The 72,089-nt window shown below is 41.0% G+C and overlaps 1 non-coding gene and 1 pseudogene across 1 annotated transcript; both read right to left on the bottom strand.

Annotated features, from left to right (window-relative positions):
* Positions 1-31,578: 31,578 nt before the first annotated feature.
* Positions 31,579-31,650, bottom strand: Trnap-agg. Its single transcript has one exon. It is a non-coding gene; the product is annotated as a tRNA-Pro (tRNA).
* A 22,690-nt stretch (positions 31,651-54,340) lies between these two features.
* Positions 54,341-54,456, bottom strand: LOC124797007 (annotated as a pseudogene).
* Between the last annotated feature and the right edge of the window lie 17,633 nt (positions 54,457-72,089).

Genomic DNA, 72,089 nt, shown 5'->3' with positions numbered 1-72,089 from the left:
GTTGGTCATATTATTTATGGATCATATGTTGAAAGCAATAGACTGGTTGGGTGAGATTAAGATAAGTGTACACAAAAAAAGCAGTCCTCCATATGCGGATGACTTAGTTGTTATGGCAGATTTGATTGAAAGTTTGCAAAGTAATATTTCAGGGCTAGATCAGAAATGTAAGGACTATGGTATGGAGATTAGCATCTCCAAAACGAAAGTAATGTCAGTGGGAAAGAAATATAAATGGATTGAGTGCCAAATAGGAGGAACAAAGTTAGAACAGGTGGACGGTTTCAAGTACTTAGGATGCATATTCTCACAGGATGGCAACATAGTGAAAGAACTGGAAGCGAGGTGTAGCGAAGCTAATGCAGTGAGCGCTCAGCTACAATCTACTTTCTTCTGCAAGAAGGAAGTCAGTACCAAGACTAAGTTATCTGTGCACCGTTCAATCTTTCAACCAACTTTGTTGTATGGGAGCGAAAGCTGGGTGGATTCAGGTTACCTTATCAACAAGGTTGAGGTTACAGATATGAAAGTAGCTAGGATGATTGCAGGTACTAGTAGATGGGAACAATGGCAGGAGGGTGTCCACAGTGAGGAAATCAAAGAAAAACTGGGAATGAACTCTATAGATGTAGCAGTCAGGGCGAACAGGCTTAGATGGTGGGGTCATGTTACACGCATGGGAGAAGCGAGGTTACCCAAGAGACTCATGGGTTCAGCAGTAGAGGGTAGGAGGAGTCGGGGCAGACCAAGGAGAAGGTACCTGGATTCGGTTAAGAATGATTTTGAAGTAATAGGTTTAACATCAGAAGAGGCACCAATGTTAGCACTGAATAGGGGATCATGGAGGAATTTTATAAGGGGGCTATGCTCCAGACTGAACGCTGAAAGGCATAATCAGTCTTAAATGATGATGATGATGATGATACCTAGCTACATCATCACAAAAAGAACTTGGAAATTCCCAAACCTACAACGAACCAAAAGAATGTGCAAAACCCCAAACTTAATTCAGACAGATCCCAGTTACGCTTAAGAAACTGTTTTCAGTATCTAGGTACCCTTAGACAGAAAGCAACTAAGAAAGTAAGATAAATCATTTCGGTCTATAGTGGCAGCAAAGAAACGCACAATGCATTCATTACGTCGAAATACAGCTTCAGATACCAACTGTCACGAAATGAAGGTAAATAAGCAGTGCAACAATGTAAACAAAGGGTTATCAAAAAGTGTTAGTACAGTGTTGCTTCCTGACAGCCACAGCAAAGGAATAGCAGAAATTCTTCATTATCAACAAGATCTCAATGCGAAAGTGTGGTGAAACCTGGAGCAGGATTACAGGAAATACTGAAGGACCATAAAAAAAGTAATTGTGAGTTGCAAAACCAGTGTATCGTGATAGTAGTTGGTGAAAATTATGTATATAGAAAAGAACTGAAAGTAGCAACATGAATCTTAAGAGAGACACTTTTTACATTTGAGGATCAGAAAGTAATTTTGCTTCGCATACCATTAAGGCATGACCTTTTTGAATCATCATGTGTAAACAAAGAAATATACAAAGCAAACAGGGCTTACAAAAAGATATATCAGTCCACTTTAAATGCTGTTTTTCTCACCCTAGATGACCTGGAAAGAAAGCACTTTACAAGACACAGAATACACTTAAATAAGTGAGGCAAATCATTAATTTGCCAGAGGATCAAAATGTTCGTGACAAGTGTTTTTTCTAGAAGTGATAAATATGACACAATTGCACTACCATCAGCAAAGAGATCTGCAAAGTATCTTGCACAAGCAAGGCTGTCAATGATGTGGTTAGATCTGCCTGCCAAACGAATCCATCTGTAGCAGTGATAGAACATAGAGAAGGATCAGATGTAGAAGGAAGTGTCAGCAGGAAAGCATTTGTAACATTACCAGCAACAGCAGCAAGAAAAGACCTAGAATCAACGTCTACAGAGGCAAAGGGTTGCAACATGTATATCTATACAAACAACAACAACAGCAATAGATGACTCAGGAGCAACTCTGCCAGAAGAAAAGGAAACAACAGCAAGTGAAATGCACAGTGTAGCAAGCAGGCAGAAAACAATGTTTCCACACCATCTGAAAGATTTTTTAAAATCAAGCCTGAAGAGGAGTAGGAGGCCATCATGATAAGTACAATTAATTGTTTAACAGAATTTCACCAGAATATACAATCCATAAATAACTAAGTTCAGCAACTAGAAGTAAATTTACAAACATTAGACAGTTGAGTTGTGTGTCTTATGGAAAACTGGCACAAAGAGAATGAAATCTTTAGCCTTAGCCTCATATGAACTTGCTTGTTTCTACAGCAGACTCTCCATGAAAGGTGGGGGTTCACGTATTTTGTGAAGAGAGGTATTTCATTTAAAGACAGAAATGACCTTACTGCATGAAGTGTTGATAAACATTGTGAACTCTCAGCTATTGAAGTAACAGAATGTGTCAAGAAAATTAATGATAGTTTGTGTGAACCGATCACAGAGTAGTTTTATGGATATTTTTTTTCTCAAAACTAAATCAGACACTAACTAAGGTATTGTGATCAAAAACAAACATAATCATCTGTGGGGATCTCAATATCAATACAATGAAGTCAGATGATGTCAGCCATGCCTATTTAAATGTTCTGTACAGTTATGGCATGACTTCACTTTTAAGCTGCCCCACTAGAGTAACCAAACAATCTTCTACATTGATAAGCCATGTAGCAACAGAGATAGATAGGAAACAGTGCTATATACATGTTCAAGATCTAGGCTTATCAGATCATTTATGTCAGATATTAAAGATAAATTTTTGTGTTGAAAAGCCTCCTAAATTAAAACTACACAAAAGGCTCTTCTCAAAGTCAAACCTGCAAGAATTTTCATCCCAGTTACCACATGAAAGGTGGGAGGAAGTCTATGTGGAAACGAATAAGAACACAATGTTTAATAGTTTCATGTCCATTTTTAAAGTAAAATTTGAGGAAGCATTTCCCAAAACTTTGCATACCTTTGTAACTTCAGAAAAAAATATGTGGATAACCAGAGGAATCAAAAAATCCTCTTCAGCTCTTAGGTATCTTGCTTCAATCAAAAATAGGCCACTGATCCAGCATTTTTGCAATTTTATAAAAACTACAAGAGAATCTACAGAAAGGTACAACTAGCTGCTAAAAAACTCACAAACTATAAAAAAATATTGCCAGCAGAAAACAAAAGCAAAGCAGGCTGGAATATTATCAAACTGGAAACAGCAAACACAGGGCAAAAACTTTTTGAATTCATTAATAAAGAGCAAAAATAGACAAATGAACCACCCAAAAGTAATAGGTAACCCTGTAAATGTGTACTTCAACAGCATTGATAAGAAATTACAACAGAACTTTCCAGACACGTATGTCTTAGCCACCCAGAACTAAACACCAACTGAGAAAGAAGTAGCACAAGTTATACATCAATTAAAAAATTAAATATCAATTGGTCTAGATACAATCCCAACTTGTGTCCTTAAATAATGTGCAAATTCCATAAAAGCTCCATTAACAAAAATAATCAATGAATCATTCAAATCTGGCTGTTTTACTGAGCACCTAAAACCATCGAAAGTAATACCCATACTTAAAAATGGTGATCTGGAAAATGTAGAAAACTACAGAGCATTCTCCCTACTGTATACCATTTCCAAAATTATTGCAAAAGTAATGAAAAATAGGTTACTGCAGTATCTAAATAAGTTTAACCTTCTTCGCAAAGAACAGCATGGTTTTGGGCCAAAAGAGGTACAGAATTGGCTGTTGCACAGTCTACAAAGGTCATTCTTGAGACTCTTGGTCTTATCAAAGGCATTTGATACAGTTGACCACATAATTTTATTAAATAAATTAGAGTTACTAGGAATAAGAGGTGTGGTTTAAGTCTTTCCTAGAATACCGAATGCTGTGTGTTGAGGTCTCACATACTCCAGATGGATTTAGTAAAACACTTATCAGATTCAAAAATATTAATATAGGCGTCCTGCAAGGTAGTATATTAGGTCCAATCCTTTTTCTTATATTCGTTAATGATTTTCCGCACAGTATCATATGTGGGGAAAAAATACTATTTGCTGATGACAGCAACATAGTGATCACAGCCAAAACTCCAACACAGTTGACAGAAAAGGTTAATGCAGCTCTCAGAGATGTTCACAAATGGTCACTGAAAAATGTTGTTGTTGTTGTGGTCTTCAGTCCTGAGACTGGTTTGATGCAGCTCTCCACCCTACTCTATCCTGTGCAAGCTTCCTCATCTCCCAGTACCTACTGCAACCTACATCCTTCTGAATGTGCTTGGTGTATTCATCTCTTGGTCTCCCTCTATGATTTTTACCCTCTACGCTGCCCTCCAATACTAAATTGGTGATCCCTTGATGCCTCAGAACATGTCCTACCAACCGATCCCTTCTTCTGGTCAAGTTGTGCCACAAACTTCTCTTCTCCCCAATTCTATTTAATACCTCCACATTAGTTATGTGATCTACCCATCTAATCTTCAGCATTCTTCTGTAGCACATTTCGAAAGCTTCTATTCTCTTCTTGTCCAAACTATTTATCATCCATGTTTCACTTCCATACATGGCTACACTCCATACAAATACTTTCAGAAACGACTTCCTGACACTTAAATCTATACTTGATGTTAACAAATTTCTCTTCTTCAGAAATGCTTTCCTTGCCATTGCCAGTCTACATTTTATATCCTCTCTACTTCGACCATCATCAGTTATTTTGCTCCCCAAATAGCAAATCTCCTTTACTACTTTAAGTGTCTCATTTTCTAATCTAATTCCCTCAGCATCACCCGATTTAATTCGACTACATTTCATTATCCTCGTTTTGATTTTGTTGATGTTCATCTTATATCCTCCTTTCAAGACACTATCCATTCCATTCAACTGCTCTTCCAAGTCCTTTGCAGTGTCTGACAGAATTACAATGTCATCGGCGAACCTCAAAGTTTTTATTTCTTCTCCATGGATTTTAATACCTACTGCAAATTTTTCTTTTATTTCCTTCACTGCTTGCTCAATATACAGATTGAATAACATTGGGGAGAGGCTACAACCCTGTCTTACTCCCTTCCCAACCACTGCTTCCCTTTCATGCCCCTCAACTCTTATAACTGCCATCAGGTTTCTATACAAATTGTAAATAGCCTTTCGCTCCCTGTATTTTACCCCAGCCACCTTTAGAATTTGAAAGAGAGTATTCCAGTCAACATTGTCAAAAGCTTTCTCTAAGTCTACAAATGCTAGAAACGTAGGTTTGCCTTTCCTTAATCTAGCTTCTAAGATAAGTCGTAGGGTCAGTATTGCCTCACGTGTTCCAATATTTCTACGGAATCCAGATTGATCTTTCCCTAGGTCGGCTTCTACTAGTTTTTCCATTCTTCTGTAAAGAGTTCGTGTTAGTGTTTTGCAGCCGTGACTTATTAAACTGATAGTTTGGTAATTTTCACATCTGTCAACACCTGTTTTCTTTGGGATTGGAATTATTATATTCTTCTTGAAGTCTGAGGGTATTTCACCTGTCTCATACATCTTGCTCACCAGATGGTAGAGTTTTTTCAGGACTAGCTCTCCCAAGGCCGTCAGTAGTTCTAATGGAATGTTGTCTACTCCCGGGGCCTTGTTTCGACTCAGGTCTTTCAGTACTCTGTCAAACTGTTCACGCAGTATCGTATCTCCCATTTCATCTTCATCGACATCCTCTTCCATTTCCATAATATTGTCCTCAAGTACATCGCCCTTGTATAAACCCTCTATATACTCCTCCCACCTTTCTGCTTTCCCTTCTTTGCTTAGAACTGGGTTTCCATCTGAGCTCTTGATATTCATACAAGTGGCTCTCTTTTCTCCAAAGGTCTCTTTAATTTTACTGTAGGCAGTATCTATCTTACCCCTAGTGAGATCAGCCTCCACATCCTTACATTTATCCTCTAGCCATCCCTGCTTAGCCATTTTGCACTTCCTGTCAATCTCATTTTTGAGACGTTTGTATTCCTTTTTGCCTGCTTCATTTACTGCATTTTTATATTTTCTCCTTTTATCAATTAAATTCAAAATTTCTTCTGTTACCCAAGGATTTCTACTAGCCCTCGTCTTTTTACCTACTTGATCCTCTGCTGCCTTCACTACTTCATCCCTCAAAGCTACCCATTCTTCTTCTATTGTATTTCTTTCCCCCATTCCTGCCTTTTGTTCCCTTACGCCCTCCCTGAAACTCTGTACAACCTGTGGTTTAGTCAGTTTATCCAGGTCCCATCTACTTAAATTTCCAACTTTTTGCAGTTTCTTCAGTTTTAATCTACAGTTCATAACCAATAGATTGTGGTCAGAGTCCACATCTGCCCCTGGAAATGTCTTACAATTTAAAACCTGGTTCCTAAATCTCTGTCTTACCATTATATGATCTATCTGAAATCTGTCAGTATCTCCAGGATTCTTCCATGTATACAACATTCTTTTATGATTCTTGTACCAAGTGTTAGCTATGATTAAGTTATGCTCTGCGCAAAATTCTACCAGGCGGCTTCCTCTTTCATTTCTTAGCCCCAATTCATATACACCTACTATGTTTCCTTCTCTCCATTTTCCTACTTCTGAATTCCAGTCACCCATGACTATTAAATTTTCGGCTCCCTTCACTATCTGAATAATTTCTTTTATTTCGTCATACATTTCTTCAATTTCTTCGTCATCTGCAGAGCTAGTTGGCATATAAACTTGTACTGCTGTAGTAGGCATGGGCTTTGTGTCTATCTTGGCCACAATAATGCATTCACTATGCTGTTGGTAGTAGCTTACCCGCATTCCTATTTTTTTATTCATTATTAAACCTACTCCTGAATTACCCCTATTTGACTTTGTATTTATAACCCTGTATTCGCCTGACCAAAAGTCTTGTTCCTCCTTCCACCAAACTTCACTAACTTGCACTATATCTAACTTTAACCCATCCATATCCCTTTTTAAATTTTCTAACCTGCCTGCCTGATTAAGGGATCTGACATTCCACGCTCCGATCCGTAGAACGCCAATTTTCTTTCTCCTGATAACGACGTCCTCTTGAGTAGTCCCCACCTGGAGATCTGAATGGGGGACTATTTTACCTCCGGAATATTTTACCCAAGAGGACGCCATCATCATTAACCATACAGTAAAGCTGCATGCCCTCGGGAAAAATAACGGCTGTAGTTTTCCCTTGCTTTCAACCGTTCGCAGTACCAGCACAGCGAGGCTGTTTTGGTTAGTGTTACAAGGCCAGATCAGTCAATCATCTAGACTGTTGCCCCTGCAACTACTGAAAAGGCTGCTGCCCCTCTTCAGGAACCACACGTTTGTCTGGCCTCTCAACAGATATCCCTCCATTGTGGTTGCACCTACGGTACGGCTATCTGTATCGCTGAGGCACGCAAGCCTCCCCACCAACGGCAAGGCCCATGGTTCAATAAATAAAGTAACTTTAAACATAAAGAAAACTAATTGTATGTACTTCTGGTTGAATAAAAGACACAATGATAATAAATTACCAATTACTGATGATGTAACAGAATCTGTAATGGACACCAGATTTTTGGTGTTGAAGGTAGGCTGTCAGTTAAAATGGAAAGAATATGTAAAAGATTTAACACAGAGACTATCCACAGCATGTTATACTTTACGAATACTTGCACCAGTGTGCAATATTTCATGCCTCAAAATGACATAGTTTGGATATATACATTCAATCCTCAGTTATGGAATCATGTTTTTGGGAACAAGTGGTGGGAATATTCAATCTGTCTTCAAGGTTCAGAAAAGAGGTATATGGATAATAACAAATAGCAGCAATAGGGGCCCATTGTGCTGATTTATTAAAAAAAACTAGAAATTCTGACTGGTCCATGTGAATACATTTTCCAGAGTGTAATGTATGTCAGGAAAAGTATTCATCTGTATGCTACAGAAAATGAAATGAGTGTATGGCATTAATGGCTGGGAGGCCCCATCTGGAGTAGTTTGCCTGCCAAGTGCAAGTCTTATTTCAGTTGACGCCACATTGGGTGACTTGCTTGCTGGAAACAGCTCAGTACATGACCATGAAACTAGACCCTGCCACTGCTTATAACCAAACAGGAAAAACAAGTCCAAAACACAGAACAGTATGCTCTATAATGGCCTAAAGGTGTTCAACAGACTGCCACAGGAAATAAAAGGTGTAAATGAACTACAGATCTTTAGCCAAAAGCTAAAAACATATTTATTAAGCAAACATTGTTATGAGGTAAATGAGTATTTAGAATAATTGTAGAAAGCTATTTAGTAGACACAAATACCACATGGGCCTATATAAAGTGACACCATTTGGCATAATTATAAATACAGGGTTATTACAAATGATTGAAGCGATTTCACAGCTCTACAATAACTTTATTATTTGAGATATTTTCACAATGCTTTGCACACACATACAAAAACTCAAAAAGTTTTTTTAGGCATTCACAAATGTTTGATATGTGCCCCTTTAGTGATTCGGCAGACATCAAGCTCATAATCAAGTTCCTCCCACACTCGGCGCAGCATGTCCCCATCAATGAGTTCGAAAGCATCATTGATGCGAGCTCGCAGTTCTGGCACATTTCTTGGTAGAGGAGGTTTAAACACTGAATCTTTCACATAACCCCACAGAAAGAAATCACATGGGGTTAAGTCAGGAGAGCGTGGAGGCCATGAATTGCTGATCATGATCTCCACCACGACCGATCCATTGGTTTTCCAATCTCCTGTTTAAGAAATGCCGAACATCATGATGGAAGTGCGGTGGAGCACCATCCTGTTGAAAGATGAAGTTGGCGCTGTCGGTCTCCAGTTGTGGCATGAGCCAATTTTCCAGCATGTCCAGATACATGTGTCCTGTAACGTTTTTTTTCGCAGAAGAAAAAGGGGCCGTAAACTTTAAACCGTGAGATTGCACAAAACACGTTAACTTTTGGTGAACTGCGAATTTGCTGCACGAATGCATGAGGATTCTCTACCGCCCAGATTCGCACATTGTGTCTGTTCACTTCACCATTAAGAAAAAATGTTGCTTCATCATTGAAAACAAGTTTCGCACTGAACACATCCTCTTCCATGAGCTGTTGCAACCGCGCCGAAAATTCAAAGCGTTTGACTTTGTCATTGGATGTCAGGGCTTGTAGCAATTGTAAACGGTAAGGCTTCTGCTTTAGCCTTTTCCGTAAGATTTTCCAAACCGTCGGCTGTGGTACGTTTAGCTCCCTGCTTGCTTTATTCGTCGACTTCCGCGGGCTACGCGTGAAACTTGCCCGCACGCGTTCAACCGTTTCTTCGCTCACTGCAGGTCGACCCGTTGATTTCCCCTTACAGAGGCATCCAGAAGCTTTAAACTGTGCATACCATCGCCAAATGGAGTTAGCAGTTGGTGGATCTTTGTTGAACTTCGTCCTGAAGTGTCGTTGCACTGTTATGACTGACTGATGGGAGTGCATTTCAAGCACGACATACGCTTTCTTGGCTCCTGTCGCCATTTTGTCTCACTGCGCTCTCGAGCGCTCTGGCGGCAGAAACCTGAAGTGCGGCTTCAGCCGAACAAAACTTTATGAGTTTTTCTACGTATCTGTAGTGTGTCATGACCATATGTCAATGAATGGAGCTACAGTGAATTTATGAAATCGCTTCAATCATTTGTAATAGCCCTGTATTGTAAGAATTGACCTGTAAAAATTGTAAGAATTGAATTATAAACATTGTAAGAACCCATGTATGTTTTAGTTCAAACACACAATTGATGATATACATACAATTTGTATTTTTATACAGATGAATAAAAATATCAATCAATCACACAAATTGCTTGAATCACAGTGCAAGAATTTAATATAAACAGAAAAATGTTCATCAGATTAAAACTAATAACAAATTTGATTATCAAACTGATTTTGTATCTTAAGCACCGGCAATCTTATGATTAACTGAAAACTAAACAGAAATTTTGTCTTTTCAGTAAGTGTTGCAATATCTGAAAATTCAGTAATTTTCAGCAAATTAGGCGACACTTTTAGTGCTTTCACATAAAAGTACACATCCATGTAACACATTGCTGGAATTGGCAATTCACCTGTGCATTAACAATACTGATTTACCTCTATCTCATTTTTAAGTTTTGTCTCAAATGTAAGTTATTTTTCAAATGATGGGCTCAGGACAAATAAGACAGAGATGACATCAAAAACTATTCTTACAATACATCTTTCTTTCCAAACAGGATTACCAGTTGTCATGCAACCTCCTGACTGATTAGAAGTGTCTGTTGCATTAGGACACAAACCTATACTCTTGCACAGAACTTCAGCTGAAGTGTAGCCTGAATGATGAAAATGACAAAATTAACATTTTTTGGTTTTTTCATTATAAAATTATTTGGAGTTTCCTGAATAAAACAAATCAAGTTTCACCCTTCTAAGTGAATTCTAAGTGTTTTTTATTGCTGCAAAGTTGACGTGCTGTGTAAATGGTTGTAGCGACTTGGTGTGTCACCGTTGACGGCACCGCTCACTGGCTGCAAGCAGGGTATCTTTGCGGAATTAGACAGTGATTTGTTTTTCAACATTGTATGGCTTTATCTCTGTGACAAGTGACTGTTCATATCGGTAAACATAAACACTATACTGTGTGTGTTGACTTGTGGAGTTTGCTTTGTGATGTTTAGCTGTTCAATTTTGCGTATTTGACGAATTTTGCTAATACCTGTTTTACGTATTTGGTTTCTGGATAGCAATATGCCCCGTTTCAGCCACTGACTGTTTAAGAAAAGGCATAATGAGTGGAAGAAGAAATCTTTTGTTGTTTCGAAGGGAGATGCTGCTCATATTGCTTTCTCCGACTAGTCCAAATGAATGTGATAGAACTTCTTCCAGCAAGAAACTTTGTTACAGCAAAGAAAAATTTGAAAACTATGAAAGTGACAGTAATGATGTGAATGAAATAATTAACATTTCCTTGCTCTCTAAAATTTTGAAACGTAACATATTATGCCAAGTTTGCAAAGGAAGTGGACTGGAATTGAAAATAACTTTACACATTGGTTTGGCATGTAAAATGTTATGGAAGTGTAACTAATGTGCTGCAGAAGTTTCGTTTTCTAATTCTGATAGTATTCCTCATACTGGTAATAGTGGAAAGAATGTGTATGATATAAATGTTAGGCTAGTGTATGGCTTGCTTCGCATTGGCAAGGGCAGTGCTGCAGGGACAATGTTATGTGGAGTTATGAACTTGCCAAAACCACCAACCAAGTTTGGATTTTATAATGAATTAGTGGGATCTTCTGCTGAAGATATTGCTCAAGCAACAATGAAGACAGCAGTTGAAGAAGCTATGACAGATGATGGGAATTGTAGAGATTTAACTGTTGCTTTAGATGGATCATGGCAATGTAGAGGTCATAAATCTCTAAATGGAGTTGTGACAGCTACCAGTGGAGACAGTTGCAAAATAATTTGTGTTGCAATTCTCTTAAAACATTGTAGATGTAAGGACACCACACAGGACGAACATAGTGAAAGTTTTGAAACAAATTTTCACGTCACGAGTGGAGTGATGGAAGTAGAGGGAGTGAAAGCAATTTTTTCCAGGTCACAGGAGTAGTATAATGTATGATACACCAACTATCTAGGAGATGGTGATCTAAGGGATATAAAGCTGTAGAGGAACTCAAACCTTATGGCAATGAAATTCACATTAAAAAACAGGAGTGCATTGAACATGTGCAGAAGCGCATGGGGGCCCGCTTGCGCAAACTAAAGCAGACTTTAGGATTCCAGAAGCTTAGTGATGGTAAGACCCTTGGAGGAAGAGGAAGATTGACAGATGAAGCAATTGATAGATTGCAGAGGTATTATGGGTGTGCAATTAGGCAAAATACAAGAAGCATTGAGCATATGAGGAGAGCAGTATGGGCATTACTTTTTCATACTGCATCAACAAATGAGCACCCACAACATGCACTGTGTCCCACAGGTGATGACTCATGGTGTAAGTACCAATCAGGAAAGGAATATGCCCACAAAAACAGTTTGTCAAATGCTGTAATTGATGTAATTAAGCCCATAATTCAGAAAACACAAAATCCAAATGAAAGTGTAAATAATTTAATTTGGATTAGGATTCCCAAAAGAGTGTTTGTACAGATAAAACATTGCATTTTGGAGTGTATGATGCAGTGGCAACATACAATGAAGGAAACATTATCAAATGTGATGTGCTGAAACGTTTAGGTTTCCAACCAGGACACAACACCATTTCCACAATGTGCCTAATTGATGAAGAAAGACTAAGAGGTGCAGGAAGAAGAGACAAAAGCCTACAACAAGCAGCAAAAGGGAAGAAAAGACCAGTGAAAAGGAAACTAACATTGGAAAAAGAAGAGGATGCTGATAATCCATCACATGGGGCAGGAATGTATTGAGAAACTTTGGAAGCCATTTCCCATAACTTTAAAATTTTCATCTTTGAGGAACATTTTCCCAAAAACTGCTAACAGTATATCAATGAAATTTATACACAGTATTGTTTACTTCTTTTCCTTCATTTTTATAACAAATTGTAAAAAAAAATAGTGTATAATTCAAGAATTGTAGAAGAAAAAGTGAAAAATTTTAGAGAAAAAATAAGCATCTGTTTAAAAAAATTGTAAAACAAAAACCAATAAATATTTATTAACATGGCATTATAACTTTGTAGAGAAATATTCACTGAACATGTAGTCCAAATTTTGGAGCAATATGTTTAATGGTTTTAGAAAAAATGTTCCTTCTATTTGCTAAAATTTACTTGGAGGAGATGGATTGTTCTGGCTCCTGTGAATTTGGAAACTGAGACAGGTACTGATGGACTGAAGCAGTGATGTGAGTAATGATGTATGCTCTCAGACATAAGTCGCTTGGCAATCATTTCCCTACATTATCATGGATTGTTATGGGCTGTTGGCTGTGGTCAAGACCCTGGCACTAAATATTGCAAGGGGGTCTGGAAAAAATGGACACAAACAAGAGTGTATAAAACACGTGTTCATTTCCTGACAAGCCTTTCAAACTGAACATCAAAATGTAGACAGAGATTTTTTCAGTAACCTTTTTCATTAGGTATACCTTGGTAACATGTTTATGCTACCATATAGGATTTATGAACTTTCCAGGCAAGATAATGCATCAGACCAGACAAACATTAAAGAAATTTGTTGTATGATACAACATTAAAGTTTAAAAATTAGAACAGCACTGGGACACATTTAGTGACTTTTTTCTGCCAAATAATAATACTCTGTGTTTTGTCAAATGAACTATTCAAATCAATCAATGAAAACCAGTCAAAACTGCTTACTGAGGGAAGCGATCTCTTCATCAATTCTACTCAGTATTTGGCCCTTTTGGCCATTTTATTTTTATTTTTATTTATTTATTTATTTATTGTTCCGTGGGACCACATTTAGGAGAAGTCTCCATGGTCATGGAACGAGTCAATACATGAAATTATAACACGATTGTAGAAACAGATAAAATGAAATATAAGAAACATATTCAGGCGACAAATCAAAAATGTACACTGGAATTTGCTTAATTTTGTATCTCTTCCAGGAGCTCCTCGACAGAATAGAAGGAGTGAACCATGAGGAAACTCTTCAGTTTGGACTTAAAAGTGTTTGGGCTACTGCTAAGATTTTTGAGTTCTTGTGGTAGCTTATTGAAAATGGATGCAGCAGAATACTGCACTCCTTTCTGCACAAGAGTCAAGGAAGTGCATTCCACATGCAGATTTGATTTCTGCCGAGTATTAACTGAGTGAAAGCTGCTAACTCTTGGGAATAAGCTAATATTGCTAACAACAAACGACATTAAAGAAAATACATACTGTGAGGGCAATGTCAAAATTCCCAGACTATTGAATAGGGGTCGACAAGAGGTTTTCGAACTTACACCATACATAGCTCGAACAGCCCGTTTTTGAGCCAAAAATACCCTTTTTGAATCAGAAGAATTACCCCAGAAAATAATACCATATGACATAAGCGTATGAAAATATGCGAAGTATACTACTTTTCGTGTTGAAATGTCACTTATTTCAGATACTGTTCTAATGGTAAATAAAGCGGCATTTAGTTTCTGAACAAGATCCTGAACATGGGCTTTCCACAACAGCTTACTATCTATCTGTACGCCTAGGAACTTGAACTGTTCCGTCTCGCTTATAACATGCCCATCCTGTCTGATTAAAATGTCAGTTCTTGTTGAATTGTGGGTTAGAAACTGTAAAAACTGAGTCTTACTGTGATTTAGCATCAAATTATTTTCCACAAGCCACGAACTTATATCATGAACTACATTATTTGATAATGTTTCAATATTACACACAAGATCCTTCACTACCAAGGTGGTGTCATCAGCAAACAGAAATATTTTTGAATCACCTGTAATACTAGAAGGCATATCATTTACATAAATAAGGAACAGCAGTGGCCCCAGCACCGACCCTTGGGGAACGCCCCATTTAACAGTGCCCCATTGGGACTGAACATCATTACCACTCTCAATATTGCGGAGGATTACCTTCTGCTTTCTGTTCTTAAAGTAGGAGGCGAACCAATTGTAAGCTACTCCCCTTACTCCATAATGTTCCAACTTCTGCAGTAATATTTTGTGGTCAACACAGTCAAAAGCCTTCGTTAAATCAAAGAAAACACCTAACGTTCGCAACCTTTTATTTAATCCGTCCAAAACCTCACAGAGAAAAGAGACTATAGCATTTTCAGTTGTTAAACCGTTTCTAAAACCAAACTGTACATTTGACAGCAAATTATGTGAATTTAAATGCTGCAGTAACCTTGTATATACAACCCTCTCAATAACTTTAGCAAACACTGATGGCATAGAAATAGGTCTATAATTGTCAACATTATCCCTGTCTCCCTTTTTATAAAGTGGCTTCACTACCGAGTACTTTAATCGGTCAGGAAACCGACCACTCCTAAAGGAAAAGTTACAGATATGGCTAAGTACTGAGCTAACATACGTGGAACAATACTTCAGTATTCTGCTAGATACCCCGTCATATCCATGAGAGTTCTTGGTCTTTAGTGACTTAATTATTAACTCAATCTCCCTCTTGTCAGTATCATGGAGGAGCATTTCAGGTAACAGTCTCGGGACACTTTTTTCTAAGAGCGCTATATGATTCCCTGTTGGGACTAGGTTTCTATTTAGTTCACCTGCTATATTCAGAAAGTGATTATTAAGTACTGTACATATATGCGACTTATCAGTAACACGGACATCCCCACTACGCACTGATTCTATATTCTCGACCTGTCTCTGCAGACCAGCCACTTCCTTTACGACTGACCATATGGTTTTAATTTTATCCTGAGACTTAGCTATTCTATCTGCATACCACATACTTTTTGCCTTCCTAATAACTTTTTTAAGCACCTTACAATACTGTTTGTAATGGGCTGCTGCATTTAGATTTTGACTGATTCTAACGTTTTGATATAATTGCCACTTTGTTCTACAAGATATTCTTATCCCTTTAGTCAGCCACCCAGGCTGCCTGTTTGTGCTAGTACCCTGTTTTGAACGTTCTAACGGAAAGCAACTTTCAAAGAGCACGAGAAAAGTCTTGAGGAAAGCATTATATTTATCGTCTACTGTATCAGCACTATAAACATCTTGCCACTCTTGTTCCTTGATAAGGTTTACAAAAGTCTGTACAGCAACTGGATCAGCTTTCCTAAAACGTTGGTAACTATATTTAACATGTGTTGCAGCACAAAAAACTTTTAGACTTAAAATTTGTGCATCATGATCTGAAAGACCATTCACCTTTTTGCTAACAGAATGCCCTTCTAATAATGACGAATGAACAAAAATATTGTCTATGGTTGTTCTACTGTTCCCTTGCACTCTCGTTGGAAAGAATACGGTTTGCATAAGATTATATGAATTAAGGAGGTCTACCAGCATCCTTTTCCTTGCACAATCACTTATACAATTAATATTGAAGTCACCACATACAACTAACTTTTTGTATTTCCTATAAAGTGAACCAAGAACCTCCTCTAGCTTTAGCAAAAATGTTGTGAAATCGGAGTCTGGGGATCTATAAATAACAACAGTAAGAAGTTTAGCTCCACTAAATTTAACCACACCTGCACAACATTCAAACACCTTTTCAGTGCAGTACTTTGAAACATCAATTGACTCAAATGGGATACCGTTTTTCACATACATGGCTACTCCCCCACACCGCAAAGAGCTCCTAGAAAAGCTGCCAGCCAACCTGTATCCTGGTAAAGGAAGCCTCTGAATTATCTCCTTATTTAAGAAGTGTTCAGATATACCAATAATTTCAGAGTCAACATCTATAAGCAGTTCACTAACTTTATCTCTAATACCTTGTATATTTTGATGAAATATACTAATTCCCTCATTAATCGGATACCCAAGCTTTGTAGAGAGTGGTTTCTTTGTTAGAGAGACTTCCCTTAAGCAGGAATACCTATCAGCTGACTTCAATCTAAAAAAGGTACAGCTCTAACACCCACAACTACCGGAATTTTCCCATGAGTGATCCCACCACCCCCACCTATGCTGTCACCTATAAGTTTTGCCAACCTCCCCTTCCCATACCTGTTGAGGTGCAGGCCATGTCTAGTGAAACCCGTCCTACTGATAGACTCCACCGACACCACTGAAATGTGACTCATGCCTTCTGTCATCAGCGCACCCCCAAGTCTCATGTTATTACGCCTGACGGCTGTATTAAGATGAGGCCGATCGTGACGCTGAAACAGTTCCACGAAATGCACATTCGTGTTGCCAGTCTGAGTGGCTATCTTTTCCAGGTCACCATCTATGTCATACTCCCCATCCCTATCAATACTATTACCAGCCCCACCCACAATCACTACCTGATCCTCTTTAGTAAAATCCCTACATAACCCCCCTATGTTAAAAGTCACCTGAGCCAATCCTGCATTAGGCTTCACAATGCTGGTGACCTGGTATTCACTCCCCAAAACTTCCTGCAACTGCTGGCCTACACCTCTACCATGAGAACTACCTAACAGCAGAACCTTCTTCTTTCTCTTAGACTTTGCAACTGTCCTAGCCACCGTAACTGCTGAGGTCTGCTGTATACTTCCTACATCTACAGCTACTAGAGATTCCTCTCCACTAGACTCTGACAGTTGGTCATATCTATTACAAACACCAATAGTAAAACTATCTGAAAATCTCCTTCTCCTAGCAGATCTCTTGCCAACAGCCAGCTCCCATTCCCCAACCCCCTTCTCCCTCCTCATCCTATCTAGCTCCTCCTGTGCGTTTTTCAACTGCACCTGAAGGGCACAGATCTTACGCTCTTATCCGTGACTTTTTGGCCTCCAGTTCTTTTAAATAAATTGTGTTATAGTGCTGATGAAAATATACAATCTTAAACTATATAGAAGCTAGGGAAGCTAGCTGGTTTCTAAAATCTGGATGAGTTCCTGTAGAATACTTCAGTAACATAATAAGTAGTAGTGTATGTCATATAAATTGTAAATACTTTCTGGACAATGGACCTCTTCCATCAAGCTGTCTTGTCTTCATCTTCTTCACATTGCTTCTGCTTTAATGCCTCACCATACCAATTTTGAGCATTGCGATACTCCAGAATCATTCTCTTGTTAGTGTCAATCTTGAAAACATTACCAGCTGATTTCAGTCCATCATATGTTTGACGTATGGCTATCAATGACTCGGTTTCTTAATGACTATCATACGCTCTTTATTAATGGAAACACCATGCTTAAGAAAGGCTTGACATGGCTCAGAATGAGGCTCTTTCGAAGAAAGCTATACAAATTCTGACAGGTGATATTGCCACCCAATAAGTCTCTCCAAAAGTGATCAATTCTCGTCTCAGTGTGTAGTTCGCACAGAGATCAAAAAATACCATTGTACCAAGAATTTGCATGAAGTCTTTCTCAACTTTATTGTAGTCCTTAGCACTTACTCAATTCTGAAAAGAGAATTTCTGCAAGGCACTCAAGACTCTAGCCTTACTAGTTCTTGGGCTACTATTTATCGGAACTGGATTACAAAAGCTTATATGTCTACAAATGCTGTACTTCAGAGGTGACTTTAGAAGGTCAGAAAGACCCTGCAATGAATCCTGGAAGTTAAAATATCTTTGGCAGGCAGTTATACTTTTCTGAGATCAGACAGTACAGCATGACCTATGTTTATGTCTATTGCAGGAATAAGACCTGCTTTATTATCAAGTTTTATATCACACACTGATTCTGCGGCTGATAATACTTCAGCCTTAACAACTAAGGACATCACATTAGCAAGTAGAGATAACAAAGCACTGTACAGGAAAGCTGCCACGGGGGCCACACATTGAAATTCCCTCAAAAATGGCATGACCTGCCACAAAACAAAGCTAAAAAAAGATATTTTAGCTGGCAGCAGAGGATCTTCAAGGTATTTCAACATCGTTCACCAGCTCTAAGTATCTATTTCGATCTTGCGCTCCTTTACTTTGTACGCATATGTCTTTAGAAGGCAAGGACTTTTACACCCCATCGGCCTTGTCCTTGTTTTCCAACCAGCACACAGAGCAAAATGTTTTTAGGAAAGGGCGGATTTTCAGGTTTATTAAATCTTTTACAATCAGTTCTTCTTTAAGGTACGCTCTTCAACACATTATAAATGAATCACATAAAAGGTATGCCTCAGTTAGTCTTTAAGGCTGTAGTCCTGAATCTCTCATGAACTGTATGAAAACCACAAGACCCATATCAATAAAAATTGACGCACTCTCCCTGTGAATACTCTTCAGAACAAAACGCAAATCCTTCAAGAGTGCCCAACTGACATTAAGTCTGTCCATTGATATCTGAAGCATGCTGGTATGATTCAGATCAGAAGTTTCTATCTTAAAACCATCCAACATAGCAGCAGTGGTATGGCCTAAAAATGCAGATGAAAAATAGTGCATTTCATCTTGTTTGTTAGTTTTGTGCCAATATCTGAGAGCAATATCCATCTGTTGCAACTCAGCCCATTGTTAAGGCTGTCATCAAATAAGATTACAAAAGGAATGTCCCCTTCAAGATCATCGAGAATATTTTTTCTAAAGTGTGGAGCTAACCCATGAACAATACTGCTATTATGTCTTGGTCCACCCAAGCTGCACCTTACTAGCTACATATCATTAGGGCACATGACCAGAAACAAAGCAGTCTGCTTTCCTGTACCAGAAAGGGATACATGACTTTCGACATCCCGCAAAGTCCATAATATTTCTGCCCTTGTAACGTCATCCTGAATCAGACGTTTTGAAATATGAGTGATAGCTGATGCAGTGTTAGTGGCAGTGTTGGAGGTGACAATGTGACTGTTAGCTGACACAGCGTTAGTGGCAGTGATGGAGGTGATGCCGGGTTGCAATAGCTGGGAGGTCGACAAACCAACCGTCAACTGCGAGCTTTCTGATTCGCCAGTCACTGCAATCTTATCAAGCATCAAGGGAGCATCTTCATTATGCCCAGTTATCTAACCTGATGACAGGGAGCATGATCCGGAAGTACTAGTGCCCTGAAAACAACAAATGATAAAAAATATATATTACACAGATGGAATCACTATTGAGAAATGGCATAATTTTTTGGGTAAATTCACACACTTGCAGAAGTTTCTTTAATTTCCAAAAAATAATTACAAGGTCCATAGAAAATGCAACTACTAGAAGCTCATGCAGGATACTTTTTAAGAATGTAGAAATTCTTTCACTACCTTGCTTAAACATTTTGGAAGTTACATGTTTAATTAAGAAAATAATGGACACTGAAGACCAACTAATACAAAAAAGGAAACAGTTCATAAGTACAATAGGTGACAGAAAATTGAACTGCATAGTGAATATGCAAAAACAAAACTTAGACAAGAATGGACCCCTATTAGCAGGGAAAATGCCTTACAAGTTACCACACAGGGCCGGCGCAAGACACGTGCGAAACGTGCGGCCGCATGGGGCGGCACTTTCTGAGGGACGGCAAATCTGCCGCCCACCCCCTTTTCGTCCCCCTCAACATTCATGCCCATGAGGGGATTCGAAACCAAACCGCGGAGGGGGCGGCTTCGGGAATTGTGGCATGACGCCTCGACTACCTGTCGGCCGCCCCTGTTGAACAAGTGGAGGCAGGAGGACTAATTTCTCCCTCGCCACTGTGGCAGCACCGCCGTGTTTACGCCTAAGGAACAGAGAGGGGGGAGCAGTCTGGCTTACACGCCAGTATTCTAATGAGTGGAGCGCTGCCAGCCTGTTATGCGCCGTGGGTTTACTTTCAACTAATTTTGCAGAAGACGAAATCTAACTTGGAAATTCGAATGCAATTTTCGATACTGAGGTAACATGTTAAGCCTGAAGCAATTTTGCTAAGTCCTTCAATGGCAGTTTCCGAGTGTTTTATTCTTCCCGCATTATGGAAAAAAATGTTTGAACATTACTACAGTCAAACATGTCCAACACCTATAATGGCTAGAAGTACTCTGAAAGGGTAAGTACGCTGCGAGTAATTACAAGGGATAAAGACATTGCTAAAAGTATGGCATAAGTTGGGTTTCGGCATATTTTTGAAAATTTTTGCTATCCGTTTCTGAGTGATAGTCGGACGTTTTGGTTTTTGAGCCATGAAACACCCGTCTCCGCCTGCATGAACAACAATTAAACTCTGACTGGCACTTTTGTTTGACAATACTACTCGCACACTATCACTTTGCCAATATTTATTTACTGTATAAATTGTGTGAATCTATGTTTCATCTTAGTAAACTACTGGTCGTTTCGATTCTGATGTAAACCTGAGAAAGTATGGTCATTTAGCAACAATGCCTCTCGTCCGCACAAAAGAAAACGTTAATTTTGACACCTTCTAAAACGAAAATCCATAGATAGAACATTGCTTCTAAGGGTTTCCCTGCTAGCTTTGAAGCTCATTTCTGGTTTACAAAAATTGTGCAGTTTTCGCAAAGTTCATATTTCTTTCTACTGTTCGTAATGCCATAGAAATTGCTGCCTGATAATACATTTATTCATATCATCGGTCATATACTTATTGTGAGCTTCTTGCTTCTTCTTCTTGGGCGCTAGTTCAACCGTAGCCTCGCTGTACCTCGTCACGTGACCTAGTTCCTGGCATTGCCGCGTCACCACTTCGCCTTTCCAGGCAATAGGTATTGTTGCGTTCTCTACAACGAAAGCTACAGAATTCTTGTTGGTAGCTGGCCGAGGGAGTCAAGATTGGTCAGAAGCACTTTCATTGCGTTTCGTAAGAACAGAAGAATTGGTGCGTCCTAATTTCTTGCAACTTGGGATGTGATGGGTAAGTGCTTTTCATATAATGTACAATTAGTATTGTGCATGCACTTTACTCATAAGTTAGAATTTTTCACCTTCAAGATTGCAGAATAGGAAAATTTATTTTTCTTATGATCTGTTACTTCAAAAATTGCCAAGTCGGCAAATAAGCACACGTCGTCCCAATAGTTAGAATGAAAATAAAGCAAATAAAAGTGAAGTGATATGGCAATGACTAATTTGTTATCCCTTATTCCATAATCAGACACGAAAGAAGTGACACATGGAAATTACGCCAGATGTCGAGTGTCAGTTCTTTGAAATGAACAACCGCAGTGCAGTGAGTTAATATATTTCGACTAGCATTAGTACCCGTCGATGCCTGGGTATGTATTTATTGCATTATTATGTTACTCCATCTCCTTATTCTTCCTCTCTCCATTGTCTTCCACTCCACTCTTTGACCATTTCACCTGCGTCTGTAGTGAAATTCGGCCTGAAATTCAATTTCACGCTGCCCAATTCTTATCACTTCATCTCCTGAACAGTGTATCCTACAGTAATATAATTTTCCATTTACGTGCAGTGGAATATCAGGAAATTGTCTGCGAGGTGTGTTGCAAATAAAGTTAGTATACTGAAATCAACAGTTAGTTTCACGTAAACGTTCTTTGCAGGCTGGATCGAAACATGTCCGATGGTAGAAAAAGACTGGCAGTGAATATAGGAAAAGACGAATGCTGAAGGAAGATGATGATATGAAGCAAAAGTAGGCACTACAACGATATTTCAAGCCAAAGAGAGAACGACCTAGCAGTGGCGAGGGTGGAAAAATAGACCCTGAAAGTACATAAACTAGTGGAGCTACTGCAGCTACATCTTTATCTTCAAGACATGACCAGAAAGTTGACGAACACAGTGCTGCGACCACCGCATACAGTAGCAATGCTGACAGTGGGCCATCCACAACATGTTCAGCAGACCTCGTCTGGACTCAAGACCTGCTTTGTGACAAAAGCTCCAAGATTGAAACATCAGGCAGAACTGAAATCAGGCGACCCGATTCGGAAAATACCGGAGGAACATCAGCCGAGATACTCACCACCGGAGAAGGGATTGAAGCCGAGCCTAAACTGGAAGACACAATTGACCCAGATCCCAGAAGATGGCCGGAAATTGTTACCGACTGCATTCGAACGACTTTGGTCATGCGAGGTCCTCCTGATTAAGGAAGCTGAAGAATGTCCTAAAAACGCGGACAACTGGCGTTTCAGCCCTGTGCACTACAGTTATTCTTTGAAGAATTTAGAAGAAGCAGATAGACATTGGTTGATGTACTCAAAGAGCAAGGATGCTGTGTTCTGCTTTTGTTGCAAATTTTTTCGACATCTACAGTAAAAATTGCAAAGAACGGCATAAACGACTGGCGGCACCTTGCTTCGTATCTCGAAAGTCACGGGAAGTCTACCGAGCATTTGAATTCACACAAATAGTGGATCGTGTTTTCCGAGGGACTGAAAAAGTCACGAATTGTCGCTGCCTATCATCAAAGGCTTCTTAATACTGAAAGCGAACATTGGAAAAATGTTCTTGAGCACTTAATAGCAATAATTCATTTCCTGTGTCGGCAATGTCTGCCTTGAAGAGGAAGCACAGATACATTCTTTCAGCCTGACAACGGAAACTTCTTGAAAGTCGTTGAATTATTCGGAAATTTCGACACTGTGATGATGGAGCACCTGCACAGAACAAAGCAAGTGAGCACAAGGGTCATTATTATCTTGGAAAAGAAACACAGAATGAAATAATTCATCTTACTGTTGACAGTTGTGGTACGTTTCATCCAGGAGACAAGACACGATGGGGTATACGATGTCCGAATTCGGGGGCATTTCCTGGGATTTCTTCCAGTGCCCGATTCTTCAAGCTCCACTTTGACGCAGGTCGTACTCAAGTTCTTGCAAGATAAAAAAATACTATTGCGTAATATGAGAGGCCAGGATACGACAATGGAGCAAACATGAAAGGAAAGAAGTCTGGTTTCCAGAAAAGAATTTCAGATATGAACAAGAGAGCATTTTATGTACCATGTAGCAGTCACTCATTGAATCTTGTTGTAAACGATGCCGCTATGTCTTCTAAACATGCTGTTTCCATGTTTTCGACAGTGAAAAGCTTGTATGACATCCTCTCGTCCTCTGTTCGACGTTGGGATGTCTTGAAGAAGTATCTGCCTAACCTGTCGCTGAAGCCACTGAGAGATGCTAGGTGGGAAAGTCGCATCGATGCACCTAATCCCCTGAGGTTTCAAATTGGAGGCGTTTATGATGCACTGGTTCAGATATCAGAAGAATTCGATGGCATGACTGCTCACGAAGCAACGTCACTTGCGAATCTAATAAAAAATTATACCTTTCTCACTTCTCCGGTAATCTGGTACGACGTTCTGCTTCGCATCAGTGTAGCCAGTAAGACCCTCCAAACCACTGACATAAATGGTTCTGAGGCCATGGAAATGCTTGAAAAAACGAAAGCATATTTTGAGACCTGCAGAACAGAAGAAAAGTTTGTGTCTTTCTTGAAGGATTCCAAAGAATTGGCTACAGAACTAGAGCTAGAAGATCTAACGTTCCCAAGGATGTTTCCTGGCGACGAAGTAAGAAGCCAATACACTTTACCTATGAAGGTAGGGATGAGACAATAGATGACCCAACAAAACGTTACAAGTTTGAATTCTACTATTATCTTTTAGATATAGTAACCACATCTTTGGATGAGAGATTCAATCAACTGAAATCTCATTGTAATTATTTTGATTTTCTCTACGACATCGACGAGCCGAAGAATGCACCTCCTGACAGCCTGGACACAAAGTGTAGAAACCTCGCAGCGAAGATCATGAGTCAAGCGACATTGATGCATTGGAGTTGAGGGAAGAAATAAAAGTGCTTCCCAACATTGTTGAAACCTGGAATAGGTCCAAAAGAGACTCTGAAGTTCATAGGAAGACATAATTTTTGCCCTAATGTTAACATTGCTCTCAGAATTCTCCTAATACTCCCAGTGACAGTTGCGAGTGGAGAGGAGTTTCTCAAAACTAAAATTGATAAAGACGTACCTCCGATCAACGATGATCCGAACTCGTTTGAATGATGTTGCAACAATAATGATTGGGCACGAGATTGCAGAGAGGACTTAAATTTTACAGATCGTGTGAAAGAGTTTGCACAAGCAAAAGCCAGGACGGTTCGATTTGTCTAGTAGTTTTCTAAATTTTTATATTATTAAGAGTTTCTTGGTTATTTACTGTGTTGTTTCTTATTTTGTTCAACATTAAATAGTTATTGTAAATACTATCGTTCAAACCAAATTATCGTTAAATTGTAAATATATTTTGTTTTCCGTTGAATACATTATCTGTTCAAAACCATTGAAAAATGTTTATTTACGTTAACTGAAGGGTTCATGCCGAGTGGGATTAGCCAAGCGGTCTAAAGGCGCTGCAGTCATGGACTGTGCGGCTGGTCCCGGCGGAGGTTCGAGTCCTCCCTCGGGCATATGTGTGTGTGTGTGTGTGTGTGTGTTTGTTTGTCCTTAGGATAATTTAGATTAAGTAGTGTGTAAGCTTAGGGACTGATGACCTTAGCAGTTAAGTCCAATAAGATTTCACACACATTTGAACATTTTTGTAAATTCACAAGGCTTATTAAAATGAGCTAGATTTCTTCAGTCAGGTTTGACTCCATTTTTGAGCTGGTGCCCAGCGACTGTTTTGTACAAATCTGTAGGGAATGTCACCAATCAGTCGCAATTTTTGTTCTGATTTTCCAGATCTACATAGATTTCGGGCACAGTGTGGCTATTCTCAATGCTTTGAGTTATGTTTACGTCTATACCGTCATGCTGAACGTAACTGTCAACGTGACGGTTTAGATGTAAGCACATATTAAAAGCTTTGAGACTGGCCACTCAGTGGCCGAAACCTGGGTAGATCTGAAAAGTAAAAACAAAAATTGAGATTTATTGCTGACATTTCCTACCAGATGTTTTTTAGGTAAAATACCTCAAACGTTTTGAAAAAAAAAGAGAAAAGAAAACGGGGGGGGGAGGGGTCGGCAATTTAGCAGCTCGCATGGGACGGTACTTGGGCTTGCGCCGGCCCTGTTACCACACCACGTTAAAACACAAAAAAATTAAGGAATTTTAAAATGGCCTAAAAATGTATCTTTCAAATAAACAGTGTTACAGTGCTGATGAATATATACAATCTTAAACTATATAGAAGCTGTGGAAGCTAGTTGCTTTCTAAAATCTGGATGAGTTTCTGGAGAATACTTCAGTAACATAATAAGTCGTAGTGTATGTCATATAAATTGTAAATACTTTCTAATCTTTAAATTTGTGCCATTTGTACAAATGCAAAAGCTGTAAACTATAGTCATGAAGATGCCACAAAAACTGTAAATATTACTCTGCTTTTTTACTTATTGAGAGTAATTGTTGTTAATTCAGAAGAAACTTGTCATGATTTAATGTAAATTTGTTTACTTTTACAAAAAGAAATGCAAACTATGATCAAGACAATGATGTAAAAATCCTCTTGCTTTTTAACTAGAAAACTGATATAAGTTCTTGAGATGAACATGAAGACATTAACCTGTATGCATACATTTGCTTACAGTTTTATGTATGTAAACTTATTCATGTTGTAGTAGATATACAACTCATAATCATTACATAAATTCACGGTCTCATCTCATCATCTCACAAAAACTGAATTGTCCAGCATCAGTTTTTAACTATGTACAAAAAATGATGAAATGGACCAATCAGTCAATCGATCATATATCCAAATAAGACAATGACATGACCCTTGTGATACTACCTACCTGCCAACATTTAAAATTCAAAAATCGGCAGATACAGTTTAAAAAATAAGGAGTTATGAATGATTAAAAATCGGGCTCATTTTCAGTATAGTCCCCAGACAACTGATACGAATCTTTTCCAGTGACGTCAAAAAGCTATATAATGGCTATAAAAATACAAATAAAAACTCTGGAACTAACTAAAGCGTCAGTTCCATTCCATTTATTTGTAGCGTATTTCAATTGGGGTACTAGGCTGGGATGTTTTTTGACCATTTCTCCTATGATTGCGACAGATTTTATTCTTGTCAGAGCTGCATTTTTTTCGCTGTCTGGTATCATTTTCCTGAACGAGTCACTCGCATGATCAGTGCAGTTAATTGGCAGATTGGAAATGATGTAAATAATGACGTAAGTAATTCAACACCCTTCCAATTTCTTTTTTTTTTTTTAGTTGGTCTCAAACTTAACATTTCCTCGGTGGTTTGAAGCATAGCTTTTTCCATCAAGTGATACAGATATATCACGTTGGCAAAGACAAGATATCTGTATAGTGCGATAAGTGGCAATTGACCCTAAATAAAGAGAAGTGTGAGGTCATCCACATGGGTACTGAAAGAAATCCGTCATATTTCTGTTAGAAGATAAATTGGAAGAATCTCTAGACTGACAATTCAACTAAATAGGTAGGAGCTATAATTGCGAACAACCTTAATTGGAAAGAGCACAGAGATAATGTGTGGGGAAGGCGGACCAAAGACTGCTCTTCGCTGGTAGAACACTTACAAGATGTAGCAAACCACTGAATAGGCTGCTCACACTACACTTGTCCGCCCTCTGCTAGGGTACTGTTGCACAGTATAGGGACCGTTACCAGAAATGATTGAAAGAGAACGTCGAAAAAAAGTCCAAAGAAGGGCAGCTCGTTTTGTACCAACGCGATGTAAGGGAGAGAGTGTCACGAAAATGATACACGAGTCGGGGTGGAAATGATTAAAACAAAGTCGTGTTTTGTCGCAACGAGAGCTAAATACAAATTTTCAATCGCCAACTTTCTCTCCGGAATGAGGAAAAATATTGTTGACCCCACCTACATAGGCAGAAAGTATCATCGTAATAATATAAACCCGAGAGCGAACGGAAAGATTTAGTTAGCTGTTCGTTTTTCGCGTGCGCTATTAGAGGCGGGACGGTAAAGAAATAATCTGGAAAAGAAACGATGATCCCTCTGTCAGGCTAGTCATCTAGATAAGGATTATAAAATACAAACAACGGATCTTTCCTTGACACAATAATGCACACTAATTGTTGCAATATTGCTCCAAGAAAACAGAATGAAAATGTTCGAGGTCGGTTGATTTTAAAAATACTGAAATGGCTGCGTTGGTTGCAGCACTGTAATATATTGTTGTTATTCCTAAAAATTTGACCACACTAATGCCTGTTGGGGTATCAGTTACAATGTTATACATGCTGTCAGGGACATCTTGCCACAAATTTTCCACAGTATAGAGCCTTAGCACATGTTTTATAGCTGTACTACGCTTTGTTCTATGTATTTGAAGTTTTATAGCAACATCATTGTCTGAATTTACTCAGGTACAACTCACTTAAGTGCACACAGGATCGCACAATGACAAAAAATGAAAGGGGGCCCTCAGCTTGATTCACTTCTAACGATTCTACCACGGTTTTGAAAGGTATTTTTGTTTAGGGTGCTGCAGCTGTCTTGTGTTTCTCTGTGCCACTATGCCTTATATGTCGGCATAATGATGTGTGTGAAATCTTATGGGACTTAACTGCTAAGGTCATCAGTCCCTAAGCTTACACACTACTTAACCTAAAGTATCCTAAGGACAAACACACACACCCATGCCCGAGGGAGGACTCGAACCTCCGCCGGGACCAGCCGCACAATCCATGACTGCAGCGCCTAGACCGCTCAGCTAATCCCGCGCCGCTATGTCGGCATAAATTGAAAACAAAGTACTACGACAGAACTTGCAAGATGCTCTTGTGTCATCGCCAAAAAATCTTTCTAACCAGTTTACAAATTTCCTACCGCATAGCCATTCAATACGAGATTTCTGGGCATATTGTACCTTTACTTTGCCGATGTTCGCGCTAAAACAATGTCCAGTGATGTAAAAAATACCACGTTAACAACGGCGCTATAGGTACGCACAATGCGTGCAGCGGCATATTTATTAGTACTACAACGCGTAACAATACAGGAACGAAGACAGAATACCATGTATCATAAATGTTTGGTGACATAAATTCAAGAGATAGTTGACGTTAATCAATTACACAGTGCTATCAAGTGATTTTTAAAAGTTATTTGACCATAAAACCAACCTAATATGTTTAAAATCTACCCAAGTCCCACCAACCACTGGCCAGGGACTCAGAACCACCAGATCTAGTGAGAAAACCACTAACTTGATAGCACTGAGCTGGCACAGTGACAACACACAGACTCGAGTCCAAACAGAGCACAAAACTGAGCAGTACGAGTATACATTCTTCAAAATGCGCAGGAAAGAGGAAAAAGTACAGCTACAATATGTCCTGTTTCGTACAAACTCCCAGAAGTACATTGTTAAAAGGGCCAATTCGCAAAGGCCTTTCCACAATTGGCCAAAAATCGAAATGACGGGTTTTCAAAACAGCTGTGTGAAGTTTGACGACCATTAGTAAAAAATCGGGAGAAATAATGGAATAGCTGGGAGAAAAAGCTGAAAATCGGGAGTCTCCCGCCTAAATCAAGAGAGTTGGCATGTACGTGTTATCAGGGAAAGAGCAGAGGCAGTCAGTAGATAGGTATGTCTGGTTTCAGAAAGCATGCGCGATGAAGAAGGGATTAATAAATCAACACTCTCGTCTAAGGAGGAAGCAATAACAGAATCGTCGGGAAAGCAGAGCGGCGAGGCGTACTTTGCCGATCCTCCCTCTGAAAAACTGGTGGCAAGGTTCCGTAATAAAACACCAAAACTTGACATTAGAAAAGGATAGGTTACATCAAGGTGCGCAAGAGTATGTCGAAAATGCCGAAGTCTGTCGGTCACTTCTCAGCTGCATTCTATTGGCAAGGTATCCCCGCTCGCCCAACGTTCCCGCATTGTTGGAATACCCTTTTAATGACAAAAAGCATCACCAAAACGGCAGCACAAAAAATGCCGTCATTGAAAATAAAATCCCATTAAGGTCAGTGAGATGATGTGTAGCCTTTGAGAGTATATGTGTCACGTAACAGTTATAGCACTTCATTTACCGAGGACTGATGAAAAAGACGATGTCCGCTGTCCTCTTGCCGCCTCCACTGCCTTGTAGTGTTTAGCTCTTTCCACATGGCTGTTTACGGCCATCTTCCCCGTGTTTCTGAGAAGGAAAGACCTGCCGCATAGTGGAATTCTGACGTCTTGTGGGCCTTGATGCCCTCAAACCTCCATTCATTTAGCCATTCAGCATCGAATTCCACCTGCTTGGTTTCACCGTGATACTTTACTAGAACATTGCGAGACTTGCTACATCATGACTGAGGACGAAAAGTTGTTTGCTGACAGCACTTCTGCAACAATTAAAAGCTGGTGCACCTTCGAAGGCGAGATGCCACAAAAAAAAAAAAAAAAAAAAAAAAACGGATTTTCCTGACGAGCCACGGATATTTCCGGCGGATTCTTTGATACCTGCAGCTTCTGCCTGTGTGCTTTGTGGGACCCGACCTTGAGACTGTACCCGCAGAATGCGAGAATGAAGTATTCACAGCCTTCCTCATGCCTCACAAACGGTCCGAGTTATCGAAACGAGATGTTGTGATAGCATGGAAACACTGGAGTATGTTTCTACACGATAAGAATGTGAAATTTCTAATCTACCGCGTCATACAAGTAACTGTAGACTTATATAATGGAATGATCTAATTTTTTTAAGTCTTCGATTGCTACTGAAATGAGAATTAGTGTGGCTTTGCAATAGGATAAGTTAAGAAATTACACGTTTGTTTTTATATCGAAAATGTGATTTTTCACAAACTTTTGACCTGAATTTGCCACATTTTCTCGTTTAATAAGCCACTGTTTCAGGACCCTGTCACAACTGCAAGTAATTTACGATGTTAAGCGAGGTGACATTGTGCAACCTGCGCTTTGTTTTACCAAAGGAAGTAAATTTTAAAAAGAACTGCAGCTGTTACCCAAAATACGCCACTTCTGAATGAGTGGCTTTCAAGAGACTGTAAGTTTCAGTCGCTACGAAGATAATGAAGGAGAGGGACCAATGACAATATCGAAAAACATACAATTGTACCGTGAAATACATTGTTTGTGAAAACTGACACATGAACATTACGCAAACAAGAACGTACAAAATAGGGCGTACAAAGTGATGGTTGAAAAATTTCTAGACAGTATTCCAACTGTGGACCACAGCGTTGTTATAAAAACTAAGCTACAAAATTTAAAATGAAGTTGTAGGAAAAAAACTCTTCGTTTGTGTGATCATATTGTTCGTAGCTGCTTTATAATAACTGAAGGTATTTTAAATACTTCTTTGCAACTACGCTAGAAGAAACAATAGCGCCAGAGGAAATATCTAAAAAAACTTGCAAGCAGACGACGTTTCCTGATGTGATCAAAAATTTTTAGTACTAACATCAACATCTTTTGCAACGAACTGTTTTTAAATGGAGAAAGCAAGCCAAATGGTATATGTGTTTCACTAAGACCGCTGATGTTATTTTGTTGCAATAAAATGAAACACATTTGGTTACAAAAATACGCACTTCCTTGGAGTCGCAAGACAGATTTAAAGTACTTTCACTGATTCAAGAAATAATCTCAGAAAAAGTAGGCCTCTTGAAAAGAAGTGTACAAGATGGGGAAGAGTTGTGTAAACCAACACTGCAGGTGACCACCAATAAAATATTGGTTCTACTACGTTCGTTATTGTCGCTTATTACCAGTTGTGTCATGTCTGTTATTTACAGGTATTGTGTGATTTTTCTTTCGAGAAATATATACGTACATAGCGTACAAAACTCCAGCGACTGCCACTAGTTTCTTCTTCTTATCGTCCATACTTTCTAATATATAAACTACTTTTGAAGTACCAAAATGTACTAGAATAACTAAAATATCTATAAAACGCACTTGCAGTGAGACAGTCGCAATTGTGCAATCCATCGCTCGTGGCCGCTGACGTGCCCAGGAGCACCGCAGACCTGTATCCGCGGATAAGCCGCGAAAATCCGCTAGGGCTCGTCCGGGATTTGAACCCGGGACCTCCTGCACCCTAAGCAGGAATCATACCCGTAGACCAACGAGCCCTGCGATATGGCGAACGCCAATAATTCCGGTTCCTCGATGTAGTCCAGGGTGCCCTGGAAGTCTCGTGTACAGACTCGGCCTGCGGGCACATCGGTGAGACGGCCAGAGCTTGCACGTTAGTGAGAAACGAAGGGCTTCAGGTCAGCAGACTCGATCCATCAGAGATACCTGCAGAAATGGTCTGCGGTTTTGGCCCGTCGCGGAAATCCTTTCGTGTGGCCAGCTGTTCACGAGTCACGGACAGCACGATGATGAAATGGGATTCCGGTGATCAATTTGTGTCGGCCGGTGTGGCCGAGCGGTTCTAGGCGCTTCAGTCTGGAACCACGCGACCGCTACGGTCGCAGGTTCGAATCCTGCCTCGGGCATGGATGTGTGTGATGTCCGTAGGTTAGTTAGGTTTAAGTAGTTCTAAGTTCTAGGGGACTGATGACCTCAGATGTTAAGTCCCATAGTGCTCAGAGCCATTGATCAATTTGTGCAACAGATAACTTGTGACAGTCACACTGTCACAACTAAATTTTCGGCCATAGCCTGTGTCAGAAAACCAGGGCACACACACGTTCACGTAATCACTCAGACACAACTTATGCACACATGACCGCCGTCTCAGCCCGCTGCGTCTACGTCTCTGAGAATCGGATCCAAACAAACCACTCCTCACGCCTCCCTGTCTCTCATCGGCAGCTGCTAGGCTAGAGGCAAGAAGTGACTGGAGCACTGACTGCAAGCTGAAGGGAGTGGTAGCAAGGGGAGAAGCAGCAGGAATGAGAGAGTAGGGAAGCGGCGCACGTATTCAGCTGCCTGCACCCAGCCAGCGACGATGCGTGACATCTAAGTAAACAAACCACTTCATCTAGTGAGACAAAAACGAGATTTTTCACTGTTTTCTTTTTCAAATTTCCCTGATATTCTCCTGATTTCCCAGACACATTTGAAATTTTCGGATAGTCCCTGGTTTCCAGAACTTGTGGAAACCTTGCTCGGTGTCGATGACCAAAATAAGAGCAGTGAAGCCAGCGACTCTGACGGAATCTACCTCTCACGCGAGTAGTGGACCAAAGCCGCCGCAAGCATATTTTGTTAGTGTGGGTTGCCCACATAAGGGTCAGGTATGCACTCAGAGGCAAACCTATTGTCCTCCTTTGATTGACAGGTATTTAACCTATTGTTCTCCTTTGATTGACAGGTTATTAACCTATTGTTCTGTTAACAGGATCCTTCCTTTTGATTGATAGGTCCTTAACCTGTTGTTCCCACACTTCCTCCCACTCCCCTCCCCCCAGGAAACCTCCAACCATCCCCTTCCCCTCACTGCTACAGGCACACTTTCAGTTCTGAGTTATCGGAATAGCCCCTCTCACTCTCATCAATTTGATTGACTACTTAATTAAATTGATCATTTAATTAACCTCTTCCCTCCCACCGTCCCTCCTGGGAATTGGCCGGAAAAAGACTCAGTTGATCGGTAGTTTGGAGGGAATTCGATTGCTGTGTATGAAATATTGTTTAAACAATGCAGACAACATGTGGAATATTGGTTATTTAAACAATTTAGGGGATTCAAAGCAGTGTATGGAATATATGGAAATTGGTGGCTCTGAGGTGGAGAGGAAGGGTCTCATAACAGGAAATTCAAGGGTTTATTGTTTATTTATAAAAAATTCAGTTTGGGAGAGTTGGATTTCTCTTTCTCATCATTCTCTGCTGCTTGGAAACATTTAGGACTTGTAAGAAGTAATAACATGGGGCAAACATGATACACAACCTAATCTTCGGCACTGTACTCTGAGTGTCTTAACCTAATATTCGGCCCTTTGTCAGCACTTAAACTATTGTTCTATTAAGCGTTTTTGCATTTCACCCCCATTTCTTTAAACTATTGCACTCACTTTGACAACAAATTAAGTAATGATATATGTCCTCCCACCATTTTCTGGTACACTCTTCGAATTTATCTAAATTAACCTAGTGTAGGTCACTTTACTTGCTGCTCTGCTCCATGTCACCCACTCATGCACACCCTCCTACTGCTAACAACACGTTGGTATAAAAAATTTATGCAAATAATTAAATCGATATTCTTCACATGTATGGGGCAATTTTTCTTAATTCGCAGTGTTGTGGACTGGCAAGACAGCCAATCCACTAGGAGGAAGCCGAAAGGCACGCGTTTAAGCTCACGCAGCCTGGCGTGAGGTCTGGAACAGGACAAGGAAGTTATAGTAGCAAAGAACGTACGTAGCTGCCGGAATACTTAACTTTAATCCATAATTGGTGAACATCGCTCTTGACGGAACATGTTTTACAGCATCAATAGTAACTGCTAATGGCGCCTTGCTAGGTCGTAGCAAATGACGTAGCTGAAGGCTATGCTAACTATCGTCTCGGCAAATGAGAGCGTAATTTGTCAGTGAACCATCGCTAGCAAAGTCGGCTGTACAACTGGGGCGAGTGCTAGGAAGTGTCTCTAGACCTGCCGTGTGGCGGCGCTCGGTCTGCAATCACTGATAGTAGCGACACGCGGGTCCGACGTATACTAACGGACCGCGGCCGATTTAAAGGCTACCACCTAGCAAGTGTGGTGTCTGGCGGTGACACCACACGCAGCATCCTATTGGTTGGTGAAACTCACAATGAAAACTATACATGTGGAGTTTGGACAGGTCTAGTATGCACATCCCCACATAAATAAGTTACGTAAACTCTACTGCAGTCTTCGCTATCTTCACAGCAACAAAGTTCTTATTGAATATGGTGACCCGGTTAAAATTCGGTCTGGCAATGCATTATCTTATGCCACAACACCCATCCCATTCGGCTCTAATCAAAATTTCACGTTGGGGGTCTGCTTGAATGAGATAGCCTGGGTGATTCTAACCAGCTCCACACCCACGCTGAGACACTGCTGGAGATTACGATAATGAATAATGTATCTCCACTTATCCCCCAATGTTGTCATCAGTTTTGGCATGGAGCCGCCTCGTGGAACTAGTTGCTCTGGATACAGCAGAAAATCAGCATGAGTATCATGCAAACTAATATCGTATATGAGTTCTGCCTCCACGACATACCCTACATGAGAATCAGCTGCTATACCCCCCCATGATTATTCCACGTAATCTCTTGCACTCGTCTTCAGGCACTCATCGAAACTCACCAGCTGGCAGTGACTGCTGCATGGCATGTTCATAAAAGTTATTTACATCCAGGTACTTTATGTAACTCGAATCAAGGGCTGCGTTGAACCTGTCACACATCTGCAGGTTATTTGCCTTCGCGTGCCTATGGACACATTGGCAAAGTCCCTCATGGATCCCTTGCTTAAAGAAAAGAAGCATGTCAGCATTGGTAAATAATTCATTGCTGCACTTCGTTTTCTTGAGTATTGCATCCCAAAACAACCCAGGTGACGTGTAATAAAAGGCGGGATCCAGGGAATATGTGGCCATGCATATACTCCGGAATTTCTCGAAAACATCCCCAAGTAAGGGCACATCTGTGTCCATGTAAAGCTGTGTGTACGCTCCTAAAGTTGAAATATTGAATTCCCGCCAGACATTCATGGCATGGTCATATTCTGCATCCGTTATGACATCGCCTGAAGGCTACTGGAAAATGCGGTTATGTTGGGTAGCCTGGTTTCGTTGAGTTTCGCCATACTATCCACATACTCATATGGGAAAACCACGTTCCTAGTCACAAGTTGAAACTTTCCGTCGTTGGGAAATGCAGCACTAGTGATATGCATATTGTCCCGAGGTAGAGTTTCAACGAGTTTCTGGAGTGGAGCCTGCATAAAATGTTGCGTATCAAGGAAGCAGAGTGTAATTCTTAGCGCCATTAGTTTGGAGAATGAAATGTATTTCTCGACGCTCTCAGGTAGGACACTGACCTGATTGTTCTCCAAGCCGAAATCCGCCAAGTGCTCAACTAGAAAGCGAGTGTCATACTAGCTTAAATTATGGAAGAAAACGGGTGTGTGCCTTGGTAGCTGATACTTCAAATAGCACGCATTGTGAGCTGCACCACAACCCCCCCCCCCCCCCCTCCCTCAAGATGACAGTGGTCCCTAAGAGGATTTTGCGCTTTTCTGTCTAACGGCAGCCCACAAATGTGACAATCAACCGCATTATTATACAAATCTTCATTCTCCTTCGATTTGGTCATGGGAACGTTGCCACTATGAAACTTATCAACCTCCCGTGAAAATTTTTCGAGCTCAATGAGCAGTCAAACTGCAGTATTATCCCCTACGTAAGATTTGTAGCGGTTAAGACTGGAACCATAGGACAATACAATTTGGTACGCTGCCACATATGGTACATGTTTTTCTGTAAAGGTGGTGTGTGTGAGGCTGTAGGGTCACCTTCACAGCGGGTCACGGGAGCGAGAAGGCATTCAAAGTCAGCATACACTACAAACAGGCATCGCTCCTGGTGGTGAGCATTCTTAAACTTTATGAACTTGTTCTCCTCAGTAGGCATAATATAACACGTACTGAGCCCTTGGAAGTGCAGTCTAATAGATGCGCCGCTAATAACTTGTCTAAGGAAGAGACACTGCCGGCCGCGGTGGTCTAGCGGTTCTAGGCGCGCAGTCCGGAACCGCGCGACTGCTACGGTCGCAGGTTCGCATCCTGCCTCGGGCATGGATGTGTGTGATGTCCTTAGGTTAGTTAGGTTTAAGCAGTTCTAAGTTCTAGGGGACTGATGACCACAGTAGTTAAGTCCCATAGTGCTCAGCGCCATTTTTTGAAGAGACACTGAGGCACCTTAAGCAAATATGCTGCTTGTGTTCACGTTTATTCATCTGCGTGGAAAGGAGTCGGAACATGTCTTTGATCCAAACATAGTGATAGTTATCACCTTCAGAGAAGAGCAGCATGTTTACATGCAACTCATGCTCACCAGCAAATTTTGAGAAATGGAGAGGCCAAACGACAATATGCTTGTCTTCCTCATCTGACTTGCTTTTCTTCTCCAGGCCATAAACATGAACCGATATTTCGGTATTCTATGCCTCAAATTTAGGTATGTCCTGGATCTTGACGGGGAAATCGATACCATCAAAGTTATAACACATGAATGTCAAGTTATCTGCCATACTGAGTTGTGTGCTGTGGATTTTTTGTGTAATTTCTCTCGGAAACCAGGATTGACCATTAAAACAAGCCCGGTCGGTTTTATTTTCGACATTAATGCATGCTTGCTTATTAGCTATAGCTTTAGAGAGCTTGATATAGCTAGACCCTCCATTTACCGGATCATAGACATGTGTATGGATGTCCAGGTGTAGTATACGGGTGAGTGCCTTAGGTGACCCATCTTGGAAAACCGGGCCAGTATAGCACTCAAGGTGGATTTACGAAACCATTCGGCGTTGGCGTGCTCTGCGTTATCACGCCATTTCCCCCCCAAAGATAATAAGAGTTGTCTCTTCAACACCAGGATCAACTCTGGGGGGGGGGGGGGGGGCGGGAGGGGGCGTGACACTTCAATGCAGAGCACTACATTGCACTTAATGGCAGGATACCGTGGATCGTTGACTACCTTGAGGAGCTCCGTTTGCTCGACAGGAAGGAACGCCCCTAGAAAACCAACAGGGTCGCGGTACCCTCCTGCTGGGTTCTCGATCCTCGTGAACGAGATTCGCTCCCAAAGGCGTCTGCAATCACCGAGTTCTCTAACTGCAGTATGGTGTCACTGACCTGATGTCTGTCACTAAAAGAACGGGAGAGGGGACTGCCACTAGCCACAGGATCTTCTCTCTTATTAATACTATAACTACAACTAGTCGACGGAGCTGGCGAAGTGGACTGTGGTATGTGCTGTACCTCACGTGATCGGCGTGGACGTGGTGGCAGAGGATGAGGAGGAGACGCTGCGGAATCGGGCCGCTGCGGGCAGCCTGGTTGCTGCAGGCCTGATCCGCTAGCCTGAGGGAGGGCAGCCCATGGACGCCAGAGCGGTACTGTGGCGGCCGCGGCCGCTGCAGGCTCGGCGGCGGGGGTAGCGGCGGCGGCGGCGTTTAGAAGTTATAGGCTTGCCGCCCCCAGTACCCGAGCCATGACGTATTGCGGGAATTGCTCCCCTGAAGCAGCTGCTGTAGAATAACGAAAAAAAATTATGTACAATGATCTAGCTATCTCCTGCTGTCGCTGCTTCTGCAAGGAAGGAAAGGATACTGTTTATTTGTAAGCAGAGTGAGTACGTATTACCTATTTCGCTCTGGTCGCTTGATATCCCCCTCATTCCTTCACGACGACGAAGATCTTCCTCCATCTCTTCAACCCGCTGTGGCATTTTGCTCTCGCCTGAATTGGGGAGGGTCAGTCTATTCATCTCCCCTATATTGTCTGTGTGGTATCGGTAGCTAGGATGTCACAGCGTAGGTACAAGTTCTTAGGTTGGCACTACGACATCGACGACAGCGCCCTCTAGCCAGCGCTGCGCAGCTCTACGGGCACCGCTCCAGATTCAGCCCATTTGATCTTGAGGAGACGACCTAGGAACATTGTGTCTATTTCATAGTGGGCGAGCCACCACAGATTTTGCCTTTGTATCTTCTAGCCGATGTTAGATTTGACTGATGTACAGCTTCGCACCTACGTGCTCATCTCAGCCAAAGCTACAGTTTATATATTCATATTCTTCCTATAGTAAAGGTGCTTTAAATTTACACGCAGTACCCAAGTACTTCACCTTTTCCTGCTCCTATTCGCGTCCTTCAGTCTCGGCCTACTTTGCAGAAGCAGTTCACAGGAGCAGATCCACGCGCCACCTATCCACGCAGGATACAAAACTCTGCAACATAACGATCTCATAATAAAATCATTTACACTCAGAAAGTACAGGAAATATATATATATATATATATATATATATATATATATATATATATATATATATTAGAGTATACACTTACATGAGATCTGAGATGGCTCCCGCATATCTCCAGCACATACCCCTCCCCGTCCCCCTTCTTCGTATTCCAGGAAATCATCTACGCCAACAAAGAATATGCGCCATATTACATACATGATGAAATTTAATTACCTATACGCAGCACTACGGAAATGGAAAAAAATGAATTGATAAATGTACTCAAACAACACGAAATTCTTAGTGAAAAGGAAAGAAGTAACGTTTTATCGTTTTTGATCCTCGAAATCATCTACAGCAACACCAGTGACAACATATTACGCACACGATGAATTTTTTTTAGGAAGAAACTACTTATACATGACATATACTGCAAGAATACGAAATTCTTAGCGAAGAAGTAACGATTTTGGTTCCTCTAAATCATCTCCAACAACCTCAGACTCATTGGTCGCAACACGTTACATATACAATGAAAGATATGTAGATATACTACTTACGATGATATTGCTGCTGTTGCTGGAGTTCATGCCACTGTTGCTGCTGGTGCAGCTGATTCCATTGTTGCTGTTGCTACTGCCAGTGCAGCTGATACCACTGTTGTTGCTGCAACTGCTGTTCCTGTTGCCTCTCAGCTTCTTCATTTACCCGCTGTATATATGCTGAAACATTAGGACGTGTATTCAACACGAAATTCTTAGAGAAAAAAAAGTTACCATTACCGATTTGAATCTCTCGAAATCATCACACCAGTACTACCAAGATTGTATATATACTGACAATGCTGCCGATGTGCTGCAGCATCTGCTGCCACTGTGTCTGCTGTTACATGAACCCTGTCATGTCATCTACGTTTTGGTGTTGGTGGATATGCACTCAAACAATAATAAGAAGAAATCGATTCAATACTAGGAAATTCTTAGTGGAAGAGAAAAGTTAAGGTTACCGATTTTAATCTGTACTTACCAGGTAATTCCACATCATGCTCTAACGGTTCTTGCCATTTGCCGCCACTGGCACTACCGACGGTGCTTGATGCCGCTGCTGAACGTTTCATTCTTTTGTACCTGAACTGGTAACACGCACGCAAGAAAGAAACAAACTGATTCACACGAACGAGAGCGACACGATCGACGTCTCAGTAGGTGGTTGACGAAAGAATGAGGGCGACTGGGGGTATATTGGTCTTCATATACCCTCTGCCCCATAAACCCACCACTTTCCTCAGAGAGCCTATAGGAACGCAGCATTCTACCCCACCAGCAGGCGAATGCTTGTCTGGGCGCGCTGGACAGGTCGCTGCTGGTCCGACCACGCTGGACAAGTCTGTGCCGGTTTGCGAACACTGCCTGTGTCTAGCTGCGTGCGGAATCTTTGCTATTCGACAAAACCGAACTTAAGATTTCGCGATAACTTCAGCACCCTACGTATCTAGAGCTGCCACAATTTCTGGCTGGCAAATCGGAACGTTTCTCTCAAGTGGACTAAAAGGGGACGTACTCGGGGCAAAGCGGGCTACTTCTCTTAAGCTTAGAAAAGTAAAATATTGGAGGAAATGCTGCTTTTAGTAGCTAACAGCTGCAGCTACATTAAAAAAAAAAAAACGGAACTTTGAAACATCACTCTGTATTTGCTTGACAGTATCGGGTACTAACGATTATTTTACAAAAAAAATGGTTCAAATGGCACTGAGCACTATGGGACTTAATTTCTGAGGTCATCAGTCCCCTAGAACTTAGAACTACTTAAACGTAACTAACCTATGGACATCACACACATCCATGCCCGAGGCAGGATTCGAACCTGCGACCGTAGCAGTCGTGCGGTTCCGGACTATAGCGCCTAGAACCGCTCGGCCACCGCGGCCGGCTATTATTTTACAATTGCTGATGATTATGTTATGTCCCACGTCACTCTTTTTTGTAGTTTCGGAAACATTAAACAGTTTTGATTGATTGATTGAAAGTATTGTTCATCGATTTCATAGACATGATGATGTTTAACAATATGACAGCACATTGCTAACTTCGCTGCTGTTTTTAACATCCCATGTTTGAATGAATTGGAAACAGAGTAACAGCCCATTTCTTTAAGCGCTTCCAGATTGTGCTTTACGTCACCTAAATGATTCTTAATATCTGCTCTTTCCCCCTTTCGCAAAAAATGCAGCACTCACAAATTACACATTCTGCTTCATATACACGCCTCCATCGTTTTATGAAGAACCATTCGTCTGAATTCTTTTTCCTTGAATGAACACTTCCACGTCGGCACTTTGAGTTCGCTTGAAGCAATCAAACACCTTATTAACAAATTAACCGCGATACGACTCAGAGAAACAGAGAATCACATTACTGTAAAACTGCAACTAAAGTGACGTAAGGGAGACAGTGCCTAAAGCGGGGCTTATACTTCAAAATATGTCAGAATATTTTTCTTGGAATGAACACTTCCACTTCAGCACCTAGAGTCCTCTTGAAGCAATCGAACACCTTATTAACAAATTAACCGCGATACGACTGAGAGAAACAGAGAATCGCGTTGCTGTGAAGCTTAAACTAAAGTGACATAAGGGACACAGTGCTTAAAGCGGGGCTTATACTTTAAAATACGCAAGGAGGCAAGTAAAATATATATCACATAGTAATGGTACAAGTTGTGTAGGGAACATGTAGTAAGCAAAAGCGTTCAAGTGATGAGGACTCTTCATCAGTTTCATATAAATATCCGAGAGCACATTACACACATTTCTTGACTTCAGCCGCTCAGACACGCTGTTACCGGAAACATTCTCTTTTCCCGGAGAATCTGTGGTCCTCAAGGTTAATTGTCGCAACATATCGAGGAAGTAAGAGCTCTATTATATTTTTTCTAATATGTGGTTACAGCTCTGTTGCTGGACAAGTAGAGTTGCGCAGTCACTATACCGCTTTAATAACGATAACTAAAGCATGACAATACTTCGCACACTACACTCACTACCGCTCCTCAGAACTACAGCATTACCTTATTCACACACATCCAGCACACACTTGAAGTTAAATAACTGAATGAGGATGGATGCATCGTGATTATTCAGTTACACAAAGCTAGTGCGCTGAAAGAGACAAACAAGAGCTTCCCGCACATGTAACAAACAAAATCTTTGTATAACGCTCTAATAGGCTCTTTCATTTTTCATAACAAACTCAATTTTGCCAGCTGAAACAACAGATCCGTCTCGTGGTGATCTTCCCCCCCGCTCCAAAGTGTTAAACAGGTGTGGTGTTTAGCAACATGAACTTAAAAATGCGCATAGACTACAACTACCTGCTCCGCCCGTGAAAATTAAATACAAATGAACGTACTCTAGTATATTTCGCATTCACAATGAAAATTGTATGATATGGATGGTCGAAGCTACGCATGTAACGCAGTGACAGAAACCCCATCCTGGCGGTCTGAATATATAAAAGACGCCACTGTGTGTTGGCTGGACTTACAAGTATCGAAAATACCAAAAGTTTTCGTGGAAGTGGTGAAATCGATAAACCGAAAAGACTCTAGTTTTTTTAAAAAAAATTATAATTACATCCTTTATTCATCGACAAGTATGTGATGGCGGGTGCCTTTTTTGCAATGCGAAAACGACTTTCAATTGGTGCAAGTGTACACGTATCATAATTTTTTTATACACCTATAATTGATAGAAATGTTATGCTGCTGCTTGAACGTAAAGGTACCATGGCTCATTTTCCAACATATGTGTGTGGGAAGTAATCAAAGTACTATTCAGGTAAAAAAAAAAAAAATTACGTGTGTCTAGTCGAAATGGAAGGATTGATTGGACATGGTGAATTATGATTTCAACGCACCGAGGAATATTTCCGAATGTAAGTGGTGATAGATTCATTTCGTAAACAGCTGCACAATATAGCAATGCAAGTGTTCAACTGGACCTGCTATAGTGTACAAACAGGACGGCAGTATCAATACGTCCCCTCATCGGCACTCTTAAGCGTACCTTCGCATTTTCCTTGTTGTTCAATCGATAGAAATGTTGATTACAGTACACCAACCTGCGTTGGTGATGTCTTTCCAAGCATTACATCTGCAGGTGCGGTATTCATTATCACACATAGTGCCAGACGACTGTCCTTCATAACACTTGTTTGAGAGAATCTTGGCAGGATGCAGCACCTCCCATAAGCGCTGATTGGAAGACTTTGTCAGGCAACTTCCCAGGACTGAGGAGAATCGAGACATATAGCTGGTGTGAATGCTGGCATACCATAATTTTTTCGGGCACTGTACAGATATAAAAGATAACTGCACTGTTTGTGTAAAATGTGTATATATTGCAGGGTAATGTTACTGTGGCTTATGTTGTGGCATGACCAGAGAAAATGAGTGTGTGTCCTACCGTGAGGGACGTACAGATTCAGCACATTGATAACCGCAAGGGTATGAGAGAGATTTTTACGTGGAAAATTATGTGTGCTATAGATACTGAGATTCGTTCCAGAACCACAGCTGTCAAGAGGAGACATTACATGTCCATCGATTGGTGTCAGACTGCAGCAGCAATCGTAATATTTAATTGTAGTTACACTGGTAAATATGTTCCCGGTTCCCAATATTCTTGTGAGTCTTGTATGTATTTGATGATGTGTAGACAACTTTTGCGGGGTTTAACTGCCAGTGCGATGTGGCTATTTGTACAAAATAGTTTTTTGCCGCTGAAAGTCTCATCTGCAGAGAAAAAAGGCGGACAGTGCTCCCACACTGGCAGCAGCAGCAGTTTGATGGTAATTCAGTGACGAACGGGCTGTCCCGTTAGGATTGCTAGGAAGAATGCAACCTATGCTATTCTGGGACGCACTGCAACAGATTTCTATAGCGCATCCAGAGGGGGACTTGACTGTTATTGGCCGGCCGGTATGGCCGTGCGGTTCTAAGCGCTACAGTTTGGAACCGCGTGACCGCTACGGTCGCAGGTTCGAATCCTGCCTCGGGCATGGATGTGTGTGATGTCCTTAGGTTAGTTAGGTTTAAGTAGTTCTAAGTTCTAGGGGACTGATGACCTCAGTAGTTAAGTCCCATAGTGCTCAGAGCCATTTGAACCATTTTTTTTGACTGTTATTTACATAGATATGTGACATCGGTATGACACTGAGAACCTTTTAGCTGCTACGCAAACGTCTATCGGTGCTGGACCCGAATTGCAGCTATGCGTCATCGTGCCTGCAACGGTGCCAAGGTGAACATGTATTTCGACAGAAATTTCTCAGGTGTCAAGTATGAAAGGGATGCTGCCACCTCGTGCTTGCGGGACGTGAATGGACACCTGTGCATGGCTCGGCAGCTGACGGCTGCGTCCTCACTTCGTGGGGGCTGCCAGTGTACCCCGACTCCTGGGGGGGGGGGGGGGGGGGGGCATGTGTGGAGTAGGCGGCGTTCGTGTCAGTGTTGGGCGTCAGGTGACAGCATGTCTTTTTTACTAGTGATCTTTTGTTTAAACTATACTCCATCGATTTCGCCGACCAATAGGATGCTGCGAATTAAAAAAAAACTACCGCATACATGTGAAGAATATCGATTTAATTAATTTACATAAATTTTTTATATCAACGTGTGTTAGCGGTACAATACTTAAGGGGAGGGTGTGTGTGTGAGTGGGTTAGTGCAGAACATTGGGTTCATTTGCATAATTATTATGTAAAATGCAGTACAACAGTTTAAGGGGGTGGGTGACAAAGAAGAATGGGCCAGAAATGGCGTTCAGTAGCATGTGAAATTCGAAAAGTGTACCAGAAAATGGTGGAAGGACATAAATAATTACTGAATTTGCTATCAAAGGCGGTACAATAGTTTAAAGAAATGGGGGTGACATGCAAAACCACTTACAGAACAATAGGTTAAGTACCGACAAAAGGCCGAACATTAGGTTAAGACACCCAGAGTACAGTGCCAAACATTAGGTAATGCAACATGTTTGCCACATGTATTTACTTCTTACAAGTCCCACATGTATCCAAACAGCAGAGAATGATGAGCAAGAGAAATCCAACCCCCCCCCCCCCCACCCAAACTGAATTTTTTATAAATAAACAATATACCCTTGACTTTCCTGTAATGAGATCCTTCCTCTCCACCTCAGAGCCACCAATTTCCATATATTCCATACACTGTCTTTAATCCCCTAAATTGTTTAAATAAACAATATTCCATACATTGTCTAAATTGTTTAAACAATATTCCGTACACAGCAATTGAATTCCCTCCAAATGCCCGATCAGCTGAGACTTTTTCTGGCCAATTTCCGGGAGGGAGGTTTGTTAATTCATAGTGCAATGTGTTGTAAGGCCCGACACCCTACAATGCATTATGCTGTGAGGCCAGAACTACCGCAGAATATCCAGTTTCAGCGTGAAACCCAGATTCAAAAGTTGTACGGTGCAGGCGTACAGTGTGAGGTAGCTAACTACGGCGGACCGTCAAAAAATATACTCAGACAAGTAAACATATAGAAGTGCTGTATCCCGGAAGTCATAGAGGACCATGTGGCCAGTTTTATGAATTACATAAATAATATTTACTGTTTATACCTGTCAAATTATGAAACAGTTATGAACCGACCTTTTATGCATATATATAGATATAGGTCTTGAACCTAACTCTAATCTTATAGTTAAATTTGCGACCTTGCGCATGCTTTTATAAATAAAAAAAAAAATAAAACTTGATGTTTTCCTATACCCTCCAGGGAGGGGTGTATAGTAAGAGCAGCGTTAATCTTATTATTTTTTTCTATTTATTGGTCTTTAGGGTGAAAAGGAACATGTCATAATATGTTTTGAATCTAGAAGAATGAGCAAAAATATTTGTCTGGTCCAAAAACGTCTTATTCAATAGAAAATCTAAACGTGTAGCATGAATGTGTGTGCATGTGTTTATGTGGTAGTGGAAACAGCCTTCGGTGAGGAACTTGATGAGATAGAATCACGATAATAGGACGACAAAACAGTGTCTCGCTCAGGAGAAGAGATTCTACAAACGCCTTCGCTACGGTACCAAATATGCACACGAACTGTACCCGAGTTCATGTTCGCTTGCATTTGTGCGGTAGGGCAGACGTTTGTGGAACCTTCTGACGCAACTGTTACCTTGTTGCTATTTGATCAAGCTCCATCCTTACACTATCTAATCAAAAATATCTGCACATCTGTTAGTGGACATTAACATGAAATGTGTCCATCCTTCGCTTTTTTAACTGCTTGAACTCTGTTCGGGACACTTTCAGTGAAATGTCTGAGTGTCAAGAGGAATGGCAGCCCATTCTTTCTCAAGAGCCGAAACCGGAGAAGGTAGTGATGTTTAATGCTGGGGTCTAGAGCGAAGTCGAAGTTGTAACTCATCTCAAAGGTGATCCGTTGCTTCCAGGACGGGACTCTGAGCAGGCCAGTCCATTTTCAGGAGTGTTATTGTCCAGAAACTATTGACCCATAGATGCTGCCTTGCGACGGAGTGCAGTGTCTCGATGATAGAAACAATCAGCGTATCCAAACTGTTCCTCTACGGTACACAGTACACAATGTTGAAAATGTGTTCACACCATTCGGGATTTAACGGTTACTTAAATGCAATAAGAGGACCACGACCTAATCATGAAAAACGCATGCATACCGTAATACTATCTCCTCCTCTGTACTACAAACCCTTCCATCATACTGCCACAGGCTATAGCCTGATCCATCGCTCAAAGTGGCGTAGCTCATTTCTTTTTTTTAGTCGTTAGTGTTCTGACTGGTTTGATGGGGCCCAACTGGCTGGTTTGATGAGGCCTGCCACGAATTCGTCGCTTGCGCCAAGCTCTTTATCTCGGAACAGCAATTGCGACCTATGTCCTCAATTATTTGCTGGATACATTCAAATCTCTGTCTTCCTCTATAGTTTTTACCCTCTGAAGCTCTCTCTAGTTCCATGGAAGTTGTCATTTGAAATCTTAACAGATGTCCTGCCATGCTGCCCCATTCTTCTTGTCAGTGTTTTCGATATATTTCTTTCCTCGCCGACTCTGCGCAGAACCGCCTAAGTGCATACCTTTCCACTCCACCTAATTTTCAACATTCTTCTGTAGCACCACATCTCAAATGCTTCGATTCTCTTCTGTTCCGGTTTTCTCAGAAACCATGTTTCACTACAGTACAATGCTGTGCTCCAAACGTACATTCTCAGAACTTTCTCCCTCAAAGTATGGCCTAAGTTTGATACTAGTAGACTTCTCTCGGCCATAAATGGCGTTTTTAACGCGCCAGATTGTTTTTTATGCTCCATCCATCATGTGAATTCGTTGATTTCCTCTTCTTCCTGATCCCCAGTTCTGATGTTAAGTTTCTCGCTGTTCTCATATCTGCTACTTCTCATTGCTTTCGTCTCTCTTCGATTTACTCTCAGTCCACGTTCTGTACTCATTAGACAGTTCATTCCATTCTACAGTTACTATAATTTCTCTTCAATTTCATTGAGGGTAGCAGTGTCATCAGCTAATCTTATCACTGATATCTTTTCACCTCGAATTTTAATCCAACTCTTGAATATTTCTTTTGTTTCCGTCATTGCTCTTCGACGTACAGATTGGATAATAGGGTAGAAAGACTACGTCCCTATTTTACACCCTTTCTAATCCGAGCCCTTCATTCTTGGCCTTCCAGTCCGATTGGTCTACTAGTCGGTCTCTACGCCGCTCAGGTGTCGCTTAGTATTGATTACATAAATGTGTACCCCATTCTATTTTAACTTTATACGCGTAGTACTAACTGTACTGCTAGTAGCACTTAAGAACTCACGAGTGATTCCTTTCGCTGATTTCATGTGGTTTTTTCCAACCACTTTTTGTAATGCTCGACGACCCCTTTCCGTCATCAAATGAGGTCTAACTGGTCTTAGTTTAGCTATGCTCGTTCCTTCGCGTTTTCTCTCCATATTCACATCACCAACAGTCGACTTCGACAGCTTTACAAGGGCTGAAACGCCCCTCACGGATTTGTTCCTCTGGTGGCATCCAGTGGCTAGCACACGTTTGAAGTAAATGACCCCTATTGGCTGGCCCATTCGACTGTTACTGCCTTTCTGCTCACAACTTTTTTTTTTTAGCACATTTCATTCCCTCCACTTCTGGCGGATGGCGGACTACGAGGGGCGTTTGAAAAGTCCGTGCAAACTTACGTGGTTGGGGTAAACCTTTTTTATTTTTCGACATAGTCCCCTTTTAGACTTATACACTTCGTACAACGCTGTTCTAATATGTTGATCCCTTCCGAATAATAGGGATTGTCCAAGTCTGCCAAATACTATTAGTTGCTGCAATCACCTCCTTGTTTGAATAAAATCTTTGTCCCACCAGCCATTTCTTCAAATTAGGGAACAAATAGTAATCCGAGGGAGCCAAGTCTGGAGAATAGGGGGGATGTGAAACGAGTTGGAATCCTATTTATATTAATTTTGCGACCACAACTGCTAAGGTGTGTGCTGGTGCATTGTTGTGATGGAAAAGGACTTTTTTGCGGTCCAATCACCGGCTTTTTTCTTGTAGCTCGGTTTTCAGACGGTCCAATAACGATAAATAATATGCACCTGTAATAGTTTTACCCTTTTCCAGATAGTCGATGAGGATTATCCGTTGCGAATCCCAAAAGACAGTCGCCATAACCTTTCTGGCCGAAGGAATGGTCTTCGCCTTTTTTGTTGCAGATTCTCCCTTGGGGACTCATTGTTTACATTGTTGTTTGGTCTCAGGAGTATAGTAATGTATCCTTGTCTCATCCAGTGGCGAAACGATGCTTAAAGTCCTGCAAATTTTTCCTGAACAGCTGTAAACAATCCTTGCGACACTTCACACGATACCGTTTTTGGTCAAGCGTGAGCAATCGTGGAACCCATCTTGTGGATAGCTTTTTCATGTCCAAATGTTTATGTAAAGTATTATGTACCCGTTCATTCAAGATGCTCACAGCACTAACAATCTCACGCACCTGAACTCTTCTGTCATCCATCACCATGTCATGGATTTTATCAATGATTTCTAGAGTCGTAACCTCCACGGGACGTCCAGAACGTTCAGCATCACTTGTGCCCATAAGGCCACTCCGAAAATTTTGAAACCACTTATAAACTGCTCTAATGGAAGGTGCAGAGACACCGTAATGTTTATCAAGGTTCTCTTTAGTCTCCTGAGGCATTTTGCCTTTCATAAAGTAATGTTTAATCACCACACGAAATTATTTTTCGTCCAATTTTTTGACAATCAATCGACTTCCTTGATTCACACGAATGCCAAACACAGAGAAATAGACCAATATGGCTGAAACTTGGTGTGAGTTCTTTCCAAAGATGTTACGAACTCAACATGGCATCGATACGCGCCGGTGGTGCCATCTCTCGGACTTTGCACGCACCTCGTATTCTAGTGCTTGCACTGCACTTTTTCGGCAGGGGGATTATTTACAATTTTAATTAGTTATTTATTGCAATTTTGATATGCTTGCATGACAGATGCTTATGGCATTCTGTACACATTTGGATTAATCATTAACAATCTATACATTTGGATAGTTACAATACATAATTTTTCATATTGAAATACATAATAATATTTTTTTCTGTGGTTTTTTTATAATTTCAATTTTTACATGTTAAGGAAGTAGGCTGCATTTTGTATAAAGAACTTGTACACTTTTATATTGGAGTTTAGTAGAGATGTACTGTAAACATAGAAGATAGGTTACATATTTGAATGATACATATTCTTATGGTATGGTACAGAATGGTGACAAGGTAGTAAGTCTTTCATTGAAAGTGGTTATGGGGTTGTAGGTATAGGTGGTTAGCTGCCAAATAATTGTTATAGCTAAGGAGAGTGGATTGCCTAATTATAGTAATAGTACTAATATATAATTATGGACTCATTGCAGTGGGTGAATGTAGAATGGGCCGACTTGTTTGTATGTGTGAAAGTATTTGTGTGTGTTGTGTGTGTTTGTGTTTGTGTGTGTGTGTGTGTGTGTGTGTGTGTGTGTGTGTGTGCGTTTGGTTGTTGAATGTTGGTTACTATGTTGTGTGTCTGTGTTTTATTGCCTGACGTCTCGGTGAAGAGAAGTGGTGATATAGTTTGTTAGCGGTTCCATACGTGGTGCTAAGTCTGAGAACTGTCCTGCAGTATTTTGGGCTACAGTACGCGCTGGGCTGAGGCACCTGAACTTTGGTGGTCGGTGTGTTTAGGGTCTTGTTTTTATTATGTTTTCCATGTCCGGTCTTTGTGATAGTATTCGTTTTCCGTAGTTCGCGCGTAGTTTTGTCAGTCGTGTCTGCGGAGTTCAACATTCACTATTTCGTTCACGTCGTCGTTGGGCGTCATTGGTGGGAGTTTTGCGAGGTATCGGAGCAGTCGTTTTTCAGTACTGTACAGTCGCTCTGCCACTGTGTGTGGAATACTTTCAGCGGAGCGCTGGCGTATTCCAGGACAGGTCTTATAAACGTTTTGTACGCTTACAATACGTATGCTATCTCCTCCCGGTACCTGAGTGGCGCCGACATGGTAGCTCAGCGTGTTCGGTCAGAGGGTTAGCCGCTCTCTGTAATAAAAAACAACTGAGTGAATAGATCAATAATGAACTCCAGTGGACGTTAGGGGATGGGTCGGAGTTTTTCTCCGCTCAGGTACTGGGTGTTATGTTGTACACATCATCATCATTTCATTCCCATCGACTGGCAAGTCGCCGAAGTGGCGACAAACCGGAAGACTTGCACCCGGGCCGGCCGGGGTGGCCGAGCGGTTCTAGGCGCTTCAGTCTGGAACCGCGCGACCGCTACGGTCGCAGGTTCGAATCCTGCCTCGGGCATGTATGTATGTGATGTCCTTAGGTTAGTTAGGTTTAAGTAGTTCTAAGTTCTAGGGGACTGATGACCTCAGCTGTTAAGTTCCATAGTGCTCAGAGCCATTTGAACCAACTTGCACCCGGCGAACGGTGTACCCGGCGGGAGGCCCTAGTCACACGGCATTTACATTTTATACTAGCGGTCCGCCTCTCATGACATCTAGCGGTCAGTTCCACATTACATAGCCCTGTCTGGATACTTTTGATCAGATAGTGTATCAACGACAAAAAGTCTTGAACTGTGACTTAGCGAAATCCGCAAGTCGATATTATTTACCGACCAGGAAACACTTGGGTTGGTCTATCAGAGATGACTCAAAAAAAAAAAAAAAAAAAAAAAATATCGTTCAAATGGCTCTGAGCACTATGGGACTAAACATCTCAGGTCATCAGTCCCCTAGAACTTAGAACTACTTAAACCTAACTAACCTACGGACATCACACACATCCATGCCCGAGGCAGGATTCGAACCTGCGACCGTAGCGGTCGCACGGTTCCAGACTGAAGCGCCTAGAACCGCTCTCGGCCACACCGGCCGGCGAGCTGACTCACCTCGTATGTAAGTAAATGGAACCAAGAGAGACACCGTATACACTTATTTTCAGATTTCACATTCGTTACTAACAGTACCCACAGTCTTTTTCCCGCATTCCACCCAGAACTGAAATGTGAGGGGGACGGGAGACAAAATGATATCGGTACTCTGCTCTCTGCCACATACCGTAGAGTGGCTTGCAGGGTAGGTGGCTTGCAGAGTGCACCTACAGAATCGGAATTACAGTACACAGAAAGGGAAACAGAGGACGGCTTCTGTGATTTGTATGAAGTCAAGCATTGCGCTCGAGGCCGTATTGAAGCCGACTAAACGCGAAACGATTGCTGCTTACTATTACGGCTCGAAATGACATTCTTACGAAATGCAGCTAATCTACGAGTAACAGACTAAATGAAAACTTTTACGAAAGGAAAGTCTCGTGAAACAAATTGTGCTTAATTTTTGGTTAAAAACTTTTCACATGAGCTTTTGTATTCATAAATGTTCAGTTGTGCAAGCTTTAAGTTTCAACTGGCACTAAACTATCATGTTTTCTAAATATCGTTTTGTTTTCTGGCAGCAATTTTACTTTACTCATTAATTTTTCTTTTCGTGGGCCGTGAGATGATAAATCAACTTCACTTCCAACAGAAACAGCTGTTTTGGGACACACTGCAGGAGTTTGTGTTTGTATCAGTGCTGGAGTTTTCATTCACGTTTTCTTTGTGAAAGTAATGCATAGTCATTGCTTTAAATGAAGACAGTGAGCTGTATTAAAATTTAATTTACACATTTTTTTGACTTTGATCCAGACATATTTTATCGCTTTTTATTTTAAATTTTTATGTTACTTACGTTGAAAATAAATCTAACTAATGCTCAATGTACTGTATTTATCAATATTTTCAAAAAAAGGCATGAAAAAGAAAGCAAAAGCAAAATATAAAAATGTCTTCATGAACCCAGCAAAATCTGAGAAGTTTACAGCAGCCTCATAGAAAATTTTTTTGACTGGTAACAAATTTGTTGTGTTAACTAATCCATGGGAAGAACAAAAAAATCCACAATTATACGACGAGATTTTTCAAGATGACTGTAGCACGTGTAAATGAAAGCATTTAATCGTACATACAAAGTTCTCATGTACAGCTGATAATTGCTTCCTGAAAAGTTACATGCAATCCCAAATATTCATTGCCCTTTGTTTCCATGCCTTTTCTTGCAGATCTGGGGGTATGTTGTATGGGATCAAGGGGCAAAGTGGGCAGTGGTCGGAACCCGAGACCTGGCCACGGTGTCACCGTCACACCTTGACGAAAAGGGAGAGGAGGGGAAGTATGTGGCAAACCAAACAAACACAAATACAGAAATTCACAGCCCTAGAGCAACAGTTACTTATTTATTTTATTTTTTTAAAGAAATTTGTTATTTGTGTATGAAGAAGCGAAGAGGAACACCTATGGTACGCCGTTCTAAGTCGGAGAGGGGGGACTAAATGAACTTTCTAGCGCGTGATGGACACTGAGGTGAAAAGTGAAAAACAAAATAGTAACTCACACGACGGAAGTGTGAACCATCGTGCATGACGCCGGATCGCTCGGCGTGTCTTCTGTTTCAGTCCGTATTGTGCCACGTTCGTTTGTTGAAGTCTATGATCAGTCATGTCATCTTCTCTCGCCAGGGACGTCCATACGTAATACGAAAAAAGTTGACCGTGTTGTGGGTGGCGAACAATGGCGTGGTGCCGCTCAAGGAGATAACACCGGAAATCAAGAACGTGTTGGCGTCGTCACGGAAGGGACATTTCACGGCCTGGCCCCGGATCCACAAGATTGCCTTTTGCCCGATCCCAGAGGCACGACTTTTGATTCGGTGGAAGAATCATGTGTACGCCGATTTCGCGCTGTGCTGCACGTAGGACAGCCCTACACGCTAAGGTTTGGCGCATAAGGTACCACATCTACCCCGCATCTCCACACCTGAAACGGTGTTCGTCGGTGTCTACCTCGTGGCATGTCCGGCAAATGGGTGAATCCGCCAGGTGGTTCTTATAAAGGCGTTCGTGTGTCACATACTTCCTGTTGACAGCCACGTACCACGCGGCTTGTGCAACAGAGTCAAGTAAGGGATAGTGTACCGTTCTCCACACCACTCTCCACCGCGTATTCGGATATTTTGATTCCATCACGTTAGGCTGGGGATACCGCGGGTGTTCACTGTAGAGACGTTTCGCAATCGCCAAAAGTGGGGTCTGGTTACTTGTCTTAGATAACTGTGGTCCAAAGAGAAACACATGAGGTGATGGAAGGAAGCTGGGGGTTCTCCTAACGTAATCGGTAGGTCGCGAGGGGCCCGTTCTATCGCGATCAGTAACGAACTCTTAAGGCATCTATGCCACAGCTTTAGGTGGGTCTGATGCAGAGGGCCACTGCTCTGTCACAGATATTGAAAAGCCCGAGCCTCCCTCTTTCCTTGGGTGGGGCGAGGGAGTCGTATCTAATTTTAAACAACGTCCCTTTCCTGACAAATAAACCGTAAGCGGCCTTAATGCTAAGAGCCAGTCAATGTGTTGGGGGAAGAGTTTGTGCGACGGGCGGAAGCCACGATGCTAAGTACACATTGACGTAATGTGCTCGCTGTACGATGTTGAGGGACTGTAAGCGTTGATCCACTATGCTCGCTCACTTCTGTGCAATAAGCATCTATAGTTCAATGTTATCACGCACCGGATGTTGATTTTGAAGTCCAGTTCGAAGCACTGTAGTGTGTTGGTAAGCCGAAGGAGAGTAACACACTCTCGTGACGAACCTGATCCTGTAGGCAGCGCAAGCCACTTGCCGATGTTGAGTTTATTTTTCGGAGCCACTCTGTATGTCCCAATCCTGAACATAGCCTCTGTCATGTCATCGGGTCCACGGACGACGAGCATCACATCATCCACATACACCTTGCATTGGTAATCTCAACCACCATATTAATGTCCTGTTAATCACTGGCGCAGGCTACACAGCAAAGGTTCCAAGGCCAAAAGAGCACGGATAAAGGTAGCCCTGTAGCACCAAATGGTTGATGCGGAGGGTACCTGTCTGGCGGCCACTGATGATTAACCGTGACACCCCATGTGGGAGGTGCATTATCGCATCAATAAAAAAGCACTCCGTCTTCAGGCCACAAGTGGCCCATCGGGACCATCCGACCGCCTTCTCATCCTCAGTTGAAGATGTGGATAGGAGGGGCATGTGGTCAGCACACCGCTCTCTCCGTCGTTACTATGGTTTTCTTTAACCGGAGCCGCTACTATTCGGTCGAGTAGCTCCTCAGTTGGCATCACGAGGCTGAGTGCACCCCAAAAAATGGCAACAGCGCATGGCGGCAGATGGTCACCCATCCAAGTGCCGGCCACGCCCGACAGCGCTTAACTTCGGTGTTCTGACGGGAACCGGTGTATCCACTGCGGCAAGGCCGTAGCCAGCGCAGCAATAAAGGTATCAAGATATTGCGGACCACTGCACTGAGAGAGGTGTGGTCATCACAATCGAACGCCTGACTAAAATCAAGTAAGGACAGTGATCTGAAACCGTTCTAGGCAGATTAAGTCCCTATATTGCACAAAGCAGACCTCATATTGTGTGGAACTCCTAGGGAAGTTTGGTCCTTGGAAATAGCAGGATGGACTGAAAATCACATACGGTTTTCCAGCAGCCGTGTGAAAATTTTCAAGTCACTGCTAAGCATCGTCAAAGGTCAGTATTCTCGTATTTCGTTCACACCCTTAGGTTTGTGAATAGGCGCTATCAGACTTTCGAGGAAAGCTTCAAGCGCCGGCCGGTGTGGCCGTGCGGTTCTAGGCGCTTCAGCCTGGAACCGCGTGACCGCTATGGTCGCGGGTTCGAATCCTATGTCAGGCATGGATGTGTGTCATGTCCTTAGGTTAGTTAGGTTTAAGTAGTTCTAGGGGACTGATGACTACAGATGTTAAGTCCCATAGTGCTCAGAGCCCTTTGCACCATTTTTTTGAAAGCTTCAAGCAGGCACGTGTTGGGGGACTGTAACTCTCTAAAAGGCGCAGTCCAACAAGGTATCAGTAGCCATCGGAAAGTCTGTAAAACTTCAATGGGAACCCATCGGGCCCCGGCGATTTGTTAGCAGCCCCTTTGCAGACAGTGTTGTGAACTTCATCTTCTTCACGTCCTGCAGTAAGTCCCTTGCCAAGTCAAGTAGAACTGTACCATGGAGTAATCTAGAAACAGTGGCTGCCGTAACAGGATCTGCGCAAATAATGCTCGTGAAGGCTCCTACAGCATCCCATTGCACCTCTGTAAGTTGGTCGTCGTCAGTAATCAAGTTATGCAGCAGCTTTCTCGTGCGCTCTTTACGCTCCAAGTTAACGTGGTGCATCGAAAGTCGTTCCTGAGGTACCCCATCGTGAGCTCACTCCGTTTTGTAGCTGAAGGCTCACTAAGAGATGATCTTAGGTTTAGCGCGATTGATCAGCATCTGGAAGTTTGGTGAGGGCGAAATAGTGGAACATTCTCATAGGATGGTACAATAAAAGTCGACTATGTGTCCCTACCGTATGCCACCAGCGTCTACAGTGGCACATTTGATCGACCAAGTCAATGCCACCGATGGCTTGGTGCCACATGATCTCCACTGGATCCCTGCATACCTGTGAGGCGAGATGGTCGATGTTCGTCTTCCAGGGAAGTCGACTTCTCCATACACGGGGATTATTTTATTTTATTTACACATAGTTCCGTAGGACGAAATTGAGGAGCAGATTTCCAAGGTCATGGAACGTGTCAGTACATGAAATTACAACATACAAGTAATAATAGATAAAATAATATGTTTATGAACCAAAAAAAGTCAGGCCGTAAGTTTAAGTAAACGCAATCAACAATATAACATAAGAATCAGGGACTCCTCGACAGAATAGAAGTGACCCATGAGGAAACTCTTCAGTTTCGGTTTGGAAGCGCATGGATTACTGCTAAAGATTTTTGAATTCTTGTGGTAGCTTACTGAAAATGGATGCGGCAGTATACAGCACACCTCTCTGCACAAGAGTTAAGGAAGTCCGATCCAAATACAGGTTTGATATCTGCCGAGTATTAACTGAGTGAAAGCTGCTTATTCTTGGGAATAAGCTGATATTGTTAACAAGAAATGACAATAAAGAACATATACACTCCTGGAAATGGAAAAAAGAACACATTGACACCGGTGTGTCAGACCCACCATACTTGCTCCGGACACTGCGAGAGGGCTGTACAAGCAATGATCACACGCACGGCACAGCGGACACACCAGGAACCGCGGTGTTGGCCGTCGAATGGTGCTAGCTGCGCAGCATTTGTGCACCGCCGCCGTCAGTGTCAGCCAGTTTGCCGTGGCATACGGAGCTCCATCGCAGTCTTTAACACTGGTAGCATACCGCGACAGCGTGGACGTGAACCGTATGTGCAGTTGACGGACTTTGAGCGAGGGCGTATAGTGAGCATGCGGGAGGCCGGGTGGACGTACTGCCGAATTGCTCAACACGTGGGGCGTGAGGTCTCCACAGTACATCGATGTTGTCGCCAGTGGTCGGCGGAAGGTGCACGTGCCCGTCGACCTGGGACCGGACCGCAGCGACGCACGGATGCACGCCAAGACCGTAGGATCCTACGCAGTGCCGTAGTGGACCGCACCGCCACTTCCCAGCAAATTATTGACACTGTTGCTCCTGGGGTATCGGCGAGGACCATTCGCAACCGTCTCCATGAAGCTGGGCTACGGTCCCGCACACCGTTAGGCCGTCTTCCGCTCACGCCCCAACATCGTGCAGCCCGCCTCCAGTGGTGTCGCGACAGGCGCGAATGGAAGGACGAATGGAGACGTGTCGTCTTCAGCGATGAGAGTTGCTTCTGCCTTGGTGCCAATTATGGTCGTATGCGTGTTTGGCGCCGTGCAGGTGAGCTCCACAATCATGACTGCATACGACCGAGGCACACAGGGCCAACACCCGGCATCATGGTGTGGGGAGCGATCTCCTACACTGGCCGTACACCACTGGTGATCGTCGAGGGGACACTGAATAGTGCACGGTACATCCAAACCGTCATCGAACCCATCGTTCTACCATTCCTAGACCGGCAAGGGAACTTGCTGTTCCAACAGGACAATGCACGTCCGCATGTATCCCGTGCCACCCAACGTGCTCTAGAAGGTGTAAGTCAACTACCCTGGCCAGCAAGATCTCCGGATCTGTCCCCCATTCAGCATGTTTGGGACTGGATGAAGCGTCGTCTCACGCGGTCTGCACGTACATAACGAACGCTGGTCCAACTGAGGCGCCAGGTGGAAATGGCATGGCAAGCCGTTCCACAGGACTACATCCAGCATCTCTACGATCGTCTCCATGGGAGAATAGCAGCCTGCATTGCTGCGAAAGGTGGATATACACTGTACTAGTGCCGACATTGTGCATGCTCTGTTGCCTGTGTCTATGTGCCTGTGGTTCTGTCAGTGTGATCATGTGATGTATCTGACCCCAGGAATGTGTCAATAAAGTTTCCCCTTCCTGGGACAATGAATTCACGGTGTTCTTATTGCAATTTCCAGGAGTGTATATTGAGAGACCAATGTCAAAATACCCAGACTAGTGACCAGGGGACGGCAAGAGATTCACGAACTTACACCACTTATTGTCCAAACTGCCCATTTCCGAGCCAAAAACATCCTTTTAGAATGGGAAGAGTTACCCCAAAATATAACACCATACGTCATAAGTGAATGGAAATAAGCAAAGTAGACTAATTTTCGTGTCGAACGATCATTTACTTCAGATACTGTTCCAATAGTAAAAATAGCAGCATTAAGTCTTTGAACAAGATCCTGAACGTGGGCTTCTGCGACAGATTACTATCTATCTGCACTCCTAGAAATTTGACCTGTTCAGTTTCACTAATAATATGCCCATTCTGTGAAATTAAATCGTCGGATTTTGTTTTGAAATGTGTGTTAGAAACTGTAAAACCTGAGTGTTACTGTGACTTAGCATTAGTTTGTTTTCTACAAGCCATGAACTTATGTCCTGAACTGCACTATTTGAAATCTAGCCAATGTTGCACACAAGATCCTTTACTACCAAGCTAGTGTCATCAGTAAACAGAAATATTTTAGAGTTACCTGTAATACTAGAGGGCATGTCGTTTACGTAAATAAGGAACAATAGTGGCCCCAACACTGATCCCTGGGGCACCCCCATTTCACTGTACAGCCTCAGACCCCATATCACAGCCGTTCTCAACACTGTGAATAATGACCTTTTCCTGTCTATTATTAAAGTAAGAGGTGAACCAATTGTGAGCTACTCCCCATATTACATAGTAGTCCATCTTCTGGAGTAATATTTTGTTATGAACACAATCAAACGCCTTAGTTAAATCAAATAATATGCCTAGCGTTCGAAACCTTTTGTTTAATCCATCCAGTGCCCCACAGAGGAAAGAGAATATAGCATTTTCAGTTGTTAAACGACTTCTAAAGCCGAACTGCACATTTGATAGCAAATTATGTGATATAAAATGACCAATTAACCTTATATACTCAGCTTTTTCAATAACTTTAACAGACACTGATGGCATAGAAACAGGTCTAAAACTGTCTAAATTATCCATTTCTCCTTTTTTATAAAGCGGTTTTACTACTGAGTACTTTAATCGTTCAGGAAACTGATCATTCTTAAAGCAAAAATTACAAATATTGTTATGTACAGGGCTAACGTGTACAGCACAGTACTTTAATATTCTTCTAGGCACTCAATCATATCCATGACAATCTTTAGTCTTCAGTGATGGAGGGCAATAGCACAGATATATGCCATGTGGTCAGTGAAGGTCGTAAGCCATACTTCCACGCAATTTATCGCAGCTCTTAGGTGATGTGTGACGTAAAATCAGTCTGTCCTGGTCGGTGAGCTACTGGCGAGCTGGGTGAACCTGGGGGTATCACCATGTGTATGTTACCACGTGCCAACTAGATGAAGGTCCCATATTAAGGGTCTCGAGTTCTGGGCAAAGTGAATGGTGTGGCAGCTGGTCGGTAGCCTCTGTACAGATAAAGTTGCCATGTCATCCATTTGACCCTGACAGAGTTTCGCTCTATCCTTTGTGAAGAAATGCAAACATTCTCTCCATCTTTCCAATCCAGAAGCAGCGTAGATGTTAATGACCTGCGAGGTGTTGACTGGAACAACCATGCCCCTCAAATTCGGGACATATCGCATTTCGGTGACCATCAAACATTCACAGAGAAGAACGGAAACACCTCTGTCTGTGGGGGACTTGTGCAACACACAACCAATATATCCAAAGACGTTGGAGAAGCTTACTTCATAGAGTTCTTGTAAGAAGGGAACGTCAATATCTGTTGCAGTGAGCATTTGTCTGAGCAAGAGCAGTTTATGTCATGTCCTGATTGTACTGATGTTAATTGTGACTAGACGGAAGATCAGTTGTATAGGCACGCCAGCTGGAGGTATCGTCATAGCACACAAATTGGGGGAGAGAAAATCCCTAAACTTCACAGGCCCCAGCCTCAGTTAAAATGCCACAGCCCTCCACCTTATCTATCACCATATCATCGGCAGCCTTAAAGACAGCAGTCCCCGTGTTGATCTGATCAGTGAGTTGCCATTCCCTTCATCGTGGGCTGTTGTGTCATTGGTCGGCGCTGTAGGGACGCGTCTTGGCCGTCCGACGCCGGCGTTTGGCTGCGGATTGATGTGGTACCAGTATTGTGGCCGAGGAGGGGAACTGGTTATCTAGTATCGTCGTTCGGCGTATCTTCCGAATCATCATCATAATTGTCGCGAAGGAGGCGTTCATCATAAGGAGTCTGCCGCTGTTTCCTTTGGCACCGACGTTATGATGTTTACGGGCATAGGTTGAAGTTATCTTTTGTGCATGATTATATGAATCCACACGACTTAGTCTTGGTGTGTATTTTACCTTGTAAACCTCAGTATTCTCTATTGCAAATTGATACATATGTTTGTGCACTGACCATTTAGGTTTGACTTGGTGTGTTTTTATTTTATTTTAGCACCTGAAATTGATCACTCTGTGATTGAAATCGATATGCTCTAGTAAAAAAAAGAGGATTTAAAATTTATATAACTAATGTCGGAGTTTCCCTTGGTTCCAATACTTGTTGGGTGGTCGTGATGGACAAATTTCCTAATAGAATACAATCTCATTTTCATAAAACGCATGAAAAGGATAAACAAAGAAATATTTGGGACTGCATGTAACTTTCCAGGAAGCGGAATTTAAGCTGTATACGAGAACATCTTATATAAAATTAGACGCTTTCATTATTTTACAGTTGATGATTTACATATGCAAGAGAGATATTTATCGTAAAAACGGAGGAAGCACAAATTTTTCGGCGGGTTACACACGTTATGAACGTCGCATTTTTACAGTTACAGGGTTGTTATAAAGTCTCTATAGAAAAACTAATTTAGCTTAGAGTCACAAAACGCTCTCTCATTGTGTAGTTCAGCAGCAAACCATGCGTAACTCATCATGTCGGCAAACACTGGCGAAGATAGCCAGCGACGTACTGTAGAATGTATTTTGATATAGTCTTCTCAGAATGTGATTTCTTTTTTTTCTCGATGTATTAAGAATAGTTTTGAAGGTTTCTGATAAAATTCTTGATCTGACGATAAAAATAGACACCGTAGCTTTGCATTAGCAGAGTGCATTTGGGGGAATCGGTGCACGCTGGCGGTTCATTTTCATCTTGAAACATCTCGTCGAATAGTTGGGGACTTTCTGTCCTCCCCAAGAGTTAGTTAACAGGAGAAATTTGTTCTCCAGCATGTAGGGCTTCGATACGTCAGTCAAATAATTTTTGTGTAAGGCTGTTATAAGTTTCCCAGATTCTGATGAAGTAATGATGATATTCCTATATTTTCGCCTTTACCTTTTTTCCATGCCTTTTATGAAAATATCGATAGATACAATATGGCGAGACTTAGTTTGGTTTATTTTAAATGTAAGACACGTAAAAATTAAAGATAAAAAGTGAAAATATAGGTCTGGGCCTAATTAAAGCATATGTGAATATTAAATTTTAATGCAGCCTACTCTCCTGCCTATGCCTATGCATTACTTTCAGGTAGTAAACATGAATGAAAATTTCAGCACTTATACAAACACTGAAACTCCTGCAATGTGTCCCACAACAGCTGTTTCTGTTGGAAGTGAAATTGATTTATCAGGTCACAACCCAAGAAAAGAAAAATTAAGGAGTAAAATACAATTGCTGCAAGGAAAAAAACGATATTCACAAAATAAAGAAGTTTTAGTGCCATCTGAAGATAAAAGCAAGTTCACGGCATGCACAAGTGAATAATAATGAATTTAAAAATTTATGGTGAAAAGTTTTTAACTAAAGATTTATCACAACTGTTTTCATTAACGTTCCATTTCACTAAAGTATTCATTTAGTCGCTTACATTAGTTCTGTTTTGTAAGAATGTCCATTTTGACCCATAGTAGTTAGCAGCTATCATCGTTTTGCGTTTGCCCTGCTGACTGCGAATCTACAGGCCACGTGATTCTGGGAGAGGGGGGGGGGGGAGCACTTTACTTATTTCCACAAAGGTATCAACACATATTTGAAGTAGTTTTCCTAAGCATCTTCCGAAAGGCTAGATTCTAACATACACAGGACTGTTCAATGAAGAATGATCATAATTTTTTTACGGTCATAATTTCTTGGCAATGGCCTTGCCACAGTGGATACACCGATTCCCGTCAGATCACCACAGTTAAGCGCTGTCGGGCGTGGCCGGCACTTGGCTGGTTGACCATCCAGGCCGCCATGCGCCGTTGTCATTTTTCGGGGTGCACTGAGCCTCGTGCCTAACCTCACCTAACTTAACCTGCACAATAGTAGAGCGAGAGCTTACATCAGGCACAAAAGGCCGCATGCCCATGAAAAAGGCGGGATGTTACACCACGATAACGCACGGCCGCATATTCAAAATGTTATTGAATATGTTGGAAAAATCGATTTGAAGTGCATCCCATACGCTCCCTATGGTCCAGATTTAGTCCCATGTTATTGCTTTTCTTCTTTTTTACTATTCCTTAACCTGAATAAACATATTCGTGAGAGGCATTTTCTGTCATCAGCAGCAGTAATGAAAGTTGCGGAAGTGAATCTGAAGGACCTTCCAAAAAATCGTTTCCAACATGTCTTTGCAGACTGGCGGAAACGCTGGAACACATGTATCGCATCAAAAGGAGACTATTTTGTGAAGGACCATCAAAATTATGAAGATGAGTAAAGGTTTACTGCAAAAACAAAACTATTATAATTCTTTATTGAACAGCTCTGGTGGTTCCGTTAAAAAACTTATAATAACCCCCTACTGATGTCGTATCAAGTAGGATCAGGAGGAAATACAAGGTGCGTGGAAAAGTAATGAGGATAAAAGCATTACGAGCGATCTGGCAACGCTGTGTTATTCTACTTGTGTAGGCTGGTGTGTTCATCTCTTCTAGATGCTCTGAGTTTCAGCTCCATACAGCCATCATATTGTAGCACCTATTTTCGACCTATTTTGTGTCTGTGTCGATATTTCTATGTCAGTTTGTAGTGTTGCTTATGTAGAGTGTTGTATCTATCATGGAAATTCTTTGACTATGTATACATGTTTCAGTTATGTGAAACTTTTGAATGATGTTGTTTAAAATGTGCTCGTGAATTTAAATAACTACTAGAATTATTGTTGTACAATGTACTGTAAATGACTTGGTCCATTGTTAGCGGAAGTAGTGTTGAATGTAAAATATATGAGGAAGCCCCTCAGCTACGGAAGTAGCCTGGCGGAGTGGAGAAGGTGTGGTTGGCGCGCAAGTGACAACTTGTCCTTTCTGACAAGTAAGGAGTCTGGGCTCAGCAGTGCTGTGGTCAACATCTCGCTAGCAGTAGCGGATCATTGTGGCCCACATTCCCAGAGGTTTGAGGCCAGAAGAGCTTAAGGACAGTATTTATGGGCCTCGGATGCTGCATTTAGTGATAACATTATCATCGCGTGGGTCTTGTCCCTATAAAAATATAATTCCGACGCCAAGAAGATATGTAACGGGGAGGGGGACACAACCACATTGCTATGCATTGACGCCAGGTTAACAGCCACTCTAAATTGTGCCACCAGCCTTCCACTAAACTGTTTACATGTGGCACGCTGTAAATGGACCAGCTATTTGTGATATTTGGTTGATTTAAATAATAATCGTAGTGTTACTAAAAACTCAATCTTACACCAGTGATTATCCCAAATCACGAACCTAGACAGGAACCCCATCCTAATGAATTAAATTCTGAGTGTCCTCATGTATTATGAAAAGACTTATTTGGTAGCTATAAAAATAGTTGTGATCGTTACCTAACGTGTGGAGTTATATTGGATAAAGGTCAGTATCATAATTTGAGAAATACTCCACTTCCAGTACAATTGTACGTCAATCTGCAGTTATTTTATCAAACAATGTGCCTTACTTGAAAAACTGCATGAAAATAACTTGGATTTATTGTTGTGTTGGCATTTGCACAGCCAACTATATTTTGATTAGGTTAAAAGACTGCTTATCAAACCACATTTATTATTTAAAGAATTATGGCTTGTTATTATTTACGTAACTAATAATAATTATTAAGAAAACTTACCATTTCCAGAATGAGATTTTCACTCTGCAGCGGAGTGTGCGCTGATATGAAACTTCCTGGCAGATTAAAACTGTGTGCCCGACTGAGACTCGAACTCGGGACCTTTGCCTTTCGCGGGCAAGTGCTCTACCATCTGAGCTACCGAAGCACGACTCAGGCCCGGTACTCACAGCTTCACTTCTGCCAATATCTCGTCTCCTACCTTCCAAACTTTACAGAAGCTCTCCTGCGAACCTTGCAAAGTTCGAGTCTCGGTCGGGCACACAGTTTTAATCTGCCAGGAAGTTTCATACTTACCATTTCTCATACATACTGGTGTTGTTTTCTTAATGAGGATGGTTCTTCAAACCATGAAAGTTAGGAGGCCATATGTACTAGACTAGCTACTTAATGCCAATACAAAGGCTCCTTCAGAGCCAGTGTAGTTAGATTTGCATCCTGTTTAGTTGCTTAAAATTAAGTTTAAGAAAGAACTGTTTACTGTGTTATCTATTCTAATGCAAGTTGGTTAATGCACAGGCATAGAGATCCTGTACTAATCAATGAAGTTATAGAGAATGGTCATTTAAATTCAGCATCATTTCATTCTTTTCCCTGTTCAGTACTGCTATAGTTTCATGTGTGTCGGTAACTGGTTTTATAAATTGTTGTACCTAGTTCATTTTAGGTATGTATTGTTGAGAGGCATATGTTTCTGTTTACTGCCTCATTGGCCATTTGTCTGTCTGACTTACTAGTTAGTAGCACATTTATCTGCAAGGTTTGGTTACTGTGTTGTGGTGTGAACGGGTCTCAACGAAGCCTTCTACTTTTTATATTGCTTGACGCAAGAACACCTAATTAGGCTGGCGACCGAAATTAATATGTAATGTTACAACTTGCTTTTGTGCTGGGAGAGCATCTGTTCCCTGACCCACTTGTTTACTGTAGTTTGCTGGAGTGTTGCGGTAACGAATCCCAGTTTGATTGTTCTGTTTTCATTAGTTTATCTCTCGGTCACAACTTCCAAAAATTCCTCGCAGAGGTATAACGTTAGCATCGACTGCCGTTTAAGGTAAGTGGTGTTACCGTTACGACGTGATTTTTTAGGGTGCTATCAGTGAAGCTGTGTTTTTGTTGTGTGTTATGATAATGAAACGATGCAATTTAGAGCAAGGTTATGTCATCAAATTAAAGTTGGGATTCCGCGAGTTATTTTTGAAAAGTTGAAACAGGCTTATGGGGGATATTCATTATTAAGAGCGCAAGTTTTTCGCTGCCTCATATTATTTTTGGAAGGCGGAGAACACGTTAAAGATGAACCTCGCTGAGAGGGACCTTCAACTTCAAAAACTGATGAAAACGTCGAACGTGTGCGTACTCTTGTGAGATTGTTCCTCCGCGATGAATTATCACCTGCAAGAAGTCCTTGAAAAGCTCTCGAAAAGAGTGCAACCAGTGAGACCAGACATTGCAGACAAGTGGATGCTGCATTTTGACAACGCCCCATGTCACACAACTTCCAGCACGGACTTTTTGAACTCAAAAGGCATTCCCGTTGTTCCACAGTCCTCGTATTCACCTGATCTGTGTCCTTGTGACTTTTTTCTTCTCCAAAAATTGAAAAATGTCTTAAAAAGTCGTCATTTTGGGAAACATTCAAAACTATGTGACCAACATGTTAAAGTAAAGGTTGGCTTTTATGTGAAATGAGATAAATATTCGTATTATAGATTTGAGTTGCGGTCTGTCAAACAGATTTCAGTTTTAATACTAACGTAACTTTGCTCGACTTTTATGGTGACTCTCTTTTCAGTTATTTTTGCAAAGCCTCGAAGGAATAATGGCTCTCGTAATTAAAACAAAGTGTTATTTTGTAATAACGGTCGCCGGACAATGAAACATCAGACATCGATATTTAAAAGATGCGGATTACTGGTCTGAAAGGCCACATATTATAATACGAGAACGCTAGTAAAATATTAATTAACGGACCCTATCCTGTGTCAATTATCTTCGCGCTGATTGCTGCAAAATATTATTTCGCAAATACAAATTGGTTATGACAGAAGCAGTAGCTTCGATATACTATCATTTTAAATAAAACACGGATACTTTATCAACTAAATAATTGTACAGTGACTGATAGATTACGCTAAGATGTTCCTCTCAAAACTCTGACAGACAGAACAGAAGAATAGTGACTGAAGGTCTTTGTCTTCTGTTTTAGGAATAAAAATTATCTGAGATATTGTCTCTTAAGCCTATCACATGTACGTAAATTGATTCTTTGGCGCTACTCGGCACATTTATTCCATACAGAATTTTTCTTTTCCCTTAAAAGATCTATTACAGGAGGTCCTACCAGTTGAAACCTTTCAGATCTATAACTAAGACTGGGAACAACGATTCCCTGGTGTACAGCCACCAGAGGGAAACAGCTTGAAGGGAATAACATTGTTGCTTGGAAAAAATAAAAATGTTGGTAGTAAAGTATCAGTCTCATTACTTCCCTCTCTCACCTCGTCATGTCATCTTCTTGCTGCATAATTATAACGACTGAGGCTGGTACGAGAGATCCGCTTGACGTGTTTGTCCCTCAATTTGGACACGTTTCTCGGATACTTTTACGAAACGTTTCAAAGTTTACAAGTGTTATATCACTGTACTTATCTTTTTAAGAGAATTAAGGCCCTTTAAAAGAAGTATATCGTTCCATTAAAAAAAAACATACTTGCTTCAGTACCTCGGCTGATATAAGAGTTAAGAGAATTAATTACGGAGCAAAATTAGCATCTCTTGGGTAGAATCATTTGTCCAAGGCACCGTTCACGAAATGAAAGGTGCTGTACGTCTTACGCAAAACCCCATGTATAAACGTATTTTTAATTAACGGTTAAGTATTAACACTGATGATCCAAAATATTAAGACCACCCACTTAATAGGGTCTACCTTTGGAATTCAGTACAGCAACGATTCTACGTTGCAAGTTCTTGTCAAGTTTCCTGGAGATATGTGGCACCAGTTCTTTTCACTCAGATCACGAAACTCCCGTATGTTACGGTGGTTTGTGGGCTTAGAGCTGGCACCGATAGGGTCTCACATGTGTTCCATTGGGTTCTGACCAGGTGATTGGTGATAAAGACATAGAAGATGCCATCGCCTTGGAGGAAACATCAAGCATTAAGGGATGCAGGCGGTTCTCAATAAAGTTCACGTTGTCCACAGCTGTCATGGCACCATCGGTTACTACCATAGGCACCACGCAATACACTAGTGAATGTCCCCCCCCCCCCCCCCCCCCCCACTCTCACCCCGCAACAGTATGATACTATCCCCAATGGCATGCCTCAGGAGCACAGTTGTCACGTCCCAAATGTGGGTGTTGTCAGGGACTGAGCGACAGGGGCTCGCTAGGAGTGAATTAACTGGTTGGCCTGCGTGAGAGACAGTCTTGACTTAGCTATTCCTCCTTGCAAAATAGGAGAAGAATTGGAAGATAGCTTGAAATGATCTCATCAAGAAGTACATTACAATTACTAGTTTATTTCCTAAAAATGACTCCCCTTCTGCTATTCTTACAGATCGGACTTCATACCAACAAAGGGACCAAGTCTTTATACAGAGACCGTGATCTGATGGCACCATTCCGTCTATATGGAATGTCATTGTTAACTGGTACTGTACCCACTCTACAACAAACAGTTCCTTAGTACTATGTACCTTTTAGACCTTTCAGCAGCTCTGACTATCTGACTCTATTCTCTGTTTCTTTTAGACTCTCTTGAGGAGCGCAGTCCTCCCAATTTTTTCTTTCTCCTTCATCCTCGTCTGTCTCTGACATGACGTGATGCAGAAGGCGTATTGCCTTCTTGTTGGCTCTGACATGCACTCTTCCTTAGTAACTTTCCATAGGCTCGGTAGAGAGGCAGAGGAGTCTGTCCACATACTGCGTTTCTAGACTGTTGTAAGCTTCGAATAAGGTATAGGTTCCATTTCATGAGCATCTCTCTGTCCTCATCTAGCCCTGTGCTCGCTGTTACTTCGGAAAATTATTCGTTCGTTTGGTTTGGTCCAGATAGGAACTGAGTATACTTGGTAGGGATACAAGGCAAAGCTGTTGTGGTAACATCTCATCCAGTGGTCGCCATCATCCGAGCGCTGGTTGTGTACTCGCTGTCGAGTGACGCCTGACATCATGCTGATTCCCTTTACTACACTGAATCTGACACACTTTTTCTGTACAAGACTTCGCGCTTTATCTCTGTGGATAAGACACAGTGCATGTGTTGAGAAACCATTCACCTGGATGGTCATGTAGCTTGTGTAACAAGGAACGTGATTCATCTGATCAGGTGACATGTTATCATTGATCCACGAGCCAATCTCCATTATCCCGTGCCTGCTGAAACTGTAACTGACTTTATTGTTGGGACAGTGTGAGAATACGTAGGGGCAGCCTACTACAAAGCCCCATGTTCAACAGTTCGTGCTGAATGGTGTTGTCTGAAAATCTTGTGCCTGCTCCAACGTTGTACTCTGTCGTCAAATTTACCATAGGTCGCCAGCTACCTACTTTGCAGAGCAGGCAAGCCTCTGACCTCTACTTTCTGTGATGTCTAACCCCTTGTCAACCACTTGTGGTTTCACCATCCTCTAGATACTTTCCGTATATGCTCGCGACGTTACCACGCCAACAGGTGACCAGATTTGACGTTTCCGAGGTACCCGTTCCCAGGCGCTGGGCCATAACAATCTATGCTTTGCAATCGCTTGTGTTAGTGATATTCCACATTTTCTGTCCGTATCATTGTTAGAGCGATTCCTCATTCTTTTTTCATTTTTCATGTGTGATGTTCCATCACCTCCAGGCGACCTTCATTTCATTGCGTGTGAGAAGTGAGGAATCGCGTCCGTTTCTTTCACTTTGGTGAAGAGTTTTAAGAGCTACATGGGTAGTAGTAAGTGGGACTAGTTAGCGCACAACGGGTCTATACATTAGTTGTACTCATCCTTTCTTCTGAAACTAAAGACATATTTCAAGAGGGCGAATAACAGCCGGTTGATGGTAGTAAATCAGAACAAAACTACATCAATAAAAAAATTAAAACCAAAAATTCTAGATAATGATACTCATTATAGTTATATTTAGTTTTCTTCACTTCCTTGCATCTCAGTTCAGTATTTCCTTCCTCAAAATAATTAAATTCGTAACCGCTGATTAATTTTGGAAAGATAATCTTAAACTCATTATTGAGCTTGGTACAAATTTTCTCCCTGTATTTGGTATTCAAATATTAACAACTTGTAGTGTTATATAAAACATTTATATGTAGCTTACACATATTTTACGACAAGTTAGAATTTCTTGCATTATTGAGCCTATTAAGTAGTCTCCATTTATACAGAATAAAATTTTAATAAGATTAAAAGATTTATAAGCTTAAAAATTTTCACTCAGAATTCTATGCAGAGCATCATATGTTAAGTTTTTCATGCTGTATGACTATATGGGCAAGAGTATCATTCGATATTTTACATTGAATGTGGCATACAGTTTCACTGTTGTTCACTGAGAAGCTAACACATTTATTCTCCTAAACATATTTACATCAAAAATAGTACCATTCCCAATAAAACTGGATAGATTTACATAAACATCTCTGTTTAACTGCGTGACCCACTTAAAAATGAAAAGAGTAATATGCCTTCAGATAACTGGAGGATCTAGATTCCACATTTCTTGAGATAAAACTTCATTTCCACCGTTATTTATATAGATATTCTGCAATTTAACATGATTGAATAAAGAAGAGTCAATTAACTGATTATTTTCTCGATTCGTTTGGAAAACAACAAAAACAAAATAAGACGTATCAAGTTCTGCTTAGTTGCAGTAATTGGTGACATCTAATTCAAAATTTCTCTTTCCATTCAGTCCAGCAATCTCTATGGTATGTGCTTCAAAGAAAGATATAGGACTCTTGGAATTTTTTAATCTCTCTTGCTCTAACTCGAGTGAATATTCTGGTTCACACCTAATCACAGGAACACGAATTTACATTGATTCTACAACAATTTTACCTTCCTTAGGAAGCGTATCTTTTATTTCAATGCCAGCTTGATTATGTTCAGCCCATCGAAAATTCGCATCTCCACAACTTGAAGACGATGTAAAAATTACAGTTAAATCTCAATCCTACATTATTTCTTTACAATCGTTGAAAAATCCACCAACTATTTCTAAAGGAGAAAGTACTTAATTTTTCTTACATTTTATTTTTCCATTGTTCATTGACTAGAGAGGAAGGCAATTGCATCTATCCTGTTGTTCCATTATAGACAAAATATTGTTTCCATTCTTTGTTGCGATAACCTCCAACAGCTGTATCACGCAATTGTCCATCAGTTGTACATTGGATTTTCCATCATATGTTGGATAATCTGTACCATCAGCTCCAATAATACTAAACCTCATGTTCAGCTGAGTATGATTAGGATGAATCCAATCATCACCAATATATCTCTGTGGTCTTGTTGGGATGACTTAGTTTGTTTTCAGCCTTCGCATTCACAGGGAATGAGTAGAACTGATAGCTCTATTTTATTCATTACTTATTAAAGATAGAAATTTATTAAGCCATTTCTAGGATAATTGTTGTAGTAGCACCATGGAAGTCAGTCAAGTTACCATTTTCATCAGTTATAGTTATTTCTAATTCCTGACTAGTATCAAAAATTGGAATATATACAGGACAATGCGGTTCATAAATTATTGATCCAAAAATTCAGCATTAGGCTAGAAAGAAGTAATAATATTAGTTTCTGGATGAAAATTATCAGTACACTTTGCAAACATTCCATTAGCTAAATTAAAATTCACATTATCTAATTCGAATGATATAATCTTAGGCATATCATTAGCAATAGTTTTTTTCATTGGCATTAATAGTTTGACCACTAAATCCAAGCACACTTCCAATACCATCTTTTATATCCATATATAATTTAACATCGCTCTCAATAACAACTATATTCAAAATTTCATCTCCTTTAATGTGAATATTAGGGTTTTTTGTGTGAATAAATTTTTCTAAATTTTTCAAGTTGTACTGTCCAACAGGAATTTCTATCATTTCTCTATCACAATATAATTTATTATTTTTCAATGTGATATTTGGCATTAGAATTATTATACAAAACCAACTAGTGAAACTTTATTATAACTTCCTTATAGAGGCACAGCCCTTTTTTGAGAACAGATGACTTACCACTCAATTGAAATAATATACTCATTTAATAAAAATTATTTTAAAAATGAAAACTGATTTGGAACGAAAATAAGAATTCCAGAGAAGAAATAAAAAAATAAACATAGTAAGCTTTTGCCAAATTGTGTTCAGTGTACAATCATAGGAGTAAGTGGATGTGGAAAAACTACATTAATGAATGACAATTATATCCTAGCTCCAGCATGGTTACATTGGAATAAAACCAATTACTTTTATGTTTATTCAAAAAGTTTAGGGCAACTGAAATACTTAGAATTTACAAACAATGTAAAAAATGAGGATAAAATAATAAAAATATGTACTTTTATTGAAAATAATGATGAAATTATACCACTGGATGAATGTCAAGATAGTTAAATTATTATATTTGACGATTTCATTCTTGAAAATCAGGATGTAGTTAGAGAATATTTTGCTGTAGGTAGGCATAAAGGGATACATTGTTTCTATTTAGCTAAGACATATTCGAAAATACCAAAACAAATAGTAAGGAATAACATAGATTTTCAAAATATTTTTAGACTAGATGATATAAATTTAAGCCAGATGTATCATGAATTTGTTAGTGGCGATTTAAAATTTGATGATTTTAAAGCTAAATGTAGTAAATGCTAGAATGCAAACTAATTCGGTTTTTTTTACAATAAACATGACTAGGAAGCTAAAGAAGGAAATTATCATCATAAGATAATTAATTCATGAATTAAATAATGTTTTTTAGCTTTGATAAATATTTGCGAAGTATGAGCCAGAGGTTGTTAAAAAGCCAGATGAAATGGAAAGATAAAGAAACAATTTAAAAAATGAATTAAAAATCGGAAGAAACAACTAAGAACACAGTATGAAAAATATAAAAATGACGATCAGCCTGTTGCTGGTGTAATTGAAAAAGTTAAAGAACGAATTGAAGGTTTTGGTGATGATGTACTGGAAGCTATAGAAGGAAACAGAGAAGTCAAGAAGCTGATGGTTCTTTGTAAATATTCAGAAGAATATACCAGCAATTGATCAATATGATAGTGATAGAAGAGATTATACATTACTCAGAAATACAAGATTTATTGAATTATGAAGAAGAGGTGAAAAATAGAGAGAA

Source organism: Schistocerca piceifrons, chromosome 4 (genome assembly GCF_021461385.2).
Source record: "Schistocerca piceifrons isolate TAMUIC-IGC-003096 chromosome 4, iqSchPice1.1, whole genome shotgun sequence".
Taxonomy (NCBI): Eukaryota; Metazoa; Arthropoda; class Insecta; order Orthoptera; family Acrididae; genus Schistocerca; species Schistocerca piceifrons.
This window is presented reverse-complemented; position numbering and strand designations above follow the sequence as displayed.